Source organism: Aedes albopictus, chromosome 2 (assembly GCF_035046485.1).
Source record: "Aedes albopictus strain Foshan chromosome 2, AalbF5, whole genome shotgun sequence".
NCBI lineage: Eukaryota > Metazoa > Arthropoda > Insecta > Diptera > Culicidae > Aedes > Aedes albopictus.
Window position 1 is genome coordinate 201,927,010 of NC_085137.1, and position 72,089 is coordinate 201,999,098.

Genomic DNA, 72,089 nt, shown 5'->3' on the forward strand with positions numbered 1-72,089 from the left:
ATGAAAATGGTGTCAAACTATCAATTCATTGCTAATTTAAGCAAAATTAACTATTTTCCATTCACGTAAGCTAATTCTTCAATATGGCGACGACCATAATCAGCGAAAATAAAACGAAAGCAAGATTACTTTTATGATGACCGCAATAAACCTAGCAGTGTCGTAGTTTCTGCTTTTCCACCAACAGATGTCGTTACTAATCGAACGGATCGCCATCTGTTGAGAGTTTCAACAGTTTTATTGTGGTAATAATGATTGCCAGAAGGTTTACATATCGGAGAGTTTTGTTTACTCTTAAAATCTGTCTTTATGGATATCTTCAAGTATACTATAAAACATTTTGTCAATGGTTTTCATAAAAGTAGTCATAAAACAGTGAGTTTTAAATATTGCTGTAATAAAACCTTAATAAAAATCGAACAAAACCAATCACCTATGGAATTGTTACTTGGGTTGCAATGTATTTTCCATTTAGCTGGAATCATTGCAACTAAACAATCGATTGCTAATAGGACTTCCCGTAAATTGTCTGTTAAAATATTTTTGTGGAACCTTGGTTGGGAAGTTATGTAGCTAATCAAAACATGAAATTGTTAAAAAATAGTTCATTTTATGATGAAATAGTCATGTATTCTGATAGAAATCACTTATAATTGACATTGCCTACCGTTAGGCGTTTAAGGGGGAAAATTCAAAATTAAATTTTGCATTTAAAGTATTAAATTCACTAGTTGTAAGATTTTAGGCGCGTTATTCGATTTTAGAAGAGCAAAATTAAGCGGAGAAGAATATTTTCCTTCCCAACCGATGCTTAACTGTATACTGATCAATTTCGCCCCAAATTAACCTTTCCAATTTTCCTATATTTGGAGTTATTTAACTTACAATTTAAATTTGTTGAACAAAATTCTGTCGCATGGTTCCATGGAGATCCACTGAGTACTGGTTTTACAGAAATTCTTTTGGCAATATTTGGATTGGCACTGATGTTATCCGCAAAAGTTGTTTTAAAGTGATCCATTTGACCCCGGATTACGGTACATCATCATATGATTATGCTACGCAAAGTGAGTGCTCTTATTTGAGTTGTTTTTGTATGTTTATAAACTTATTCAGAAAACAAAAGTTTAAACTACACGAAACTACAAGAGTATTGCATACTTTTAGGCGTTTAGCAGTGTATGGAGATTTCAGCCCCAACTTACAAAAATGTTTCCAATTCGTAGAATCATGCAATATTAAGAGATTCAATGTCAGATTTATAATCAACTAAGATCGATTCACCAAAAATAAGTGACCATTCGTTGATAAAATAGTCAAAACAGTGTTGTAAAGCAGATGGTTTGAAGGCGTTGCCAAATGGCGAATATATCGACAATTTTTATTTTTTGCTCAAAAAGTTTAAAATAAGCTTGGTTGTAATGAAAATATCTCTGAAATTGACTTTCATATGCATAGTTTTGATACACGTTCGCCATTTTCTTAACTGATTGAAGAAATCATAGCAATTAGATAAAATATACAATGCCTGCCGTACTATCAAAGTTACCCGCATTATCAAAAATACCCCGTTTTACGGTAATTATGATTGGCTTCTTTAACAGTGTTGAGATAATGCGATATTCTGAATCTGCATGCCAAACTGAGCAGAAATCCAAATTTTCATGAATTTTGGTGCCCGAGAACCGATTTAAAAATCAATTTGAAGTTTGTATGGGAGCGATTTGTTCAATCACCCCTCGTCACAGTTTGTACAGGGCGGATCTGTCAAACAGTTGCCCAGCTGTCAAAAGGTGATTTTGAAAAATCTCTTTGAAACTTATCTTAGATACCAAAATAAAGTGCGAAAAATCTAAAAAAAATAACAGTGGCTCAGAAAAAGGTGTTCTTCCGTATAAAATAAAAAAAACCAATACATTTTTCTAAATTTAAAAACCCAATTGCTTTTATTAGCAATATTGTCCATTAATCAATTGCTGGTTGATCAGCAAACACGATCGCACTTTGCTGATTGATCAGTACAACAGCTATCATATTTTGGAATTTTTATTGCTGGATGATCAGAAAATTTTACTTTGTTGAATGGATCGCCGAAGAAACAGCACAAACAAAAAATCTGCAAAATTTTGCTGGCTTCCAGCAATTAAAATTTGATGTGCTCTGCCACTCTATAACGAATTGAGTTGGGTTCCGCGGCTATTGAGCGCCACGGTAAGATTTGCCTATTATTCCTCATAAGTGTCGGAATGCACTCCGGTCGCATCGCAATGTTTTTGTCTTTTGACCACTTTTTGGTTCGCCTCCATCCATTGAACCAGATGTTGCTTCCGTTTCGTTATTCGGACGCTATAATTGAAAATACTCGTATATTTGAACCGTTTTCTATATAAATAAATAAAAAAGTACTCACCGCTTAACTTTCCTTTTTCTATTTCGTATTGACCGAACTTGCTGGCCGACTGACAAGCGCCACGAGAAAACCTCGGTAGAATCAGACATTAAATGACAAATTTTGTCGATTTAATCGGCTATCAGAATAGAGCGAGAGTTCTATATATTGACATTTGTCGTGTCGTGTCGGATGTGATGCTCGACAATGCGTTCTAATCATTTCTAGACAAACATGTGAAAAGGGCGGAAGAGCCAAAATGTCAACAAATCAGATTATTTCATATTTGGAAAGAATCTATCTAAATCCTTCTAATTACTTTCAAAATCACATCAAAAACGATTTTACATTACTCAAAAACGAATTTAAAATAATGACGTATTTCCAGATCTGTAAAAGCACCTATTATTTTGTTGTTATGCCCTTCAGTTTTACCATCCTTTGAATCCATGTAATTTTGATGAAAATACAGAGTAAAGAAGCTTGCAAATATTTTCAAACGTTTTTTTTTCATTTTCGACTATTTTATTAGTTTCATTTTCGATAAAACACACGCGTACAGTGAATACAAAAATTAGAAAAAAACGCCCTTTTCAAATAAATGGTTGCCATTTCGCCGATTGTTTTCGCCCGCTAAAGTGTCAAAACTGGAATTTCGCCGTGCAATTATTACTGTTTATTTACATTGTGTGTTGATACGCCGTAGCATCGCGGAGCAAAATTTCCATTCATTTACAAGTTCTATCGAATCAATGTCGCGATGTCGGAAGGAATTGTGCCAGGTAAGTTGCTTTTGATTCTGCTTTTGAAATGGATTTGTCAAGGAATACATTTTTATAGTTGAATTCATCGATGGAATCGAGTTTACGCTGAGCGCTTACAACAGCATTATCAGAAACCTGCGTCCGAACCCCAGTGCCCAAAATTCCCCAGAAAGTCAATCCGTTCCAACATGTGCATCCATGGACACCTCCCGCACGGATACAGCACTTGAAATGTCCAGCCGTTTATTCGGAGACGCTTCCAGCTCAGATGTAACAGGTATTTTTAACTAATACATTCCATGCATGGAGTATGCACCTCAATTTGTTTCTCGAATATTCTCTTGCAGGCAAGAACCCAGAATCAGCCAACCGTTCTTCTTCGCATCATGGAGTACGCTTGTATTCACCACCAGAACGTGCTACGAGATACAAGCTACACGAAGTTGCAATGAAACCCCCGTATCCAATAGGAACGCCGGCCGATTCGAACATTCGATTAAATGGTAACAGAAGAAAGAAATGGAGAGAAAAAAGAAAGAGAAATAAAATAAAACTGACTAAAACAAAATTATTTTTCGCTGATAGTCCGACTAGATATTAAAAAATGTCACAGTTGCAAAGGCATGCAAAATGGCCATTGGCAGAAGAATGTCTCAGTTATAACTGTGAAGTGCTCATAGAACACCAAACTGAAAAGTGTGATATCTTGCAACATTACAAGTTATCCCCATGATGGTTGTAAACTGATTGTCTTTATTTCAGGTTTTCAAACTACAGCTAACTTAAGTCTAATGCACATTTCTTTATCTTTTTATTATTGTTATTCTAATGGGAGGAGGTGCTTGGAGTTGCGCTAAGATCAATACGGTTCAATAATGGAATCCAGAGAGAGAGAGAGAATGAGAAATTAAAGAGAGTGAGAGTAAGGCGCCTCTGCTTGTGTTGCTATGCTCTTGGTGACAGACCGGTAAATTAGTGCATATGCCAGAAATATAGATTGAGTTCAAGTGCCTCAATGTTTCGCGGTAAAGAAGGAATCAAATTACGGTCGTTTACCGTCTGTGTCGGGAATTGTATAATAAGTGTTTCTTGAGCTGACAACGACATGGGTCGTCGTTCTGGGTTATTTGAGAATAAGCATAAGCAATAATTAATATTGAAGTGCTGCTTGCCATCTTGTAACCAAGTGGCAAATAGCTGAGTTTAGGAAGACGGTTGGTTTTTGTCAAATGTGTTTCTGGACTGTGGGAAAGTTTAAGTTCTAGAACATGTGGTTGAGAAGGCTAGGAAATAACTGATGAGTATGCTACAGTACAGAGGATGGCCAAAATGTTTGGGATAGGCAACTTTTTTTCTCCCACAAAAAAATTCAACATGCTGTAACTTTTCATTGAATGAATCAAAAAATCTCAAATTTTGACTGTTTATCAACCTACTATATGTGCATCGTTGGTACAAATTTGGGCTCGATCCAATAGTTTTTCGCGAAGTTAGAACCGTTCGGGTAAAACACTATTTTTTAGACAACTCATATTTGACCTGTTATATCTCGGATACCAGTGAACCGAATTGAATGATTTTTTTAACGTTTATTAACAATATATTGAAACTTAATACAACGTTATAAAATTTAATATTTTTTCACGGCGAATTAAGTTATACCGGGATGAAATTTTTACCCATATAGAGGAAAATAAATCAAATTAACAATACCACACAAAAATTACTTAATGTGTTTTTCCTTCAATCTAAATTGGCTCTAATATATCTGATTAAAGATAACTTGAGAACAGAAGTGGAAAATCTTTGGACATCAACACTAAAATTTATTGACATTGACGTAAAAAAAATACATTTTTTCGAGAAAAATCCAAAAAGTGTCAATCCATGATAACTTTTCTCAACGTTCAAAAAGTATCTATGTTTTAATAGTTTAAGAAGCATTTGTATATTAGTAGTGTACGTTCAAATTTTCATTCAATTCGGTTCACTGGTTTTCGAGATATGACAGCTCAAAAATGAGTTTTCTAAAAAATAGTGTTTAACCCGAACGGTTCTAACTTTGCGAAATATTAATCAATCGAGGCCAAATTTGTACCAATGATGCACATATAATAGGTTGACAAACAGTCAAAATTTGAGATTTTTCGATGCACTCTATGAAAAGTTATAGCATTTTGAACTTTTTTGTGAGAGAAAAAAAAGTTGCCTATCCCAAACATTTTGGCCATCCCCTGTATATATCAAAATGATGTTGTCAATATGTACGTATGACCTCCTAAATTTCTACGGATAGAGTGAATCTGTGCATTTTTAACAATCCTTTTTGAACGAAAAAATATTCACATTTCTGAGCTGCGACAGAGTAACGTCAACCAATTTGTTGGCTGGGTTTGAGTGCACAATTTTATCACCCAATACTTGTGTTCATTCAGACCAGCCTTCTAATAATTTATAATTGCTTAAATTTCACGTCCAACAACAGTCAGTAATTGGCACAGTGGTAGGGTATCTGATTAATGAGCTGCAGGTAGGAAAATCAAGCCTTGAAATTTTTATTTTTTATTTTTGAACATGTGAAAATCAAATCGTATATATTGCCAAGCAAAGTTATAAAACGAATTTATATTACATGTCAAATGAATTCGCCTGAAATTGTATAACTTTAAGCGGTTTTCTCAAAATGTACATATATGGCCTCCAAATTTGTGCGAATAGAGCATATTTGGTGCATCTTATACAATGTGTTTTGGACGAATAAGAGTTCACTTAGCACAGTTCTAGCAGAGTTATATGAATCAATTTGTTGGCTGGGTGGCGCAGCTACACTTGAAGATGGCTGGAGGGACATCCGATCCGCCATAGGTAGTACCTCGGCCACAGCACTAGGCTTCGCGACTCCAAATCACAGAAACGACTGGTACGACGGCGAATGTGAACAGTAAAAAACGAAAAGAATGCAGCATGGGCGAGAATGCTGCAACACCGTTCGAGGCACGTTACAGACAGGCGCGGAACAGGCAGAACTCAGTCTTCCGGATGAAGAAGCGCCAGCAGGAAGAACGAGATCGCGAAGCGATGGAAGAGCTGTACCGCGCTAATGACACACGACAGTTCTACGAGAAGCTGAACCGCTTGCGCAGAGGCTTTGTGCCACAGGCCGACATGTGCCGAGATAATCACGGGAATATTCTCACGAGCGAGCGTGAGGTGGTCGAGAGGTGGCGGCAGCATTACGATGAGCACCTCAATGGCGACGTTGCAAGTAACGAAGGTGGCGTGGTAACAGATCTAGGAGTACGTGCACAGGACGAAAGACTTCCGGCCCCTGACCTTCAATAGATTGAGGAGGAGGTTGGCCGGTTGAAAAACAACAGTAGATGGAGTAGATCAACTACCAAGCGAGCTTCTAAAATACGGTGGACAAGCACTGGTGAGAGCATTACACTGGGTCATTACCAGATTTGGGAGGAGGAAGTATTACCGGAGAAATGGATGAAAGGTATCGTGTGTCCCATCTACAAAGAGGGCGTCAAGTTGGATTGCGGGAACTACCGCGCGATCACACTACTGAGCGCTGCCTACTCTCCTAGATACTCTCTCAAATTTTATGGCGCCGTCTATCACCGATTGCAAGAGAGTTCGTGGGGCAATATCAGGCTGGATTCATGGGTGAACGAACGCGCTACAATGGACCAGATGTTCGCCATCCGCCAGGTGTTGCAGAAATGCCGCGAATACAACGTGCCCACACATCACTTGTTCATCGATTTCAAATCGGCGTATGATACAATCGATCGAGAACAGCTATGGCAGATTATGCAAGAATACGGATTCCCGGATAAATTGATACGATTGATCAAGGCGACGATGGATCGAGTGATGTACGTAGTTCGAGTATCAGGGACACTCTCGAGTCCCTTCGAATCTCGCAGAGGGCTACGGCAAGATGCTGATCTTTCGTGCTTGCTGTTCAACATTGCTTTCGAGGGTGTAATTAGGACAGCGGGGATAAACACGAATGGAACGATTTTCACGAAGTCCATTCAGTTGCTTGGTTTCGCTGATGATATTGATATTATAGCTCTAAATTTGAGACGATGGCGGAAACGTACATCCGACTAAAGAGTGAAGCCAGGCGAATCGGATTAGTCATTAATGTGTCGCATACAAAGTACATGGTGGCAAAGGGCTCCAGGGCGCCCTTGGAGTTTTCGAACGGAAGGTGTTACGTACCATCTACGTCGGAGTGCAGATAGAAGACGGGACTTGGAGAAGGCGAATGAACCACGAGCTGCATCAGCTGCTGAGAGAACCAACCATCGTCCATACCGCGAAAATCGGGTGGCTACGGTGGGCGGGTCACGTCATCAGGATGTCGGATAGCAACCCGACTAAGATGGTTCTCGAGAGTCATCCGACCGGTACAAGAAGACGTGGAGCGCAGCGAGCTAGGTGGGTCGACCAAGTGGAGGACGATCTGCGGACCCAACGCAGAGTGCGGAACTGGAGGCAAATAGCCATGGATCGAGTGGAATGGAGACGGCTACTATGTACACAGCAGAGGCCACCTTAGCGTGATCGGTAAGGTTAGTAAATCGCATAATGCGAAACCATATAGGAGATCCTGTAAACTAATCAACAACATCTTCATAATCCCGCCCTTAGCACAGTAAGGGCAAAATACTGCGGATGGTGCCCTCGATTAGGTTTTTATTAAACCTTACTAGCCATTCATTTCTAAACACGGTGAGCATAAAGCCGCATAACACCATGAATTAGGGATCACATGACTAGTGGACTCCTGCCACTGCACTGGAACAGAGGTTCCGTAGCAGGGATGCCAGGTGATATTTTCAAATATCTTCACAAGGCACGTTAAAATGTCTTCACATGTCTTCACACCCCATATTGTGGCTTTAGAATAAAATACTGTTAGAAGTCAAAATTTATGCCATGTTCTCACTTAGGTTTATATGTAGGAATATACCGTGAGCAGGGATGGCATTCACCATTTGCAAAGAGTTACATTCACTTGCTACTATCTCAGTTCATAAGCATGCTATCAAATAACAATGGACGGATGACTTTTACGTTGTAGTTTTATCTGAAAGTTTGCCGAATAGCATAAGGGTCGCACACGCATGCTTAACTCGTGAGCGAGCTGTGAAAGCAACTCTCCACGCCGTGAATGTAAATTACATTCACATGCTTATGAACTGAGATAGTAGCAAGTGAATGTAACTCTTTGCAAATGGTGAATGCCATCCCTGACCGTGAGGTCATCCAGCAATAATGCATGCTTTTCTCTAGAATTTCCGTGGCAATTTTAAGGTGGTTTTCCGACAATTCCTTAACAAGTTCCTCGGATTTATTTTCACGAGTTCCACAAAAAAAATCCAGGAATTTCTGTAGGAATTCCTTCGGAAATTCTCCCAAGAAGTCCTCGCGAATACCTTCAGAAGATCCCTGGGAATTCATCGTGGAGTTTCTCGGGAATTCCCCCAAGTGGTCCTCGAGAATTCTCCCAGGAGTTCCTCGTGAATTCCTGCAGAAGATCCTCAGCAAATCCTCATGCTTGTCCTCATGCAGATCCTCGGCAGTTCTTCCAAAAGATCCTCAGGAATTCCTCCAGGAGATCCTCAAAAATTGTGCCAGAAATTCCTCGAAGCATCCTCTAGAAGTTCCACCGGAATTCTTTCATAAGTTTCCAGAGAATTTCTTCAGAAGTTGAGTTTCCCGAGAATTCTTCAACAAGTTCCTCCAGGAGTTCCTTGAAAATTCTATAGGAGTTCCTCGGCAATTTCTCCAGGACTTCCTCGGGAATTCCTCCAGGAGTTCTTCGGGAATTTCTCAAGGAGCTTTTAGGCAAGCTCTTAGGAAATTCCTCCACGAGATCTTGCGGAACTTCTCTAGGAATTCATCGGGGATTCCTCTAGGAGCTCTAAGTAATTCCATCAGGAGATCTCGGGAACTCCTTCAGAGCATCCTCAGAACATCCTTCAGGAATTTCTCGAGAATTCATCCAGGGGATCCTCGGAGATCCTACAGGAAGTGCTAGGCAGTTTTTACAGAAGTTCCTTGGAAATTTCTGTCGGAGTTCCTCGGGATTTTTCCGGAAGTTTATCGGGAATTCCTTGACAATTCTTTCAGGAGTTCCTCGGAAATTTCTACAGGAGTTTCTCGGGAATTCCTCTAGGAGGTCGAATCGAATCGAAATTGAATCAAATCTAGAATTCTTCCAGGAGTTTCGAGAATTCCTGCAAGAGAACCTTGGGAATTCCTCCAGGAGATTCTCGTAAATTCCTCCAGGAGTTCCTCGAAAATTCCTCCCGGAGCTCCTTGGTAATTCTTCCAGGAGTTCCACGAGAATTCCTCCAGGAGATCCTCGAGAATTTCTTCAGACGATCATCGAAAAATCCTCCAACAGTTTCTCGGAAATTCCCTCAGGAGATCCATGGAGGAAATCGACGAAAATTTCTCCATAAGATCCTCAACAATTCCTCCAGGAGCTCCTTTAGAATTCATTCAAGGATCCTCAGGAATTCCTTCAAGAGATCCTCCGTAATTTCTACAGGAAATCTTCGGTAAATTCCTTCCAGGAATTCTTCGGGAATTCTTGCAGGAGCTCCTCGGGAATTTCTCCAGGAGTTCATCGACAATTCCTTCAGGAATTCCTCAAAAAGTTTCTCGGAAAAACCTCCAGGAGTTCCTCGGGAATTCCTCTTGGGATTCCTCGGGAATATTCTGAGGAGTTACGGAAACCCCTCCAAGAATTCCACGAGCATTTCTTCATAGTTTTTCGAGGTTCTTTTCCGGCAGTTCCTCGAGATTTACTCTTGGTCCCTAGAGAACCTACTCCAGGAGTTTCCTGGGAATTTCCGACGATATCCTGGAGGTATTCACAGTTATTCATAGGTATATCCAGATGAATTTCTGATAAACTCCTGAAACATTTCCCGAAAATCTTCTGGAAGAATTCCCGAAAAAAAGCTAGAGGAATTCTCAATGATCTTCTGGAGGAAATTCCCGAAAAAATTCAAGAATTATCGAGAAATCATGGAAGAATTTCCGAAACTCCTAGAGGTATCCTCCTTGAGGCATACCCGAGAATCTATTGAAGAATTTCCGAGCAACTGAAGGAGAAATTCCCGAGCAACTCTGGAAGAATTCCCGAGTAACTCCTAGAGAAATCCCCAAAAACTCCTGGAAAAAAGTCGACGAACTCCAGGAGGAATGCTCGATGAACTCCTAGAAGAATTCATAGGAATACATGGAGAAACTTTCCAAGAAATTTTCTAGCAATTACTATGGGAGTTCTAGAGTATCTCATAGAGGAATTCTAAAGGAATTCCTGAGGAACTCCCGAAAAAGTTGTTGGCAAATTCTTGGAAAAAATCCCGAAGAATTCATGTAGAACTTCCCGAGGAACTCCTAGAAAAAAATTTCGAGGAACTCTTGAAAAACTTCTCAATAAACACCTAAAGGAATTTTCGATGAATTTTTGATGTAATTTTTGAGGAACTCCTGGAGAAATTCCCTTGGAACTCCGGATGAATTCCCGAGGATCTCCTAAAATAATTCTCGAGGAACTTCTGAAGAAATTCCCGAGGAACTCCCGGAAATATTCCCTTGGAACTCCAGAATGAATTCCCGAGAAACTCCTGGTGCAATTCCTGAAAAACTTCTAGGAGAATTTTCGAGGAACTCTTGGAGGATTAGCTGAGGAACCCTTAAAGGAATTCCCGAGGAAGTTGCAGAGGAATTCCCAAGGAACTCCAGAAGAATTTCCAAGGAACTCATTGAAGAAATTCTCGAGAAATTCTTTAAGGTATTCTCTAGGACTTTTCGAAGGAATTCACGAAGAACTCCTGGAAGAATTTCCGAGGAACTCCTAAAATAATTCTCGAGGAACACCTAAAGGAATTCTCGAGGAACTTCCGAAGGAATTCCCGAGAAACTCCTGGAGAAATTCCCTTGGAACTCCAGGATGAATTCCCGAGGAAGTCCTGGAGGAATTTCCGAGAAAGGATTTCTCGAGGAACTAATGGAAGAATTCCCGAGCAACTCCTGGAGGAATTCCCATGAAACTGAAAGAATTCCTGAGGTACTCCAGGTGGAATATCCGAGTAGGACCTAGAAGAATTCCTGAGAATATTTTGAAGGTATTTCTGATAAAATCCTGAAGAATGTCTCATGGAACTTCTAGAGAGATTCCCGAGAGACTACTGTAGAAATCTTAAAAGGCTTGGACAAATCTTCGGACAAGTCTGTGGGAAATTCTGGATGAAGCTCTGTTAGAAATTCAAACGAAGTTCTGGGGAGAATTTCCGAAAAAAAAAACCTTGGTAATATTCTAGAAACATCCTCTGTTTTTGGAGATTTTTGAAAAATTAGAATAATCAGTTGAATTTTCAGAGGAGTTTTGTTGATGCAAATTTTATTTTCTATAAACAATTGCTGATGAGAAATTAATTCAATAGTTCAGCATGCTTCCTAAAATTTCCATGAAATGGTGGTCATCAAATTTGATTCGTATTTTAACTAAAAACTGCTTCAAAATCTCCGCCAATTTCCGGAATTTGTAAATTTAAAGTTTTAAAAGTTGAAAATTTTATCTACAAAAATTGAAACGCATTTCATCTGAAATTGTTCCAAGGTTTGAAATTTTGGTTTAGAATAACAACATAAATAAATATTATTTTTCTGCTTTCAAAAGTCTTCAAAAGTCTTCACAAAATTTAAAATGTCTTCTATATGTCTTCACAAAAATAAATGTCTTCACAGAACTTCAAATGTCTTCAATTTGAAGACATGTCTTCACATCTGGCATCCCTGTTCCGTAGTGCTATTCTTAGCCAGTTGAACCATTTTTGCAAACGACACAACACAGCTATCTAGGCTTGATCAGGAAAGAAGCTAATATTGATTATCAACTTCATACGGGCCCAAAAATCCGACATTGCCATCAACCTTATGGGCTCTCGTATTCCCCTACACAATTAAAAATGACTCAATCGAACTGTAATTTATTTATCCACGAATATTGCGTTACAGACACGTTTCGCCAGTTTTGTGACAATGTTGCAAGTTATGGTCAGCATTTCATCGTACCAGGACAAACAACCATTGGCGTAACTAGGATTTTTTCCTGGAGGGGGCCCAGGGGGGGCCTGACTTGAGATGAATTTGAAGCGGGATGGGCGCCCGATATGTGAATATGCAAATCAGTATTGTAGTTTTGAGCAATCAAAATGACTGTTTTAGATTTGTTCATAGTTTCGTAAACTATATGAGTACGAACAATTCTTCCAAGATTTTTTTCCCATTGCTTGCTTCAGTGATTCTCCATCATGGCTTCTTCCAGAAATTCAATCAAGAATTCATCTAGGGGTTCCACTAGACATTTTTTCGAGGATTTTTCCTGGGATATCTTTAGTGGTTCCTCCAGTAATTGTTCCAGAGCTTTTTTCGAGGTTTCCTTCAGGAATTTTACCAGAGATCCTTTAAGGTATTTCTGCAAGTATTCAGCGATTTCCACAGGAATTTATCCATATATGCCTTTCAGAATTCTACTAGAGATTGCCCCAATAATTACATCTGGAATGATTCGAAGTATTTCTGCAGAAAAGTATTCCTAAAATTATCTTAAAAGTTTTACTTAGCGATTATTAAAAAATACTTCAAGAATTGCTTGAAAAATTTGTACAAAAAACCTTTAGGGATCCTAGTTTTCCTTCAACAATTACTGTAGACATTGATTTCTTAATTTTTTTATCCATTAATATTCCTACAAAAATTCTTCCAGGCATTCGCTAAGAAAGCTCTCCTGAGATTCCAATAAGAGTTCCTCATGGGGCTTGCTTCCGGGATTCCTCATCGGGTTTCTTCAGAAATTACTTCAAGAGTTCCTCCAGGGATGCACCGGAAATTTCTTCTGTTATTCTTACAAAAACGAATTCCGAGATTATTTTAAACATTTCTAGAAGAACTCATAAAGGGGATTCCTTCAGAAACTCCCGCAGGAATTAATCCAGGATTTCAGGGTTTCCTCAGGAATTTCAGCGGTTTCTTCAGTATTTCCCCTGAGAATTCTTCAGAAAATCCTCCTGAAATTCCCTCAGATATCGAACTTTGTATTTCATCAGGAATGAATCTTGAGATTCTTCCAGGAACTCCTTCGGAAATTCCTCCCGGATTTTTTCAAGGATTATACCAGGTATTCCTTCGGCATGCCCCTAGGGTTTCATTCAGGCTTTCTCCAGAGACTTCTGCAAGAGTTCTACCAGGAATTTCTCCAGGTATTACCCCAGGTATTTCCTCAGGAATTACTCAAGAATTTATTCAAGTTTGGATCCAGAAATTCTTCCATGAATTCCTCCGAAAATTCTTCCAGGGTTCCTTCCAAGAATTAAACCAGGAATTTCTTCTCTAGGGTTTCCTCTGCACATTCCTCCAGGATTTATATCATGGATCCCTCCAGGAATTCCACCGATGATTCCTGCAGTAATTCCTTTCTGAATTCCTCTAAAAATTTCTCCAGGAATTCCTTCAGAAATTTCTCCATGGATTCCTTCCAGAATTCCTCTAGAGATTCCTCCAGGAATTCATTCAGGGACTCTCAAGATATTCATTTAGGGATTCCTCCTGGAGTTCTTCCATGAATAGTTCCACGGAATTTCCCCAAGATTTCCAATAGAGATTTGTCCAGGAGTTCCTCCTGAGGTTCTCCCAGAAATTGTTTCAGGAATTCCTCCAGGTTTTTTTCCCTCCCCCTGGAAATACAATCTTGACGCGATGGGAGGGCTTAACCCATTAGCACTTTAGTGCCAGTTTATTCACCACCGCTTGGACTTTGAGCTAGATATATCTGGTTTACGAGTTGAGCGCAAGTGAAGGAATCGGCCGTAAGTGCTAATGGGAACCAAAGGAGTATCCGTTGTGCATTTATCACAAGTTCAAGACAAGTTATAATTCAGCTTGCATAGACCTAATCTTTGTATTCATTGAATTTTCTCCAATTTAATAATAATTGTTAAATTTAACGTAACGCAAGAGTGAGTAGGGGAGGCCTCTGCGTTACACTCATCATTCATTACTTGAAATCGAAAGTACACAGGACAGGGGACGCTAGGATAAGTTGACTTACAGCCTTACAGATTAGATTCATTACAATTAGAAAATTATGGACTGATTAAGTAAAGAAAAAACTGTTGATTATAGGAGTTATATTTGTATTTCTTATTTTTATGGGTTTTGTGAATTTATAAAAGTTGACTAATAATCATTATCATTTTTCAGTTAACTGAACTTTTCTTGTTTTTATATCTTAGACGGTATTATTATGCGTTGCGCGAAAATTTTTGAGCGCAAGTGCTCGTATACCTCCGCCAGTACGGTAAATCGTGTTGGTCTTTTCGGCGCAGTATTCTTTGGCCCATTCGCGCACTTATTGTAAAAGACACCAGAACGATTAAACGTACGAGCGGAGGTCTATTAGCGATTTTGCACCATTTTCGCTCTCTATTTTCTTGCAACGGGTAATATTTCACTGATCAAAAAAAGCAGGAATTTAGTTAGGACTTAGGACGGTTGACAATGTAAAGGGTTACGATGGATATAATATTACTTTGGACTGAGATGATCACAGATATGCAAAAGACGACTAGCAAAATTAGAAACACAATTTGATACATTATTGACTATATTTTGACAAATAGGGTTTGACAAATTTCTTTACGATATCGAATGGAAGCTCAAAAAGTGTTATCTAACACTAATATGAGAGTTATTTGGGGATGATGCTGGTGCTGTCAATGACTAACATCAGTTATTGACACTATTGGTAATCAGCTTGAAATAATTTTCAGAATGTATTATAAAATAATTGAGGATATTATCTGAATATTGTTTGGGGAAGCTGTCAGAAAAACTAGTTGCCCATATCGGCTAAAAACGCTAGCTCTGGTAGCTGTCTTCGAATACTTTTCAGAAATATCAAATGTTTAAAAATTAACTACGACACATTTTTTTTTCTTTTTGCTCTTTGTATATTTCTTAAAAATAGTACCACAGACAAACAGACGTCTCACTCTACTCACTTCCCATCGTTTCACTTTTTAACGGATTATTCAAATATTCCGTAGTTCGCAAATCGCTTGCTCATGGCGCTCGCATCGTTTTTGCTCCTGTTTGACGTTTGCTCACTACCGCCATCTACTCAGTAGATTTGCGTACCACAGCATAATTAGCATTGGGCGACTATGTTCGCGTGACGATGATTTTTATCGCATTTTCTTCCAAGTGACACGTTTGTTTGTCTGTGATAGTACTCTGAAGGCGTTAACATAGACATAGACACCCTTTTTTATCTCTGAATGTTGTCCAGTGACCTCGGAGATTTTCGATTATTGAAATATTGTTCAATTATCAAATCATCTTTGGAGCTTCCATTCGATCAAAACACTAGTGCGATGGGAAAAGTTAAAAACAGTATTTTTAAAAACTACTACGACCCAATGCTAATTACTACACACTTTGCTCAAGTTGACGACATCGTCTAGTCCATCGTGAGTATTGGTCCTAGTAGGGGGAAAGTTGGAAAAGGGTCCAGGCTCTGCTATCAGCTGTCCTGCAGCTCCACCTGGTCACTCTTCAAAAAAAAAAAAGGAATTCCTCCAGGTTGTTTTGCAAGAATTCCCCCAGGAATTCTTCCAAGTAATTCTCTAGAAATTCCTCTAAGGATGCCTCCAGGAATTCCTCAAGAGGTTACTTAAGAATTACCCCAAGAATCCCTTCAAAAAGTCCTCCGGGAATTTATCCAGGAACTCCCATAGGAATTCCTTCAGCAATTACTACCGCAATTCCTTCAGGAATTCCTCCTGGAATTTCTCCAAAAATTCCTCTGGGAATTCCTCTAGAAATTTCTCTTGGAATTTTTTCAGAAATTTCTCTTGGAGTTTCTTCATAAATTTCTCTTGGAATTTCTTCAGAAATTTCTTTTGGAATTTCTTAAGAAATTCCTCCATTAATTGCTACCAAAATTTTTTTCGAGATTCCTCCAGGAGTTCATTCAAGAATTCTTTTAGGGATAGTTCCAAGGAATTTCCCCAACAATTCCTTTACAGATTAATCCAGGAATTCTTCCTGGGATTCCGCAAGGCATTTGTCCAGAACTTGCTGCAGGAATTTGTCCAGAGAACTTTCCAGGCATTCCTCCTGCGGTTTCTCCAGAAATTGCTTCAGGGATTCCTCCAGGGATTTTTCCAAGAATTTTCCCAGGGATTCTTCCAAGAATTTCTCTAGAAATTTCTCTAAGGATTCCTCTAGGAATTTTTCAAGAGTTTTCTTTAGAAATTTCTCCTGGAAGTTTCTCCATGGACTCATCCCGGGATTTCTCCAACAATTCATCTAGAGATTGCTTCGGGAGTTCTTCTAAAAACTCCAAACTCCACTAGATTGCTCCCAGAATTCTTCTGAAAACTCCACCAGGAACTCATCTAGTCCAGGAATTTCTCCAGGGATTTTTCAAGGAAATTCCCCAGGGTTTCCTCCAGGGATTTCTTAAGGAATTTTTCGAGAGATTCCTCCAGGAATTGATACAGGCATGTCTCCAGGAATTTATCCAGGGGTTCCTCCAGAGATTTCTATAGGGATTCCTCCAGGCATTAATCCAGGATTCCTTCAGAAATTACTACCGCAATTTTTCCAAGAGCTTGTCTAGAAAATCCTCCAGGGATTCATTTAGAAATTTAGAAAGGTAATGATTTCCTCCTGAGATATCTATTTATTTTTATTTATTTATTTGACAACATCTTCGGCTGAATGCCGCACAGACTGATTAGCTAGACTTAATTCTATTTTTAAACACTAATTTACTTATATTAAAATCAAACGAGTCACACACATCATTAAACAACCTACAACACGATTCAAACGGGCTGTGATATCCGTAATCCGAACGATGAATGGGAATCCACAGCTATCTTGAATTACGAAGGCGGCGGGCTGGAGCGTGGAAGTGCAAGTTGCTAAGAAGATAGCTGCAATCGATTTTGCCGGTGACCACACCGGTGACCACGTCTCTAGGAATTCCTTCAAATATTTTTTCAGGAATCCTCCAGGAAATCCTCAAGTTATTCTTTTAAAAATTTCCCCAGAAATTCTTTCTGGAATTTATTCAAGAATTAATTCAGGTATTCCTCCTGGCATTCTTCCAGGATTTCATCCAGGCATTACTCCAGGGACTCCTCCAGGAGTTCTACCACGAATTTCACTAAAAATTACCCCAGGTATTTCTTCAGGAATTCCTCCAGGGATTTCTTCGGAAATTCGTACAGCAATTACTTCAGGAATTGTTCCAGGAATTCCTCCAGAAATTCTTCCAGGGTTTCCCCCAAGAATTAATCCAGGAACTTCTTCTCCACGGTTTCCTCTACACATTCCTCCAGGAATTATTTCATGGATTCCTCCAGAAATTCCACCGATGATTTCTCCAGTAATTCTTCCAGAAATTCCTTCTGAAATTGCTCCTGTAAGTCCTCCAGAAATTCCTCTGGAAATTTCTCCTGGAACTCCATTAGAAATTCTTCTCAGAATTACTCTAGGAATTTCTCTAGGAATTTCTTTAGGAATTTCTCTAGGAATATATTCAGAAATTTCTCCATGGATTCCTTCCAGAATTCCTCTAGAGATTCTTCCAGGAATTCATTGAAGGATTCCTCAAAGAATTGATTCAGAGATTCCTCCTGGAATTCATCCATGCATAGTTCCATGGAATTTCCCCAAGATTTCCTAGAGATATTTGTAGAGAAATTCCTCCTGAGATTCCACCTGGAACTTGTCCGGAAGTTCCTCCAGGAATCCCTCCTAAGGTTACTCCAGAAATTTGTTTCAGGGATTTATCCAGGGTTCTTTCCAAGAATATCTCCAGGGATTCGTTCAAGAATTTCTGTAGAAATTTCTCTAAGAATTTTTGCGGGAATTCCTTATGAGGTTTCTTCAGACATACCTCAGGAATTCCTTCAGAAAGTCCTTCAGGAATTCATTTAGAAATTCCTCTTGGAATTCCTGAGAAATTACCACCAAGATTTACCGCAAGTATTTCTTCAGAAATTCCTACAGGAATTTCTTCAGAAATTGATCCAGGAATCCCTCCAGGAATTTCTTCAGAAAATCCTACAGCATTCCTCCAGGAAATTCTGCAGGAAATCCTTCAGAGATTGCTTCTGTTATTCTTTCAGGAGGTTCTTCAGGAAATTCTATAGAAATATTTCCAAGGGATTCCTTCGGAAATTCTTGCAGGTTTCCTCTAGGAATTAATCCATGAAATTCAACTCCAGGGATTCCTCTAGAAATCCGACCAGGAGTTATTTCACGGGTTCTTCTAGAAATTCCACCAGGAATTCCTCCAAGAATATACCAGAAATTCCTGCAGGGATTCCTCTAAGGATTTTTCCGTGAGATTCCTCCAAGAATTCCTCCTGGAATTCCTCCAGAAATTCCTCTGGGAATTCTTCTAAAAATTTATCTGGGAATTTCATCAGAAATTTCTCTAATGATCCAGGCATTACTCCACGAACTTCTCCAGGGATGCCTCCTTCAGAAATTTATCCATTAACTTTTCCAGGGAATCCGCCAAGAATTTGTCCAGAAAATTTTCTAGGCCTTCCTCCAGAAATCCATTTTGGAATTGCTGAGAAAATTTGCTTATGATTTCACAAAAAAAATGTGTCTATGATGCTTCGTTCTTGAGTTATGATTTTTCAAAGTAGGTGGTGTCTGTGGAAAATGTTTGTTTTTCACTGGAGTTTGCCGGAAAATTATGCGACCCTGATTTTTTTTCAATTTAGTTTTTCAAATATATATGATCCCTACCTAATTTCATTAAGCTTCAGAACCTTCGTACCAATTTGTACGATAATAAAAAAATCCCCTAATGCTCCAGGCATTAGTCCAGGAACTTTTCCAGAGATTCCGCATGGAATTTTTCCAGAAGGTTCTCCCGGATTTCCTCCAGAAATACATCTAGGAATTCCTCCCGTGATTTCTTGAAGAATTCCTCTAGGGATTCCTCCAGGAATGCATCCAGATTCATCTAAAAAAAATTCTAGTAATTTCTAGAGGGATTTCTGATGCGGATTCTTCAGATTTTCTTTCCTGAAATTCCTAGCATAATTGCTCTTCGGATTCCTCCAGGAATTCATCCAGGGATTCCTCCAGGTATACTTTCAGAAATTACTCCAGGGATTCCTGCAGGTATTGCTCCGAGAATTTTTGTAATGATTTCTTCTGAAATTTCTCTCGGGATTTTTGTTTTTTTAATTTATTCAGCGGTTAGTTAAAAAATTACAGTATTCCACTAAGAATTTGCATCCTTTGACAGATACGTATTTCGACCTCAACTGTAAGGTCGTCTTCAGTGTCTTGTACTTGACTCGACAGTATTCCGTTCATAATGTTTTGCAGGGATTCACCCCAGGATTTTTTTAGGATTAGTTGTAGATTTGTTGAATAATTTGAAGGATTTCTAGAAGAATTCCTCCAGCGATTTGTATTGAAATTCTTTTAGATAATTTTAGAGGGACATAGAAGCCAAGAAATTCTCCAAGAAGTCATCCAGGAATTCTTTCACAATTATCTCATGAATACCAAGTCTTTTACAAGTCCAATCATGAATATCTTCAAGATTACGATTACCTCTTGCAGTACCAGCTTTTAAATATATTAAAACTTCCTCAATGACCATTTGAATTTGTGCGTTGTTTGATAGATGCAAAAATACCCCTGGCCCACGAAATAAAAGAAATTAATAGTCACCTCCAGCATGGTTTTAATGAATACACTCGCGTTTACGCTTCAGCTACGTACATCTATTCTCACTAGGAATTCAAAAACTTTTGCTGGAATTCCATTGCAAATTCAACCAGATTTTTTCCCACATGATACTTGATTTCCATAAAGAAGCACTTAACCATATTTTGCAGTAATGCTGCTAGAAAATTCAAAGATTCTTAAAGATATCCAGGAAGAGATCCAGGAATTCCTGGAAATTATCATTTAGATTTAATTTCTCCATTGAGAATTGTCTCCAATAACTGTTAATTTAAACACATATTATGCCAAATAAATGTCGTATAGATCTATGTTTGTCACCACGACAGTGGTTTTTAGATTTTTTCTAATTTCCATGTATAAAGTCATGACAAATTTCTGGGGGGGGCCTGGCGGATTCTGGGGGGGGCCTGGCCCCCCTGGCCCCCCCTCTAGTTACGCCAATGCAAACAACTCAAATTGATCTATTAGTTTTCTATCGTCTATTAGTCTATGAACATACACCGTTATTCGATAATTGGCAGCGGTAGCAGTAGAAATCTTCTGGGCCTTTATGAGAAATCAACCGATACGGTTGACAAGCAGCTCTACTTCACTAATTGCTAACTTACACATCTACAACATACGTTGATCGAATGCTTCCCCGACGCAAAGAGTTTCTTACACGCTGGCTGATGCACTTTTTTTTAACAAGCAACTTTCTGCAAAAGGTATCTCGTAAATTCCACGCCAATCAATTTTACGAACATGCCGCCGCCGCCGCAACGGTGAAATTGCTTAAACGGACCAAACCTGTCCACTCGGTTGACACTGAAAGCGGCAGGACGACTCGCACCGAAGTTTCGCCGACACCCGGCGAGAACGATTTGGTGGTAATTAAGCATCGGAAAAGGCGATTCTTGCGGGAGTAAAATGCTCCGCCGGCGGGGTTGCAAAACTTTCGTGCAGATCCATGTGTGCAATGTACATGGTTGTTGTGGCCGTTCGGTAGGGCTTCTGAATGACCATCAGATGGTGAGTTCGTTAAACCAGTTTTGAGAGCAGTTTTTTTTTTTTCATTCATTTTTGGTCGGTAACTGCATTGGTTTCAAGGACACTCCGATAATAGATTGCCGGTCACTATGCATGCTGGGTGATCAGAACTTGTAGAAGGGGTTGGCTTCCTATAGCAAATCGAGTTTTCCCTTTTCGCTTAGTTTCGGGGTCAGGCCGTGAAATCTTTGGAGAAGAAATTTGGGAAAGTTGTTCGGATTTGCAGCATTGGAGTGCTCTGGTCTGGTGGCAATGTCTGTTCGAAATAATTACTTCGGTAGATGAATTATAAAAGCTGTTGGTTTGCAGGTAATGGCATCAGTCAGCTCGTCGTTCTTAAGGCAATCAGAAGTATACTTCGTAGAAAAACACAGAACCATGTCTTTAAAAGTATGATTTCTAAAGTTCATTAATAACGATTAAATGTATAATAAACATATTTTTGTTTACAGGTTTTCATCGTGATAGTTGCCTGCATTGGTGCCATTGCTGCCCAGCACTATTATCAGCAACCTCATCAGAGTCATCACGAGGAAGAGCACCATGCCCCAGCACACTACGAGTTCCACTATGACATCCACGATGACCATACCGGAGATGTGCATGGACAGAAGGAAACTCGAGAGGGAGATAAGACTCAGGGAGAGTACTACCTGATCGATGCTGATGGTCACAAGCGCACTGTCACCTATCACGTTGATGGCAAGAGTGGATTCATCGCTGAAGTGCACCGCGAACCAATCAAGGGATACCAGGCTCCACAGCCAGTTCACAAAATCGTGGCTGCTCCAGTGCAACAACATTATTACCATCACTAAGTGTACGCAAATGGTTATCGCTGTTTAAAATAATGTAGCAAAATTTAGTCAAATTAAATAATTCAATTTAAACTTCGTTTAGTAATTCATTACATTTATCGCTATCTGGGATTCTGAATAGTACACTTCGATGTGGCACCTTGTGTGGCCAAATATTGTTCATGCTTAGTGGGATCTTTTGGAGTGGACTTAAGTGGTAATCACGCAGGATTTCTACAGGTGTCCCTATCGAGGCTAATGCAGAAGCTTCTCAGGATCAGAAATGGAATCGTGCTTAGAGCAAAACGAGAGAACAAACAAACAAAACAAAGTGGCATTTCACATCGACCAACGTTCCATGTGAAAATTTCATTCATGAATCACTCCTTCATCGTAAAACGATTGGATGCATGTGCCAAAAAAACAGATACTATTTGATATATCGTACAAATAAATTTTCTTTTTGTATGTTTTGTCGGAGCAGGAAAAAAAATGATGAATTCGACGTGAAATTAACCCCGAATAATGATTTCGATGTAACAAAACCAATAATGGAAAACAGGAGTTGTCTCGGGACTTTTTTTAATTCTTAGCCACTTAACCTATTTTTTATAGCTCTTGATTATCTCGGCACATGTCGGCTTGTGACACAAAGCCTCTGCGCAAGCGATTTAGCTTCTCGTAGAACTTTCGTGTGTTCTTAGCGCGGTACAGCTCTTCCATCGATTCGCGATATCGTTCTTCCTGCTGGCGCTTCTTCATCCGGAAAACTGAGTTCTGCCTGTCTATAACGTGCCTCATTCGCTCTCGTACGGTGTTGCAGCATTTTCTCCATGCTGCATTCTTCTCGTTTTTCAACTGTTCACATTCGGCGTCGTACCAATCGTTTCTGTGATTCGGAGTCGCGAAGCCTAGTGCTGCAGCCGATGTACTACCTATGGCGGATCGGATGTCCCTCCAGCCATCTTCAAGTGTAGCCGCGCCAAGCTGCTCTTCCGTTGGTAGGGCCACTGCTAGCTGCTGCGCGTAGTCTTGAGCCACTTCTACGTTACGCAGCTGCTCAATGTTGAGCCGCGGCGTTCGACTTCGACGCGTGGTGAGAACTGTCGAATGTTTTGGGCGCATACATACAGCGACTAAGTAGTGATCCGGATCTATATTCACACTGCGGTATGTGCGGACATTGGATATATCCGAGAAGAATTTACCGTCGATTAGAACGTGGTCGATTTGATTTTCTGTTTGATGGTCGGGTGATCTCCAGGTGGCTTTGTGGATATCTTTGCGGGGGAAGAAGATGCTTCGGACTACCATACCACGGGAGGCTGCAAAGTTTACGCATCGCTGGCCTTTATCATTCGATACGGCGTGCAGGCTGTATCGCCCGATTACCGGTCTGTACATTTCCTCCCTTCCTACCTGCGCGTTTATGTCGCCGACAACGATTTTCACGTCGAGCGGCGAGCAACCATCGTATTGGGCCTACGCCAACACTCCTGTCTCGCCGGAGGGCCATCGTGCCAGTTCTGTTTAACGTCCCAACCAACACTAGGACGACCACGCTGATGGGGCTACCACCTTGGATCTAGCTGGGCGTGGTACAGCGTTTCTTACTCAGCCCCTGGATGCCAGAACAGACGTTGTTCAAGCCGCACCTCCTTGGTGAACAGACGCTCGAATCGTACCTCCTCAATCTAGCTGAAGTCAGAAGGACAACAGTGCCCAGGCTGCACTACCAGCTAAGTACACAACTCTTAGCTGGCGGTCTTTGTCATCGCTTCACCCGTGGAAGCATGAGGTAGGAACTTGTGAGGACCAGAGCTATGTTGGACGCTCTCCTTATCGACTCATCGTTTTGCAGCCCACGGGTTTTGTTGCCACGGGTAAGCCTTGGCAAATCATGCTAAGGTGTGGGTGCCGTGGCCAATACTTTAAAAAGGTTTCCAAAGTGCTCGAGCCAGAATGCCACTGCTAACTGCTGCGCATAGTCTTGAGCCACTTCTACGTCACGAAGTTGCTCGATGTTGAGCCGCGGCGTTCGACTTCGACGCGTGGTAATAACTGTCGAAAGTTTTGGGTGCATGTATACAGCGACTAAGTAGTGATCCGAATCTTTATTCGCACTGCGGTATGTGCGAACCCGACCAGAAGCGCCTAACAAGATAATAACAAAATTATAACAACCGTTGTTAGAAATAACATGATTTGAAATGAATTGTAAGGATTCTTATATATGAATGACCATAACAAAATTGTAACAAAATGTGTTATTATTTTAGAAACAAAACACTAACAAAACCTGTATTATTTATTCAAACAGGTGTACAACAACATTTGTTACATTATGCATATTAAAATAATTGCCTATAACACAATTTCGTAACAGATTTATTATAATACTAGCTGTCCCGGCAAACGTCGTCCTGCCTGCCTACTCTGTTTTTTGACATCCGGTTCCATGAAGAAATGCCCCTCAAAATGGAATTTCAGATTTTCCCGTTTTTCTTGCCTTCCCGGTCACTTTAAATAATTATTTTTTCGTACGAACACGTCGGAGACCTGGCGAAATGCAACAGTGAAAGAATCATGTTGATCTGTTGACCCGTTCCCGAGCCTATTCGTGACATACAAACACCATTCCATTTTTATTTATATAGATTTGCTATGATTTTTGTAACAAAATAATATCAAAATTTGTTGGATTTTTTTGGATTCACGCAAAAAAGTTTGATCGTTTTTATAATATTGACCACTTGAGCCATAAGATGAAAACAAAACGTAACATAGGTAGCATGCATTTATAACGCAACGCTAGAATCATGTTTTAACACCCTCCTCCTCTTCCGTTACGCTTTTTAGTATGAGAGTCCTATTTTTTTATTGATCGTATCACTCGATTGTACTTCCTTCACTCCTTTGAGCGTTACGTAATTTGTGGACGGCGTCATATTTGTTATGAAAAATGTAACAGAACTTGTTATCATTTAGTTTTTATCTACCAAATTCACAAACAAGTAGTGCTTTGTAGCTATCGTTATGCGATATCATTACAGCTAGAAGCTGTAGTAAAAAAAAACTGTTGGGATATCAACATGGCTTGAGCAGCATCCATTTATTACGTAACGCTAAAACCGACCATTTTTACCCTCCCTCCCCCCACCGTAACGCTTTTTTGTATGACAATCCTATTTTTTTTGTATGGACCGTAACCCTCGACCATACTCCCCCCTCCCCCTAGAGCGTTACGTAATTTATGGATGGAGCCTTGTTGGATGTAAACATTATTATCAAAACAAACTGTAAGCTGATATATAGCTGAAAATCAAATGCTTCACAGTTATCTGATTTCTTTTTTTTGGGGATTCTTTGATTTGATTTTCTGTTTGATGGTCGGGAGATCTCCAGGTGGCTTTGTGAATATCTTTGCGGGGGAAGAAGGTGCTTCGGACTGCCATACCTAGGGTGACCATATGGAAATTAAGTGAAGGAGGACATTTTGACTAAATTCGGTTGAAAAAGGAGGACATTTGTATGAAAAGGAGGACACTTTTTAAAACAGCACCAAAATATAAGAAAACCTTGTTTAACCCAACTAATATTTTCTGCGTTGTATGCTTCAATTGCATTCTTCAAGGGCTTCTAGATTATTTAATAAAATCCACAAAAAAAAAATTTGAAATCTGCTATTATTCTAACCATGGAAATTTAAACATTGTGTAGTTCTCATAAAAAAAAACTTTTGGCTTGAAGAACTTTCAATATTTCAATCACTTTTGCTCTCTGCTTTATAACAGTCGAGCCGAAGCAGTGAACGCCGAATAATAGAAAAGAATTACAGCTAGAAACTGTCAAACGAATACTTTTTCAGTGCAGTATCAATACAGCTTGTTCAATGGAAACATTATTTTTGAACTTTCACTGTATTTTTCAGGTGGATTATATTGGGAAAATTTGTGGCAATATTGCAAAACCCTTTCGTTCTACATAAAACATATCGAATCGGGATATTTACTCCTCATAAGTAGCAGTGAGGATAGGATCTGCACCTAGGAACATGGGGATTGAGAGTTCAATTTCATTTGAAACGTACTTTCAATAAGGTGAATATATAACAAAGCCACACATTGAATTTTTAAGAGCACAAATCTGAGAAACCAAAAGACGGATTGCGCTGAAAATTTGATCGATTGGTGAACCACTGGTGGTTCTTTAGATTTGCGCTTTGAAAATTTGAAGTGTGGCTTCGTTATATATTCACCATAACATAGCTTTCAAAACATAACCTCTAGTTACTCATTGAAAACGTTTCTGATACTTAACATAAGAATAACATGTAGTAGCTGAATAAAATTTACCAGCTGTTTATACAATTTTAATCACCCTGATGCATCACGTTGGGAAAAGCTTGCAGATGTAGTGTACGGTTTGGATTAAAAATGACCCTAATGCACATGGTTAAAAAAGTTTTAAGTTCGAAAAGGAGGACATTTTCATAGAAAAGGAGGACATGTTCTCCTTCAGGATACCACATGGTCACCCTAGCCATACCACGGGAGGCTGCAAAATTTACGCATCGCTGGCCGTTATCATTCGATACGGCGTGCAGGCTGTTTCGCCCGATTACCAGTCTGTACATTTCCTCCCTTCCTACCTGCGCGTTCATGTCGCCGACAACGATTTTCACGTCACGCGGCGAGCAACCATCGTATGTTTGCTCTAACTGCGCGTAGAACGCATCTTTCTCGTCATCAGTTCTCCCTTCGTGTGGGCAGTGGACGTTAATGATGCTATAGTTGAAGAAACTGCCCTTAACTCTCAACATGCACATCCTTGCGTTGATCGGCTGCCACCCGATCACACGTTGTCGCATCTTGCCCAACACTATAAATCCTGTTCCCAGTTCATTGGTGGTGCCACAGCTTTGGTAGAAGGTAGCCGCTCGATGCCCGCTTTTCCACACTTTCTGTCCAGTCCAACAAAGTTCCTGCAATGCCACGATGTCGAAGTTGCGGGGATGTAGTTCGTCGTAAATTATTCTTTCACATCCTGCGAAACTTAAAGACTTGCAATTCCATGTTCCAAGTTTCCAATCGTAGTCCTTATTTCGTCGCGTGGGTCTTTACCGATTGTATCGAGTCGTATTTTCTCTCTCTCTCTCTCTTATTGGCGTAACGTCCTCATTGGGACAAAGCCTGCTTCTCAGCTTAGTGTTCTATGAGCACTTCCACAGTTATTAACTGAGAGCTTCCTCTGCCAATGACCATTTTGCATGCGTATATCGTGTGGTAGGCACGAAGATACTCTATGCCCAAGGAAGTCAAGGAAATTTCCTTTACGAAAAGATCCTGGACCGACCGGGAATCGAACCCGTCACCCTCAGCATGGTCGTGCTGAATATCCGTGCGTTTACCGCCTCGGCTATATGGGCCATATTCGCCCTAGTCGTATTTTCTCCTATGTTATTCGCAATGGGGATTTTTACGGGTGGCTTATTGGGCCTACGCCAACACTCCTGTCTCGCCGGAGGGCCATCGTGCCAGTTCTGATTATCGTCCCAACCAACACTGGGACAACCACGCTGATGGGGCTACCACCTTGCATCTAGCTAAGCGTTGCCCAGGCTTTTTTTTATCTGTATTAACGAGATTTTAGCCCTAGGCTAGTTCATATCGGGACCCACGCTTAACTTCCCTTCCGAAGGAAGAACTCACATTAAGTGAGTTTGTCGGGAGTGGGATTCGATCCCAGGTCCTCGGCGTGATAGTCAAGTGTTCTAACCATCACATCAGGTTCGCTCCACAGTGCCCAGGCTGCACTACCAGCTAAGCACACAACTCTTAGTCTTTGTTTAGTCTTTGTCATCGCTTGATCCGTGGAAGCATGAGGTAGAAGCTTGTGAAAACCATAGCTATGTTGGACGAGATACCTCTTAGATAAATCCCCGAAAAATGTCCTGATTGGAATAAAAAAACTGGCAGAAGTTCTGGGAGGAGCTCCACGAGAAAAAAAAATCATCAGGAACACTTGCTGAAATTCGAGACGATATTCGAAAGACATAACGTTTAATGTTCTCAAACGTTTAATGCGCCTACTTATTGCACCTGGCTCAACCCCTCCGATTGTTTGCCAGTTTGCATTCAAAAATGCCAGGGATGAATTATATGCGCGATATCTCAAAACAAGAAGCTTGTCTCTTCGCAATATAGGCTTCGATAGTGACAACAGAGTGTATCTGAACGAGAATCTTACGCCGCAAGCTAGGATGATTCGTTCTGAAGCCATAAAAATGAAAAAGAAAGGGATGCTGCTCAAGGTGTATACTCGCAATGGGGTCGTTTACATTCAGCGGGGAAATGGATCTGGAGCCGAACCGATCAACGACATCAACCAACTTATGACTGGTGCACCGTCAAACCTTTCCACTTAGTTTTTCTTTCTTCCTCCCCAAATTGATCCATGAATCCCTCCTTAACCCTAAAAGGGATACCTGGGGTCCATTGGACCCCAGGCGCCTTTCAGAGCTTGTCTTTGATGGAACACACTCAGCGAGGTGACGAAACTGAGGCCATGAAGGTATCCCTTTTAGGGTTAATAGTTCCATGACTTCTTCCAGTCCTAAAAGTTATAAGCTCACAACCCTATCCGTATAATTTATTCTTCTCCTTCCTAAGTTCATCCATGAGTCCGTCCTCTTTTTCCATGAATCATTCCACTCCTAAAAGTCATATGCCGTAGTGATCCAATTGGAATCTGTCTCGATCACTTTCTGCCGTTGTTGTTGCTGTTGCTGTGGACGTCCTCGCATAGATGATTGTTGCTGTTGCTGCTGCTGTTGTTGCTGCTTCTGCTACCGCTGCTGAGTATTCTAAGCTTTTAAATTCTGATGAATTGGATTATTTTAGAAGTTTTCCTTTTTATTGCCACCGTTGTTGTTCTCCGGTAGGAGCTGCTAATTCGCAATTCTCTTGTTGTTATGTGCTATTATTATTTCATCGTCAATGAACATTAGACGCAAATATTGTAATGAGTATATTTTTAGTTAGTAGTTTTGTTTCCTTTAACTTCGATGCTGCACATCGTTTGGGTTTGATGGGGGGATCAGTTCTGAAATTTCAATCGTTCATCAATCTGGATAACGGCTAATTTTTCCACTAGTAATGCTTCTCCAAACAATGTAATACCACGAATTGTTCTCAATGCTGCATTGAAACCTGATTATTTGAATATTTGTCACATTAATGTCCAAAGCTTAACCGCTCGTAACTTCTCGAAATTTCATGAACTCAAGCTGAATTTTGAAGATAGTAAAGCTGATATCATTTGTTTTACCGAAACATGGCTGAATGATTCAATTAGTAACGCAATGATTAGTATGGAAGGCTACAAAATCATTCGGAATGATAGAAATAGACATGGTGGAGGTGTTTGTATTTATTTAAGGAATAGTTTGTCTTATAAAGTAGTGTCTTTGTCGCAGAGTTCAGCTAATGATTTTTATGGTACTGAGTATCTCAATATTGAAATTAGAGTTGGATACGATAAAGTGTTCCTTGGAGTAGTTTACAATCCCCCGGGCGTTCATTGCACCGATGTTTTGAACGACATTTTGGAAAACTGTACTCTTAACTATGATTGCTCCTTCTTTCTAGGTGACTTCAATACGGATTTGCTAAGATTTTCTTCTCGTGTTCGCAGGTTTAAAGATATGTTAAACTCTATGTCTTACATGTGTGTCAATTCTGAACCAACGTATTTTCATCGAACAGGATGTTCTCTGCTTGACCTCTTTATAACTGATGCACATGACGTTGTTGCCAAACAGGATCAGCTTTCGATGCCTGGTGTATCAAACCATGATTTAGTGTTTTGTTCTTTGCGGTTATCATTCAATAGAAAGAAAGATATTGTTTTGTACCGTGACTACGTGAGTTTTGATTCTATGGCGTTACTTGAAGGTTTCCATGATATTGACTGGAATATTTACTTTTGCATGGACGACCCCGATGAAATGATTGAGTTCATTAATTATCATTTTCTTAAATTACATGATGAGTATATACCGTTGCGTCGCAAAAAGAAAAATAGAACCCCTTGGTTTAATAATGATATTTCCTATCAATCATAATCAATAGAAACCTGGCATATGCTAAATGGAAAAGATCAAAAACTGTAGTGGATAAAAGTACTTATAAACGCCTTCGGAATGTTGTGAATGAATTAATAAAGCACGCGAAAATTTATTACGACAAGCAAAATTTAAATGTGAACTTACCTAACAAACAGTTATGGAATAATATTTAAAAAAATTGGGAATTTCGAAAAGTTCTAGTTTTTCAGATCATGATGGTTCAAATAAATAATTATTTTGTTTCTAATTTTACTTCTGATACCTCAATAGATCCGCTTTTTGGTCCTTCTGATGGATTTAAGTTTAATTTGTTTCAAGAGAGTGACATCGTTAACGCTATTTTTTCTATTAAGTCCAACGCTGTTGGTTTGGACAACATTTCTATTAGGTTCATTAAAATTCTTCTACCACTTGCTTTACCTGTTTATAAGTTTTAATTCGATTGCATAATCAACACCTCTATTTTTCCACGTGCTTGGAAAACCTCCAAAATAGTTCCGAAAAAAAAGAAAGCTAACAGTTCATCGGTTTCCAACTTACGTCCAATAAGCATTTTAAGTTCATTATCAAAAGTTGAGCATGAGCAGCAGCAGCAGCTGCATTTTAAGTTCATTATCAAAAGTTCTTGAAAAACTCATAAAATCTCAAATAACCGAGTTTATTGTTGATCATGATCTTCTGCATCCCTATCAGTCAGGATTCCGTTGTAGGCATAGTACAAACACCGCGTTGATCAAAGTTCATGATGACCATTGGCGTATCTAGGATTCTTTCCTAGGGGGTGCCTGGGGGGTGCCAGTTTGAGTGGCTTCCAGGTTGTTTTGCTTTTTTTTGCAAAAAGAAATACCGATCCACCTTCAACTTCTTAGTACAAAAATATCGCGGGACAAATAAGCCCGAAATTTTAAACGCGCTTTATTTTAAAGAACAGTTTTTTTTTTTTTTTGAAAAATCCGAACCGTTGTACTGACTTAACACTCATGTGAGGTTTGAGAACTTGAAAAGTTGATTACCTACAGTGTCGGACAAAACAATAAGACCACCGGTCCTATTTCATACAAAATGACCAAGTTTGACGACATGGTACTCGGTTTCTAGTAAACCGATCTGGCTGAAATTTTGACAGTCGACATGAAATGTCCAGAATTCTGATTTGTATTAAATTGATTGAATTCTGTTCGATACATCAAAAGTTACAGATATACGGTGCGACAAAATTCCAACACCAGATTTTTATGATGGTTATTTGTGGTCAATTCAATAAAAATGTCCCAAAGTTTAAATTGCATCCTTAATTTTAGAACTTGTTCATCAATCATCAAGTATCAGATACAAATATATATTCTTTGATAATGGCAATCTGAAAGTGGTCCTATTATTTTGTCGTTTCGTATATCTGTAACTTTCGATGTAGTGAACAGAACTCAATCAATTAAATACAAATCAAAATTCACGTAACTCCGTGGCGACTGTCAAAAATTCAGAAAGATCGGTTCACCACAAACCGAGCATCACATCGTCAAACTTGGTCATTTTGTATGAAAAATGGTTGGTGGTCTTATTGTTTTGTCCGACACTGTATAATACATGGAATTTATATTTTCAGTTGGAACTTAACAATCATCACAACCCCTTTGTGGATTGAATATATTGATTAAGAATACGTTTTCAGAGCAATTATTAGAAGTGTAAATCTCGGAAACTATCAAATATCCACAAATTTGCGTTTAACTTGTATTCTTCGTGACATCCTCTTTGTTTTATTGCATGATAACAACCCTTATAAAATAGTTTTCAAGAACAATTGTAAGAGTCTTTTTTTTCCTCCAATGTTGTGGAAATTAAGCCACTGCGTCCAATAAGCTGAACTTTTGTGGCATTGAAATTGTAAAATCAGGATATATATTTGCATTTTTAGCGAACTTCGATTTTTCTCTTCAGGATTCTAATTCTATGCAATAATATAATAAAGAAATTTGTGTTTTCGGCAAAACATTGTTTCGGTTATTCCTCAGGGAATATTCCCGGCAACTTATTTGGAAATGGTTTTGCAATTCATTTCAATTAAGACTTCTTTATGAAATCTCTCAGTAATTCCTTTGAATTTGGCAAATTTCTTCGGCAATTCATTTAGCAATTTATATGTCTAGAATTTGATACTGAACACCTTTTACGCATCCTTTGAAAATTTCATCGGAAATTACTTTGGAAATTTCTTTGGCAATTCCACTAGCAGTTTATTTGTTTTTTTTACTTCATTAGCAAATCCTTTGAAATGTTTTCTCGGGAGTTTCTTCGCCAATTTTTAGTAGTCTTTCAAGCGATGTTTTGGTAATGTCAACAATTCTATTGATAATTGCTTTTTCAAATTATCTAATTTCTCTTCAGGCAATTCCTTTGGAAATTATTTTAGTGAAGCCTTTGGTGATTCATTCGACATTGACTCTGGGAACTTCCTCACAATGTATTCGGCAAGTCATTCTACTTTTTTTTCGATTTTCGTTGATTTTTTGGAATTTCATTATCCATGCTAGGTATTTCTTCACCAATTCGTTTGAAAACTCCTTCGGAAGTTCTTTTATAAATCGCTTCTAAAATTTAAATAGAAATTCTTTAGACAATTTCTTCTAGATTTCTTCAGTAATTATGTAAGGAATTCCTGCAGCAGATGATTTCAGAACATTTTGGGCATTTCCGATGTTACTTGCATTGAACATTTATTTGGGAATTTTATAAGCAAATCCTTTTGAAATTTTGGAAACTTTTAATATTACTTTAAGAACTTCTTCGGTAATTTCTTTGGAAATTGATTGGGCAATTTTCTTAGAGATTTCCTTTGGGAATTTCTTTGAAAAAAATCTCTGGCGGTTCTTTAAAAAATCTGTCACTGCAATCACTTTTGGAATTCTTTCTAAATTTTGTTCAGAAATTCCTTTGATGATTTTGGAAAATTCTTTGAGAATTTCTTCGATTTTTTTTGTGAATGTTTGTGTAAATTTTTATAGAATATATTTCGGCAATTTATTTTGAGATTGGATTTGGCCAATTTATTTAAAAAGCCTTCCGGAATTTCTCTGGTGATTCTTATATGAATTCTTTTGGCAACTACTTTGAAAGTTCTAAGGTTATTTTGATGATTTTTTTCTGACAATTGCTTTGGGAATTTGTCAGGAAGGTTTTCGTGAATTTTAAGGATTTTTTAGAGCAAGTCCAGTTGAGAATTTCTGTATTTCCAGTTCAGCAATTTTCGGAAGCAATATATATAAATACAACTGAATCATAGAGAATAACAAAAGTAATCACGATAAAATTGCCTGAGAAAGTTGCAAAATAACTGAAAAAGAAATTTCTGAAATAAATTCAGAGGAATAGCCATTGAAATTATAGAAAAAAAAAACCAAAGAAATTGCTGATTAAAAACTACCACAGAAATTTTCAAAAAAAAAAACATGCCGAAGGAACTCTCAAAGAAATGTTCTAGCGAATACGGAGGCGTGGGTTCGAATCCCACCAGAACGTGTTTTTTACAAATTCATCTCTCAATTTGTCAAATAGCAACATACGGTGCCTTCTAATCAATAAGTTTTTCCCGTTCATTCCTATAGGATTTCACTAGAGATTTGTCTAGTAATACCTCCTAGGATTTCGCTGGAATTCCAACTATTCTCGAAATTCGTAAAGGAATTCCTACAGAGATTTCTGTTGGGATTCCTTCAGCTGGAATTCTTTGAAGAAGTCCAACAGAGTACTAGAAGTAATCCCATGATTAGTTTTTAGAGTAATCCATGATTAAAAACTCAAGAGGAATTCTCAGATGAGTATTTAGAAAAATCCCTGAAAAACCCTAGAAGAATCCCAGCAAGAATGCCTGGAGAAATCCGTAAAGGGATTTTTGCAGGTATCACAGTGAGAATTCCTGGAGGAGACCTAGGAGGCATGCCTGAAACATTAGAAGCAGCAGAAATCGCTTTAGAATCCCAGGAGGAATTCCTGGATGAAAGTCAAGAATAGTTCCTGGAGGAATCTAATGAGAAATATTTGGAGAAATCTCAGGAAAAAAAAACCCTTTAGGATTTCCAGGAATAAACACCGAAGGTACTTCTGCAAGGCTCCTAGTAAGAATTCCTTGAATAATCCCAGCAAATTTTTGAAGGAATCCCTGGAAAAATTCATAGAAGAATCCCTAGAGATATTCCGGGATGTATTATAGTAAGAATTTCTGGAGGAGTCCAAGGAGGAATTGCTGAATGAATTACAGCAGAAATAGCTTGAGAAATCCAGCTGAAATTCCTGGTGGAAGGCAAAGAGGAGTTCATGGGAGAAAATTATGAGCGAATTGGATTAAATTTCCTGGAGGAATCACCGGAGAGCTTCTGAACAAATCCCAAAAAAAAATCTCAGGAGGTATTCTTAGAAGGATTCTGAGATGTATCATTGTAGAAATCTCAGCAGAAATTGCTGGAGAAATTTCTAGAGAAACCTCATCAGGAATGCCTGGGGGGAATCTAAAGAAAAATCCTTGGAATACCTAGAGAAGTCCCTGCTAGAACCGGTAGAGGTATTCTGGAAGAATATGTAAAGAAGGCCCTAAAGGAATCGCAGGAGGAATATAAGGAATATATGAAGGATTCTCAGAAAGATTTATCCGATATATTCCAGCCGCCACTATAGGGTGTCCCAGAAAGTATGGGCACAACTTTGCAGCTCTGCCATTTGGGAATGGGTGCATAAACAAACTTTATTTTCACACATATCGTACCTTAATATATTAACATCAAATGCCAATCATTGAAATTTGCATTTAACACTTCGTTTGAAAGCGATAGAACATTCCCTAAAAGACCTTTTAAAGCTTCTGCACAAATTGCTATATTTTTCAATAACATCGCTGAACAAATTGTGTCCTACGCATGAAATTAAGCTCTATAAAAATTTCAAAAAATATTTCCGTGTATTTCCATATGTGTATCTATTATACAACCCTTAGTTTGAATTGAATATGTATACTTTTGAACCTGAAAAATGAATTTAAACACCAAAATCGATATTTTTAAAAACCCGTTTTTGTAATAGATGAAAACAAGCTTCTGAATATATATCACAACATGCAGAAAATTACATTTTAATTTCACTATAAGTAAAATAAATGCTCCAGCTTTATAAAGTGTAGATTGAATTATTTCTATTCTCGTTAAAACATGTTTAAAAACTCGAATGTCTGTGGGCATGTCTTATCCAGAAATAGAAAAGGCGAATTTTCCAGTTTTCTCAAAATTTTGAAATACCCGTACGCACAGGCAAAACATATTTTTATAAAAAATTTTAATCAACCATCTGAGGAAACATGTTTTCGAATATATCATGTGAAAAAAATTCGAAAAAAATGTTTCGAATTTGGATATTTCGCCAAACCGTAAAAATGTAGTTTGTGCAGAAGTTTTGAAAGATGTTTTTTCATTTTAAACATCCTGCATACAAAACCCCTTTTTAATACATAAACTCTTTACAGGTATCAATTAAAACATCTTGAGTAAAAATACAAATATATAAAAATTGTTGTTTGTTAAGAAAATAATTGTATTTTCGCTATACAAAGTTGTGCCCATACTTTCTGGGACACCCTATATGCTAGGATAAATTCATATAGGAATCTCTAGAAGAATTTCTGGCCATATCATAGTAAGAACTTCTGGAGAAATTGCTGGTAGAACCACAGGAGGAGTTGTTTCAGATATTCTTGGAGGAAGGCCAAACGGAGTTTCTGAAGGAATTCCATGAGGAATTTCTGGAGAAATCTTTGGATAAAATTTCTTGAGGAATTCCTGGATGAGTTTTTACAGAAATCCCTGGTAGAACAACCAAAAGAATTTCTGCATGAATTCCAGGAAGATTCTTTGGTAAGATCCCTGCAGAAAAGCCAGGAGAAAGCTCTAGAAGATTCCGTAGCATAATTTCTGAAGTACCACGGTTAGAATTTCTGGAAGAAGAATAGCTGGAAGAACCGCAGAAATTGCTTGAGGAATCCCAGCTTAAATATCTGGAGGAATTCCCAGAATTCCGGGAGGTATCATAGAAGTAATTTCTAGAGAAATCCTTGAACCAGGGATGTCGGGGGTATCCTAAGAGAAGATCCTCTAACAAATGCCTGGAGGAATACCTACAGTTCTCCTTGAAATAATCGGTAGAAGTATACTGGAGGAATCCCTAATGGAATCGCAGGAGAAATCACAGGAAAAATGCCAGAAGAAATCTTTAGAAGTATTTCTGAAGGAGTTTTAAAGGGGATTGCTTGAAGAGTTCCAGCTGGAATTCATGGAACAAGGTCAATAGAAGTTCTTGGAGAAATCCCTTGTGGTATTTCTAGAGGATAAATCCTTGAAGAAATCTCTGGAAGAATAACCGAAGGGATTTTTAGATAAATCACAGAGAGATTTTCCGGAAGAATTTACAGAAGAACTTCCCTAGTAGAATTCCCAGTAGGAATTGCTGGAAGAATCTTAGCTGGAGTTGCTTGAGGAATTCTAGCCACAATTACCGGAGGAAGGCCAATATAACCTCCTGGAGGAATTCCATGAGAAATTTCTGGAAGAATTTCTGAAGGAATTCCTAGAAGAATCACCGGAGAAATTGCTTGATTAATCTCTGCAGACATTTCTTGTATGTACAACCCCATCAGGAAGCAGAATCCTAAGGAAAGTTTATTGAAGAAATATCGGGAGGAATCCATAAAGGAGGCATAGAGAAATCATTGAATAAATATAGAAGTCTGTTCATTGTTCTTACCAATATCCAAAACGGCAACACGTACAACAGTTGTATAAGTAATTATAGGTTTGTTTATGTTTTGTTTAAATGTGCCATCAATATTGGAATTATTGTGTGAAGTTTTAAATTTTAGGTGCCAGTCAAGGAAAAATTCTAGGGGGTGCCAAATTTGTTCTAGGGGGTGCCAGGCACCCCTGGAACCCCCCCTAGCTACGCCAATGATGATGACATTGCATGTGCAATTGACCGTAAAGGAATAGCTATCCTGCTGCTTATAGATTTTGCTAAAGCCTTCGATCGGGTTTCACACTCCAAACTAGTGAAGAAGTTATTGAATAAATTTAATTTTACTTTGCCTTCTGCAAAACTAATTGAATCATATTTAAGCGATCGTCAACAAGCGGTGTTGCATAATGGAGTCCTATCTGAATTTAGATCTATCAAGTCTGGCGTACCTCAAGGGTCTGTGCTGGGGCCACTTTTGTTCTCTTTGTTCATTAATGACTTACCTGCTAATTTAGAGTTTTGTTCTATTCATATGTTTGCTGATGATGTGCAAATATACCTGTGTACCTCTGGTGATGTTGATACGCATGATATGGCTAGAAAAATTAATCATGACCTTAATAATATATTGAGATGGTTGCAAAGAAATCTTTTAGCTGTAAATCCGGCGAAAACCAAGGCTATGCTTATTACCAAGCTCAAGAACCCGCCTCAAATACCGTTGATTTTCTTTGATGGAGAAAGAGTTGAGTTTTTTGATAAATTGGAAAATCTAGGAGTTTTATTCACTTCGAGTTTACAATGGGATGCTTTTGTAAACTCTCAGTGTGGAAAAATTTATGGTACTCTAAAAAAGCTAAATTTGGTTACCAGATACCTTGACAGCTCCATGAAAATCAATTTATTTAAGTCTTTAATTATGCCACATTTTATCTACGGAGATTTTGTGTATAGTAATGCTTCTGCTTCTTCTCTTAATAGACTCCGAGTGGCACTTAATGCCTGTGTTAGATATGTTTTCAATCTTTCAAGGTACTCTCACGTTTCCCATTTGCAAGATGCTTTACTAGGTTGCCAGTTTTCAAAATTCTATAGTTATAGATCATGTTTGCAAATTTTTACAATTATTAAAAATAAAATACCATACTATCTTTACAATAAGCTTCAGTTTATGAGGAATACGAGGACAATGAGCCTGATAATACCCCACCATTCATCTTCTTACTATGGTCAATCCTTGTTTGTGAGAGGCATTCATTATTGGAATCGTTTATCCCCTAACCTCAAGTCATCATCTTCTATATCCGTTTTCAGAAAGGGTCTTCTTGAAGAACTAGAACGTGTGCAGTAAAAGAGTTAAAGGAATCGGGTTCAGGAACATAGATTAATTAAGGCATAGATTGTCATAAAATGAATTCCATCACTTTGTAACATTTTAAAAAGGGTTAACCTTACGTTACATGAATATCAATAAAGAAATAATAATAATAATAATTGTCAATATTCGTGAATTCCTCAGCATTACTATACTGTAATAAAAGCAATAATTGAGATGTGGCATCCGAAATGCATTATTATTTTGTCGTAACAGTTTCGGTCCTTGCGAACTGATTATTGCAAACCACTGCGACGTCCCTTTATCGACGATACTGCTCTTCGTGTCGTCTCGAAAAACATTTGAAGTTTTAAATTGAAACTCGTCTTATTTTCTTGTTTATCAAGACTTCAACTTTAATAAATAAATCTTATTCTAAACAATAACAACTGGGACTACGTACAGTACGTCAGTTAAAACCATTGTTTGCTGAACTTTTTTGGCCTCCGTTTAATGGTGATAGTAAGTTGGGTAGGTAACCTTCGTAACGTGAGGAACTGGGGCAACGTAGTGGTGGGCAACGGGAGCAACGAACTTAGCCACTGGAACCACAGTCTTGACAACCTTATGGGTCAGAGGTTCACGGCGGACAACAGCGTTGAATCCATTGTGTTCGTCAGCGGTGTAGTCCACAACGCGACGGAATCCATCGGCATCAACCAGGGTATACTGTCCAACGACGTTGTCACCGTGACGTTCTTCCTGTTGGCTCTTGACATCTCCGGTCGTGTCATCGTGCACAGAGTACGAGAACTGATATTCGGCAGGAGCTTCTGCGTATTCCACGTGTTTGACGGCAACGGGCAGAACGACTGCGCTGGCAGCAGCCACCAAGGCGAGGAGAGCCAAGAACTGGGAATAAACGGCAGAGTTAGATGTGGTCTTTCTGGATATGTTCTGATACTTACTTTGAATGCCATTATGACTTAGTTTTGGTTGAGTTGTTGGTATCGCCTAAAGGACTGCTGGTAGAATGATATTAGATTGCAGAATGCGTACGGTTTTTATACCAAATAACCGACAAGAACACATTTTGGACCACTACTTGCATTATTTCCACCCGAAATATGATCTGGATCGCTATGCTAATGACCACGCCTTACACCTCCGCACGTTGCACGTGACAAACCATGTGTAGCCGAAATGGATTGACAGATTACCCTGTGGCCAGCTAAAAGCATGTTTCATTTTTTGACACATCAAACGTGTCTAAATCTCAACACCGGTAGGCGCCGTAAATCAAAGCGTGGTCCTTAAATCGGTTGGTCAACTTGCATTGCTTCATTCATGCATTTCGATAAAACGGAAAACATGAATAGAAAACGGTCGCGGTGTCAACCGGTTATCTATCTTAAATATAGCTAGCGTAGGGTCGTGGGTAGATAGCTAATGAAATTGAATTAACACATGGTCATTTGGACAAATTGGCGAAAATGTGATTGGCAGGGCATTGGAGTTAAAATTTGCGAATGGAGAATATAGCGGCAAAAATTGGCTCCGACAGTCAAGGATATAACGAACTCAACCCGCGCTCTCAGTATCCTAGAACAGAAATTTGAATATATAAAGTATCTGTTCCGTTCGGAAACAGTATCATTTACTTACCAATTGAAGTCTAAGCAGTAGCTCCTGTTTGCTCCGAGCATTTAAAAAGTCTTACAGAAATGGCATTTAAAGTAAGAACCCTTTTCCTTAACAGCAAACCATCAATAATCTAATTTAATTTAAATTGCAGTTCTTCGCTTTTCTCGCCCTGGTCGCTGCTGCCAGCGCCGCAGTGCTGCCTGTTGCCCTGAAGCACATCGAATATCACGAAGCTCCTGCAGAGTACCAGTTCTCGTACTCTGTGCACGACGATCACACCGGAGACATCAAGAGCCAACAGGAGGAACGCCACGGTGATAATGTTGTTGGACAGTACACCCTGATCGATGCCGATGGATACCGCCGAGTAGTTGACTACACCGCCGATGAACACAACGGATTCAATGCCGTCGTTCGACGTGAACCTTTGACCCATAAGGTCGTTAAGGCCGTCGTCCCAGTTGCCAAGTTCGTTGCTCCGGTTGCCAAGGTCGCTGTTCCAGTGGCCAAGATTGCGTACCCAACTTACTACCATCATTAAATTGTTCACGCAAAATCGATGCCAGTGCTGACTGTTACGTGAATTTGTTGTAGAATAAAGTAATTTATTGAATCTTATATCATGCGTTTAATTAGTGAACATTATTTTTCTTTTATATGATCAACTTCCACTTTGGATTAAGCCTATCTATATGCTATCGAAATAAGTACATAAAAATATGTATAATTTCGCTACTCTAGAATGCGTTGGCCAGCCTCAGAGGGGCTCCAAAAAGCAATGAATGCAGTGCATGCAACAAGAATGTCGATTTTTTATCTCTAACATTAACAGCATGACAATTTGAATTCTCTTTGAAATTATTTATCAAGATAACCAGGCTTGTCCGCACTGAGCGCATGAAAATTCTGCTCTTTGGACTTACACCATCAAGCACATCATAAATTAAAAATCTTTTCATCTTATCAGATAGAAGAATGTTGAAATATTGTAAATGTCATTTCGAACTGTCAAAAAACTGCACCGCAGAGCCACACGGAGCCAGTGGTGGAAATTGATCGCGAACGTGTGCTTACGCGCTACAAAAAAATGCCATCGCATCGCAAACCTTTGCTGTGCGATTGTGTTCGCACGTTTGTGGCTCACGATCGTAGGGTAGGTAATCAAAAGTTGAACCAAATTGAGGCTTTCCGAAGTAGCGCAAATTTTGAGTGATTTTTTCTTCCACATGGAAATAATTTACTACGGCAAAATCTTATGTACATGAAAGCCACGGGTATAAGCTTTCTGTTAAGTGGTAAAATGTTTGTATTTGCACCGAATTTCATTGAAAAATTCGATTATTCGTCAACAATGATTTTAATCTTAATTTGAACCATCGTAATCATAATTTGAACCAATTTTAATCTTAATTTGAACTACTGGCGGCAGCAGCTCGAGCATCTCTCACAACAGCCAATTTCGTGCTGAACAATAGAATAACACATGGATTTGCTAATTCCCATAGCTATTTTTCATTAGACAGTGGAATTTCAACTAACAATGTTCTAAACTCTTCAGGAACTTGGAAACTAAATTTGGAATTTTTCATCCCCAAAGAGTAAACAAAACAACCACTAGCGCAATCTGCTGGCCACCACTGGAAGCTCGCCCCCGATTGCTAGTTCAAATTTAGATTACAAATGGTTCAACTTAAGATAACATTCTCCAAGTAAGAATTACTTAAATTTGATAATTTTATGATAAATAATGCGGAATATTATTCGGTTGGTCGATTCTACGATAAATAAGCTTTCATTTGACGTGTTCACATATTGCGTGTGATACAATGCATGAGCTGTACGAGTGCACCGAAAATGTGCTTTCTCTGGGGGGAAATGAGTGAAATCGCAGTGATTTTTCAATTGCCTGTTTTCCATGACAAAAACGCTTTTTTCAATGCTTTTAAAGTCCATGTTATCAGGTTATATTACGGAAAGCTGTTTAACATCTTTTTCGGGACAACATTTTCCTAAAAAGTACGTCGTTTTAATGAATTTCGAAATGGTTCAAATTAAGATTACAATTTGACTAGTTCAAAGTTTGATTTCTTACCCTACGACACGAACGCCAACGAGTGCATCGCATCTTTTGCAAGCGCGATGCTTTTTTATTTTAGAGGTTCGCGGCCGATATTTTTGTAATGCAATCAAATGTTGGTAAACTTTTTCATCGAAATCATTTATTGGTATGGTACCTGACCAGTATAATCATAAAACACCCAACTAATTACCTTTAAGTGTACAAAAAATGGCAACAAACCAAGTGCTCTACATTGTGATCCTTTTGGCGAACCAACTGCGATTCTGCTCGTTCGACATTTGTTTTGTGTTGGTTCGTCGGTTCGGGAAATCGTGAACCGTTCTCTCTTTTTGGGTTCGCGAGCGCGTGAGCAAAGATTGTGTTTGATGCGAACCAAAAAACACGTCAAGCGCATGATGCTTTCCACCACTGCACGGAGCGCGCAAAGAGATTTTCACCCGGGTGAAAACACTCTAGTGAATTTCACTTTGAACGGGCCGTGCGGCGCTGCGGTGCGGTTTTTTGACAGTTCGAAATGACATTTAGAATATTTCAACATCCTTCTATTTGATAAGATGAAAAGATATCTAATTTATGATGTGCTTGATGGTGTAAATACAAAGAGCAGAATTTTCATGCGCTCAGTGCGGACAAGCTTGAAGATAACGGTGTTCATGGCGTGTCGCGCTGTCGATTTTCAAGCACATTAGTTTTTTCTTTAGATAAGAAATACCAGCCACGGTGTGCCAAAAACCGTTATTAACAAATAAAAATGTCCACCCAAATGGCACCCGGCATTCGAAAGATATTCTATTCTAGTATTGTCTAGTAAATTTGAAAATGTTTCATCGAGGGAAACTATAGTTTTTGTTATTTGAAGATTTTGAGCCATTTCTATAGAATTTTCTTATATGAGTATAAATGCACCCACGGTGTGCCTGATACCGCTAAAAAATGCACTCCAAACGAGCACCCGGCATTCGAAAGATATACTATTCTAGTATATCCTCCGAAAATTTGAAAATGCTTTATCGAGGGAAACCAAAATTTTTGCTAATTGAAGATTTTCCTCTATTTTCATGGAATTACCCTGATAAAAAATATCATAAAAATACGATAAATTTTATTGTTACAACACCATTTTTTCGAAAAATATTCACCATTAAACGAATTGTAATTTACACGGCACACTCACCATCACCCCTATTGTTCTATACCATTCGGCGAATGGTAAATGGCACTTTTACAATTAAAAATGGTGATCGTTATGTATCTTAACCATAACATTTTGAGAAAATTTTCATACACTTTTTCGCGAAAAACATTAGAATGTATTGTGTTTTTATGAGACATTTTTAGGGCAATTTTCAAAAGAAAACAATACATCTTATTGTTTTTTCATTGTTCTTACAATACAAATACAATTAATTGAATGGCATCAAATAAATCGTTGTTGCAATAAAAATACAATAATATTTGTGTAAGCAGTTTTCGCTTTTGAAAATCCATTGAATTTATATTTCCCGCTAACATTTATATCCAGCATTTACGAGCACTAACGGCCGCCAGAATGATATGCACATTTTATGATAAGAGTCAAACACTCTGATGTCTGTCTGGTATGTGTTGCTTGGCAGCTGTTGATGAGATCTATCATCAATCTTTTCAAATAACTGCCAAATATCACAAGTCAGACCTCAGGTCGTATGATCCATATCATACGGCCATTAGTATATGGAAAAAAATGTTGCCGAGAAATATGAATTCTTTGGTTTTTAAAAGGCGAAATCTGTTTGCACAACAACAAATATTATTGCATGTTTATTTCAACATCGCTTCAATTGACCCCATTAAACAAATTTTATTTGTATTGTTATCAATGGTAGATTACTATTTACTAGATTCCTTTAATTTATTGGAAAACATTAGAAAAATCATTGTTCATCTTTTTCTTGTCGTAACGTCCTCACTTGGCTTAAACCTGCTTTTCAGCTAGTTTTCTATAAGTACTTCCTCATTTATTCATTGAGAGCTTCCTCTGCCAACACGGCTTGACGTCTGTCAGTCGTTGAAGTTTTAGCGAATAACATTCGATACCCGAAACATCTACTGTACTCAAGTTTAAAACGATAACTATAAAAAATATGTCAAGTGATTTTGTATTTGATTATACAAACATGATCCAAGCAACAATAATATTTATTGTTATTTGTTTGTTACGAATTATTTTTAAGTGTAACTGAGAAATAAACTCTTTTTTAATAAAAAGTCCATGAGAACTTTGCAGGCTCTTTTGCAACTATATAAAAACAACATAAATTATTTTTTACTGATAGTAACTTTGAATTATTATAGAACTATTGAAAAACAATCGAATCAATTAGTCACTAATAAAGCTAATGTTCACTTATTGTACGAACTATATGGGCTTGATTTCTATTGTAAAAAGTAACAATATATCTACTATGTGTTTTATTGTGAACAATTAAACCAGTCATATGTTAATAATATTTACCATGTAATGAATGGTAACTTTTTATCCGGGTAGCTCATATATGGGAATATTGTCATACGGTGCTCTTAATATCATAAACAAATAATAACACTGCTCAACAAAATTTTTAAAAAGTTCGTATTATGAGATGAGAAAAAAAGAACAGGGGTTTGGAACCCTAGAAGTGTTATGGTGAAAGAGTTTTCGTAAAATATTGAAACGGGACTTCACAGTTCAAGACCGAAGTTTGAATTTAGAACTTTGGATGTTCTCGGGGGGAGCGAAACTAGTTTTGCCAAGCCGAAAAAATCCAAAAAAAAGCAGAAAAAAGTCGAAAAACCCGGTAAAACCCACAAAACTATTGCGAGTTTTAGCGACTTTTTTTTGGCTTTTTCAGCTTTTTTGAGGTTTTTTGGCTTGGTAAAACTAGTGTCGCCCCCCTGGATGTTCTATTGATATACGCATGAGGATTTCTAGGTCCCATAAACCTATTTTTTTTTTCTCATCCCATAATGCGAACTAGTGTTGAACGGTGCAATGAGTTTCACAAGTTTCAAAAGTACAATATTCAAGCAACTTCGCTGAAAATTTGACAACATTTCATTAATAGGAATGTCAATTACCGTGGTGTGAGAATCTAATTAATATCCCATAGTTCTACCTGCTACTCGAATACAAATAAAAATGTGGCACGCCGTGAGCGTTGATTGCATGAACTTTCTAAGAGTTTGGCACACGTTTTTCTTTGTTTTTTTTTAACTTTATATGGTGGTATCTTGTCGGTGAATTTGAAAACGTTTCATCACAGAGAACAGACATCCAAGTCCAGTTCCGAAACTGTGTAAGGAATTTAACGGCCATTTGAAATCGGCAACACAAGTGGCAATAGCGTGGCGCTGCAATCGGTTTATTTCCCATACTAATTTAATTCACCACTTGAAATGTTTCAATTCACCACTGACTGTGGCAATATGGTGTTTGGCGGCGTTAGTGTTTTCATCGTATATTGGTTTGCAACCTTACTCAAGTGAAGATTCAAATCCTTACACAACTTTCTGAATGAAATTTGTTCTAGCCTGGATGTCTGTTCTCTGTGGTTTCATGGTGAAACAAGAGTTAAAGTGAATTAACAGCCCAAGGTTTGGGTATTCCTAGGAAGCTTCGTAAATCATTGGTATAATCAAGATGTTTATAAGGAAGGTGTTAGCGTCAGCCTCCTGTCACGCGGCCATGTTTTTGAGGTCAGCATCAAAATCCAGGAACGATTATTGACTGTGGCTGAATTATATCAATAACAATTCTAAATTTAATGGAAACTTTTTTCCCATGACGAAGACGAGCTGATACTATTACGACTTCATTTTTAAATAAATAATTACGAAAATAAAAATCATGTTTTGCTTAAACTAACGATTTTAAAAGGTGGAAAAAAATAGTTGTGGAAAAAAGATTCGCCGCTTTTGATTTTTGCTCCTGGAATTATGTTTGTTTACAAACTTTGCGCTGTCATGGGGAACCAAGCCGCCGAGCCGCCGCTATTGTGTTCAACGAGGCGGCTGGAAGTGGGAACCAGAGATGTTGGCTCGTTATTTTCCTGTGGGGCAGTATTGCGGTGACAGGAGGCTGGTTAGCGTATAAGCAGTAAGTGGATGCGGGGAGTGCGGCACACTGCGGGGGGATGTAGGTGACAGCCGGCCAGTTTGTTTATGCTGCAGAACGCTACAGAAGCGTTGCTGCGCCGCATCGGCAACAACATTCTCAACAAGGATAACCAATGTTGACATATTTCCATGGCACTCATAAATTGAGTAATATTCCCCCAGGTTTAAAATTTGCTCGTGCCCCCACCTTTTTGTTAATTATGAATACAATGGTGATTTCTTAACCAAAAGAGATTGCTTTGCCAAAAATATTGCAAAATATATTGCAATCCGTGTAAGTAGGAAACACTCGATGCGTGTCATGGAGTTTGTCCGATTTTAGTGCTGAGAAAGTTAAGCGTGAATGGTTTCTGAGGGGTTGCTACGTTGCTAGGGCTGAAAGTTTTTGTTTGTCATCTCACTAGTGAAAAAAATTAAAAACAAACTTGCCAGCTGTCGTTAGGTTTTCCAATATGGCGGATGGTGGAATCTGACATATTGGATTACCTTCCTTTTACTTACCTTGGGTATAATGTTTATGATATTGAAGCTTTCAAAGCAAACCAAAATGCTAAACGTTTTCCTAGCAACCCAGGTAACCACTAAGCATTTGAATAAGCCGTACAGTAGACCGTTATCAGCATTTCAACTGCTTCCTGCCCTACAAAAGCAGTTCGAATGCATAGCTGCCTTGAATTAGCATAAGCTGTGCTTCTCAAAAGCTTGTGACCGTTAATTAGCATTTCAACTGCTTGAGGTGTTTTTGCTCGGAAGCATTCAGAATGCTTTTCAACTGCTCTTCAAATGCTAAGAGCAAAGAGTATGGGAGATATGTTATGCGTTTGACAGCACATGCTGGCTCTCTCTTACAGGGTTTATGCCTCTGTTGACAAATTAGCACATCTGAGCTGCTTATTCGTTTTTCTCTTTCACCCAAAGGCTCAGCAGATAACATTGCTGCGGCTGGTTTGGTTTGGGAACATGGCCATTATCATTCTCATTTCGTCGGAAAATATGTACCGAATTGGTGGAAACCTTGGCGGATCATAAGATTATTCGCAAGAGGCAATCATATGCCATAGATCGTAGAGGGAACGAAAATGCTGTTTACAAAATGGAATATCTATTTGAAAACAAGTTTTGGGTGTTGGAACTGAAGCTGTTTTCAGTTTCAGATCATTCTTTATATTGGGGATAAAATCAACGCACGACAGCGAAACACCTGTAGCATATTCTGGAGCGTGGAGCAGAAACTTGAGCAGCAAACATGATTGAGTAATCTCCGGATCGTAAGTTCAAACACCAATAACTGCTAAAACATGCAAAAAGGTATTACCTAACATCAGCTGGAGTGTGCAAAGGACGAGGAAACGGGAAGAGCGAGAAGCAGACGTAAATCTATTTTTGTTTTTTTTTGCTGGACGAGGCGTTACGCTTTTTTGACATTTTGATTCGACGTTCCTGAAGGTGCTGCACTCAGACAGCCCGTTATTTTGCCAAAACCTGCTGTGCGGTAGCACTATAGGCGCATATACGGTCAATTAGCATTAAATGCCTTGTCATAAGGACTACTATAATGCTGGAGGAATGCTATTTCAAATGCTTACTGGTTACTTGGGAAGCTTTTATACGTCATGTTACTAACGTGTTTTCCGTGAATTTAGAAATATTTCATTAGAATGATTTCATTTGAAATTCAGAGAAGTTGTTTGAATGTTGTATGATTAGAATGGTGTTTGTGAAACTTATTGATATTTGTTAATGATTTGAAGAGCCAATGAAACATCCTATGACAATATTGTCATATGAGCTAATTCCATGAAAATAGAGGAAAATCTTCAAACAGTGAAAACTTTCGTTTCCCTCGATGAAACATTTTCAAATTTTTGGAGGACATTCTAGAAAAGTATATCTTTCGAATGCCGGATGTTAGTTTTAAGTACATTTTTATTTGTTAATAGCGGTATCAGGCACACCGTGCGTGCATTTATACTCTTATATGAGAATCTCATAAACATGGCTCAAAATCTCGATGAAACATTTTCAAATTTTCAGAGGAGATACTAGAATAGTATATCTTTTGAATGCTGGGTGCCATTTGGGTGTACATTTTTTTTTTGTTAATAACGGTTTTTGGCACACCGTGCAGCAGCTTCTTTTACAGGACGCAGTATTTTCTAACACGCAGCAGAGTATTGGAAGTTGATTCGATTGAACCTTTCGATACCATATCATTCGCACTATTCGCCTTCGCAATTTGACAGGATTGAGGGACACTCCATACTTCTTCAATGTATTCCGTATTCCGTATGCTATTATCTCCGTTTCGTTTGATAACCAATACTTTTCTGGGTGGAAAATCACCTGCTATTGTCGGTTGACAGTGCTTGCCTTCCATGTTCCGTATTTGTCTTCGGGATTTGGGTTGCCTGTCACAGAAACTTGACTTCTCAACGAAATATAAAATGAAATGCGAAACGAAAAAAACCTTGATAATTATTATCCATGCCGTTTTGTTTTTGTTTGGACATTTCTGCTTAACCTTATTTACAGCTTTATTGTTTAGTCAGGTATTACGTGATCGATTACATAGGTGCACTTACACTGAAATTTTCCTAACAAAGGTAGTCAGGCTCCTGAAAGAATATTCCAGGAACAAGATTTGATGTATTTTTTTTGGTCAGGTAAAATTTCTGTCGAATACCTTTGTTTTCTTGTTGAGGCTGCGCCACCATGAGCCTCTGGGTCTGCCACTGCTGCGATGTCCTGCTCTACGCCCCTTCGTAGATTGTGGCCGACCCACCTCCACTTTCGCTCCTGAATTTCTGTCGCTATCGGCTTTTGATTACATCGACGATGATGCTCCACGTTGGAGATCCAATTCTGAGGCCACCATACACGAATTATATATCGTAGGTATCTATTGATGAAGACCTGCAGCCGTTGAGTGTTTTCCGCTAATACACAAGTTTCACTGGCGTACAGCAGCACAGATGTCACGTTCGAGTTGTAAATTCGGAGTTTAGTGCGTCGCTTGGTGCGTCGACTAACCTGGTTGTTTTTTCATACATTTCTAAAACTCACTCGCCTTCTTGATCCGTACACCTATGTTGATCTTGGTGCCGCCATCGGCCGCCATTTGGCTACTAAGATATTGGAAACTTTCAACATTCTCCACTGATTGCCTAGCTACCGTGAAGATGAAGGGTTGACCGTGTTTACATGCAATGATTTTGTCTTGTTGACGGTGATGGTAAGACCTGCTGCCTAGGAGCGATTGTCAAGATCATCGAACTTGCTCTGCATTTCAGAGCGCCGTTGAGCTAGGAGAGCAACGTCATCAGCAAATTCGAAGTCGTCCATGGTAATGGGTTGCCACAGTAACCCACGATTTGGTTCACGATCAATCGCACCTACCAGGATCTCGCCGATTACGATGTGGAACAGTAGCGATGATAGTATACATCCTTGCCTCACTCCAGCAACGACCCGGAAAGGATCGGACAAAACACCGTTGAGCAGTACTCTGCACGCAAATGCCCTGTACTGTGCTTCAATGAGGCCGATGATTCTCTCAGGTGCACCCTTGCGTCTGAGGGCTTCCCACATATTTTCGTGATTGAGACGGTCGTAAATTTTTTCGTAATAAATGAACACCAGGTGGAGAGACTCTTGCAATTCATAACACGTTTGTTATGGTCGATTTTCTCGGCTGGGCACACATGACCCATCCATCCCCAAACAGTTTCCATAGCGCGATGCGGTCGACACTGTTGTACTCCACCTTGCAGTCGATGAAGAGGTGGTGCATTGCGGCCTGGTATTCGCGAAATTTATTTTTTAGGTTTTGCTGTACGGTGAAGATCTGATCTGTTTCCGAGCGATTTCTGTCCGATTTGGACCCGCGCGAAATTAGGGCACCCCACGGTATGCTTGAAGAACATCCGGATAGTCGTGCGAAAGAACGAGGTTTTCTTTCACACATGCTGCAATATTTCTTATTCTTAACCACTTCACCTCTTTTGTCTCTTTTGGCTCTTTTGTCCACTAGGGAATTTCTAATTGGAAGTTGCACTTCTACTTTTGTATAGCGCCTAAATTTATTCTATTATTCTTCTATATCGAACTGGTTGCTTTCTGCACTGCTTTCACTTGCTACCCTAATCGTAATAGAATGATGAGCACGAGGATGCTGATGTGTGATTGTTCCTTTTTCCAGTCCGATTGGGTGTCCTTTATGAATTGCCGTTCGCCGATGTCCAAGTACCCAGGTCCGTTTGAGCCATGGGCTCAGAAGAGGGTCAGTGTCAGCTGCTCTCAGGGGGAAAAGGCAACTGGCGAAAGGGCCGGGGATGGGATTGAACCCATGACCATCTGCTTATGAAGCCAAAGTATGGCCACTTGCGCCACAGGCACCACCATGCTGCAATATTAAGGGGTTAAAAAACATATCGACACAAAAAGGCATTTAGACCGAGGGTCCATGTAGCGATAAATGAGCGGGTATTCAATGAAACCATGCTGAGGGTGACATGTTCGTAATGGAAAATTTTCTGACTTCCTTGGGCATAGAAAATCTTCGTGTCTGCCACGATCAACATATACAAAATGGTTATTGGCAGAGAAAGCTCTCAGTTAATATCTGTGATAGGGCTCATAAGTAGAGCACTAAGCTGAGAAGTAGGATTTGCTGCAGCTGGAAAGTTACGTCAAGAAGAAGAAGAAGAAGAAGAAGAAGAAGAAGAAGAAGAAGAAGAAGAGGAAGAAGAAGAAGATCGTTGCTGACGACTGCATTCCAATCGGAAGCCTAATCAAATAATAACAGATTTTGGAAAAAAATACGGGTCTATTATTTTTCGATGCAAAACAAACACACCAAGTATTTCACGACTTTCTGAGATTTATAAAACCGTTTCCCTATAACATTATTGTAAATGCAAATTAATCTCCCGAGCATCTGAAAGATTTTTCTAACTAAACACTTCCTGATGTACAAAGGAAAAATTGTGTGATATTTTCAGTTTGAATGAACATAAATTAATACAAAATGCTTCAGTTTCAATGTGCTATTTATGCTACAATTATCAACAGTTCAACAATTTAAGTTACAAGTTTCTAGTAATGATAATTCAGACTTGGAGCAGAGAAGCTAACGGTAGCCAGGTTGTTGGTGTAGGCAACCTTGTGCACTGGGACAGCAACCTTAGCGACTGGAACGGCGACCTTGTGCACTGGATAGGCAATCTTGGCGACTGGAGCAACGTAGTGGTGGGCAACTGGAGCAACAACCTTGGCGACTGGGACAACGGCCTTGACTACCTTGTGGCCCAGAGGTTCACGGTGCACAACGGCGTTGAAACCATTGTGTTCATCAGCGGTGTAGTCAACGACTCGGCGATATCCATCGGCATCAATCAGGGTGTACTGTCCCTTCACGTTGTCTCCATGGCGTTCCTCCTGTTGGCTCTTGATATCTCCGGTGTGCTCATCATGGACAGAGTACGCAAACTGGTACTCAGCTGGAGCATCATGGTATTCAACGTGCTTAACGGCAACTGGCAGAACAGCAGCGCTGGCAACAGCCACCAAAGCGAACAGAGCAAAGAACTGTAAAAAGAATAAAAGATTCTTTAATTCACTGAATATTTGAAAAAATTGTATAATCAATTACTTTGAAAGCCATTTTACAGCTAAGGAGAAACTTGGGTTTGTATTTCGTAATTGGAACGCTATCAAGCAACTGATAGTTTCCCAATCGCAGCACCAGCTATTTATACAGATCCTGTGAGCAAATGACCATCGAAATATTTCTGCAAACATAGAATTGACCTTAATCCAATTTATCCTCGTTGGAATCTCGAAGGAATTGCACCGATCATAAAATAAAAATAAGCGATCGATAAGCGAAGAAATTGTCACCTTTGCTCTGGTTAAACTGCCCACCACCGATCGTAAATAATATACATACTCGCCAAATATGTGTGATAGACTTGCTAATCTATCGAATGCTCACACAAACATGATTTAGTACAAGGCTTATATCCTTGCGCGAATATCATAGCCGCACACGGCACTGATTCGGCTTTAATTGGACAGTAGGTAAATAAAATTTGTGAACTGGTTTGGCTGCACGTCGAATCTACCTAATCTGGCACTCGCACTTGCTTGGGTGAAGAAAAGGAAATTGGGGGATTGAATTTACTCAACACTACAAGAATTTAACAATAGCGTGAGTATGAAGAGTATGTATGAAATAAAATGAGCCTTTAAAATTATACAGTAAGGGGCTGTCCATAAACCACGTGGTCATTTTTTTGGGACTTCTCATCCCCCCCCCCCCCCCCCGTGGTCATTAGTCCATACAAAAATTTTTATTCGTCCATACAAAATGGTCATTGGCCGAACCCTCCCCCCCCATTGTCACGTGGTTTATGGACAGCTCCTTAAAACTCAAGTGCCAATCAAGGGTGGTTCGGGGCATAATGAACACCCGGAGCGAAAAAAAACCCTATTGTTGTCGATATCGTTGAATTTCATGTTAAAACTTCAATGAACAAGGGTAAAGAAACAAGTCATTGTTTTATTTAACAAATTTATCATTTATATCCCTTCAAAATAATAAAAGTATCTTTTAAATCAAAATTTATTTTTCGCATGGGAAGATAGCAAAGTTTGAAGCAACGGCAAATAAGATATTGCGAGCGTTGTGTGTTAGGGTCTCCAGTTAGCCTAGTGGTTAAGGCTATGGATCGCCAATCTGGATACGGCGCGTTCGATTCCCGTTTCAGTCGGGAAATTTTTCTCGACTCCCTAGACATAGTGTATCATTGTACTTGCCTCACAATATACAAATTCATGCAATGGCAGGCAAAGAAAAGCCCTAATAACTGTGGAAGTGCTCGAAGAACATTAAGTTGAAGCGAGACAGGCCAAGTCCCAGTGTGGACGTAGAGCCACAAAGAAGAAGAAGAAGAAGAGCGTTGTGTCTTCACCATAAAAAAGAAACGCATTATTTACCTTGTCTGCAATATACTCAGTAGTGTGGGACACCAAAATACATTTTACTCCTGTACACTTTTTGAGTTCCATTTTGGCCCCATATCAACTGTGCAAAATTTCAGCTCGATCGGAGAAACTATATTTTAGCGCCAGCCGTTTTAAATTTTCATACGATTTACTATGGGGAAAATCACTTTTTTAAAGAAAAATCACCACAGGTTGCCCCTTAACCCCTAAAAATATATCGATGAATGATTTCTGTTGGAAATTTTACGAGGAACAAACCCTCTGAAGACCGCAAAGCGATCGAAGGCATGTGGAAAAAGTTATTGATTGAAAACCGAATGACATGCCCACGCTGTTTAACACGTAAGGAATAACAATAAATAATAAAATCTCGTCATTTTATCGATCGGGTAAGGCTTAATAACTTTTTCCACGAATGTCGCATCGCTTTGCGGTCTTCGGTTGTCTGATTCCTCGTGAAGTTATCTATAGAAATCATTCAACGACTTATTTTTAGGGATCAATGGTTGACCTCAAGCGATTTTACTTTGAAGAGGTAAATTTTCCCCATAGTAAATCGTATGAAAAACTAAGAATGGCGGGCGCTAAAATATAGTTTCTTCGATCGATCTGAAATTTTGCACAGTTGATATGGGACCAAAATGGAGCTCAAAAAGTATACAGGAGTTGGAATTTTTCCATTTTTTATATTTTCCCATATAAACCGTGTACCAGGCTAATACTCAGGTTCTGCAATGGATTAAGTATTTTATTTTTGATCAAAATTGGCGCAGCATTATAATGTCCGAGGCCAGAATGTGCCAGGACCTTATGGCGCATTTTACGTGGTATAACTGCCGAACATGAAGATGTGTCACAAAATCCAAGGAAAGAAAGCAACATATGTTTCTTGTGTGGTGGCGAATAAATTTGCTGAAGAGACTATAACTTGATTTGACTTCAGGGATTTTTGCCATAAAATTGTTTGTCTTGTTGCATTTCTATTGTGAACAAGTTATCAGAATATTGCATATACGTAATTTCAATGGGTTTAGATATCTTTCAAGTTATACAATGTGGGAAATTGTAAGCTTACATCCCAAAACATAGAGAAAATGCAAGTAATTCTCTCTCTCTTAGAAAGCTAAAATGGTTATACTATTAGAGACTTTACGAATATAATTGAATAATCGAAACAAGAAAAGTCATTAAAAGAAAAAACTTTTTCCTACTCCTTGAAACTAAAAACGTAATGTATCTAAAAAGTAATGGAGCTACGAGCTTTGCGTCTTCGTCGAAGTTTTTCAGAATAACATTTTCTACAAATCTTGTAAATACAACTTGTATGTATATATGTATGATGATCATGATGATTGTCTACCCACCATCAACGCAAGGATTACGTATGGCTACAGAGTCATACCGGATGAATGATCTACCTGAAGGTTTGCTGTACCAAGTTAAGCTAAATTCACTGTAAACCTTAAGAAAACAAAATGATAGTAGTTGTTTTCTCGTGACAATAGCCTGGCCAGCCCACAAACATTTGCCCGGAAACCAGTTATTTCAGCGTCCTTAGGCTACCCTGTAACCGTTTGGTTACAAATTGTTGATTTTTGTTTTGAATTTTATGTTGTGTGTCGGACCCTTCACGTTTCTCGTGTAAAGACAGAAGGCAAAAATCACAGAAGCGATAGGGTTTAGTACCGCTGCGAATGAATTCGACTGCTTACTTACTTACCGATCAGGCTAAGGCCGTGGTGGTCTCTGCTGTACATAGAAGCCGTCTCCATTCCACTCGGTCCATGGCTGTTTGTCCCTAGTTCCGCACTCTGCGTAGGGTCCACAGATCGTCCTCCACTTGGTCGACCCACCTAGCTCGCTGCGCTCCACGTCTTCTTGTACCGGTCGGATGACTCTTTTAGTCGGGTTGCTATCCGACATCCTGATGACGTGACCCGCCCATCGTAGCCTCCCGATTTTCGCGGTATGGACGATGGTTGGTTCTCTCAGCAGCTGATACAGCTCGTGGTTCATTCGCCTTCTCCCGTCTTCCCGTCCCGTCCCGTCTTCCATCTGCACTCCGCCATAGATGGTACGCAACACCTTCCGTTCGAAAACTCCAAGGGCGCGTTGGTCCTCTGCACGTAGGGTCCATGTTTCGTGCCCATAGAGGACGACCGGTCTAATCAGCGTTTTGTAGATAGTTAACTTCGTGTTACGGCAAACTTTATTCGATCGTAGAGTTCTGCGGAGTCCAAAGTAAGCCCGATTTCCTGCCACAACGCGCCTCTGAATTTCTCTGCTGGTGTCGTTTTCGGCGATCACCAGTGAGCCCAAGTACACGAATTCTTCAACCGCCTCGATTTCATCACCGTCGATATAAAGTCGGGGTGTCGGGCGCTGCGATTCCTCCCTGGAGCCCTTTGCCATCATGTATTTTGTCTGCGACACATTAATGACTATCCGATTCGCCTGGCTTCACTCTTTAGTCGGATGTACGTTTCTGCCATCGTCTCAAATTTACGAGCTATAGTATCTATATCATCAGCGAAACCAAGCAGCTGAACGGACTTCGTGAAAATCGTTCCCCCCGTGTTTATCCCCGCTCTCCTAATTATTATACCCTCTAAAGCAATGTTGAACAGCATGCACGAAAGACCATCACCTTGCCGTAACTCTCTGCGAGATTCGAAGGGACTCGAGAGCGTCCCTGATACTCGAACTACGCATATCACTCGATCCATCGTCGCACAGTGCTGCGAATGTATGGAACTGCAGGACAAAAATCATAACTAACGTACCATACATTTTTCTCAATAGCGTCTTCGGTGAAGTTGACAAACTTGATAAAAGATACAATTTGCATAAATGTCATATGCATATTTCATAATCGCTTAAGTGTCTTAAACGCCAACTTATGTAAATCTCGCTGATTTTTTTCTAGAATGCAGTTTGGGCAACTGTATAAACAAATAGATCATAATAAATAGGTAATTGCAAGACTGATTTATTCACCAAACTTTATTCTCATCGAACATTTTGTTTCTTGAAGGTCGTGCGTTTGGCCATTTCATGTCCAGTTTCATACTTTAAAACTGGAGAAATCGTTGAAGCTTACCCTCAAATTCTTCGTAGAAATTAGCAGTTTCCTAAGGAAACGAGGGAACAATATAAACCGATACACTTTTCGTTTGAACGGATCAGAAGAGAACACTTGATCAAAAATATCTTTGATTTTGACTGTAAATACATCACTCAGAAAAAGCTCGATTACTAAAGAATTAGCAAATAAAAGCAGCTGGAGTCGAATTTAGTATTCAGCGGACACTATAAAGAAAACATGGTGAAAAATTCAGAGAGGTCTTTTGAGGTCATTTTTTGTTTCATCAAATTGAATTTTGGGATGGTTTTTCCTCCACGCCATATAGTACTTACATTATGATATTTTATTTTCACAAATATCAAAACATGTTGTCGTTCTAAACGAAAAAATAGATTCTACTAATGTGTTGTAGACCTTCCATTTTGATTTTCACTGAAAACTTAAACGTTTAATAATGTTGAGCTAGGCCAAGGATGAATCTGTTTTATAAAATATTATCTGTCTATGGGCAACGAAACACTGTTTGGTAATCTAGGTTTTTTGGTATAGTAAACACGATCTTAAAGCTTATAATGGTCGAGCAACATACTTCAAGCATGCATGAACAGCATGGCATACTAGATTGAAAAAAAAAAATTGAAGTCGATTTTTTCACTTTTGTCTATGGGGCGCAGCACTGTGCGTCGCCTTGATCAATCATATCAGTTTATCTGGGAATCCGTATTCGTGCATAACCTGCCATAGCTGTTCTCGATCATACGCTGATTTAAAATCGATGAACAAGTGATGTGTGGGCCCGTTGTATTCGTGGTATTTCTGCAACACCTGGCGGATGGCGAACTTCTGATCCGTTGTTGTAGCGCGTTCACCCATGAATCCAGCCTGATATTGCCTACGAATTCTCTTGCAATCGGTGATAGACGGTGGCATAAGATTTGGGAGAGTATCTTGTAGGAAGCGATCAGTAGTGTGATCGCGCGGTAGTTCCCGCAATCCGCCCTTTTTTTGTAGATGGGACACACGATACATTCCATCTATTCCTCCAGTAATACTTCCTCCTCCCAAATCTCGAATCAAAATCGGAAATCGACAATTGACCAGTTTGTTCGATTTTTTTTTGTATAACTATATATTTTGATAAATCACATCATTTTTGGGTCATCCTATCTATGAAAAGGTCACCCCCATCGACGAAGTAAAAATGTCTCATATTTTTTTCAGTTTCAATTTCTTAAAGACGTTTTTATAAGGCCATTACAGAGTTTCTGGAGAAATCAGTGCCAAAAACCCCAATAAGATCATGCAAAGCTCCACTTTCAAAATTTTGGCATATTTCTGATAAGTTATTTGATGAATTTCCTCTAGGATTTTCTGGTCAACTCATAAGATCATTTCTTCCAAATCATTTACACGTATGCAATGTTTGAACTCTGATGGAAAACTAAAAACTGATAACGGCCTCAAGTACTGCGCAAAACCACAGGAATACTATGTAGTTTTATATTGCTTCTGAGATTTTTTGCGAAGTTTGGTATTATTGGATATCCATAGCAAATTCTCGAAATACGGTGATATGGTATTTCCATGGAGAGTTTTGGCCCATCATTATTCGCGAAAGCCTTGTAGGTTCTTGCTGGGTATTTTTTTAAATCCATAGACTTTTGTAAGTAGGCTTTTGTAAGTAGGCTTCCCTTTTTATCATTCATTCGATTGATTTTTTATCAAAGAGGTAATGAAAGCCGAATGTTCGAACTGTTGCGGTGCACTTGCCAAGACTTCGTGGTGTACCAAGTGCACCGTCATGCACGATCTGAAAACCCTCTCTCTCTCTCTCTTCTTGGTGTAACGTCCTCATTGGGACAAAGCCTGCTTCTCAGCTTAGTGTTCTATGAGCACTTCCACAGTTATTAACTGAGAGCTTCCTCTGCCAATGACCATTTTGCATGTGTATATCGTGTGGCAGGCACGAAGATACTCTATGCCCAAGGAAGTCAAGGAAATTTCCTTTACGAAAAGATCCTGGACCGACCGGGAATCGAACCCGTCACCCTCAGCATGGTCATGCTGAATACCCGTGCGTTTACCGCCTCGGCTATATGGGCCCTAACCCCTGCAGTGTAAAAGTTAGTAAAAAAAAAACTTTGTGATATTTTCGGTTAAACATAAATTACTGCGAAAGGCTTCAGTTTAAATGTGCTATTTATACTACAATTATCAACAATTCAACATTTTAATTTACAAGTTCTTAGTAATGATAATTCAGACTTGGAGCAGAGAAGCTAACGGTAGCCAGGTTGTTGGTGTAGGCAACCTTGTGCACTGGGACAGCAACCTTAGCGACTGGAACGGCGACCTTGTGCACTGGATAAGCAATCTTGGCGACTGGAGCAACGTAGTGGTGGGCAACTGGAGCAACAACCTTGGCGACAGGGACAACGGCCTTGACTACCTTGTGGCCCAGAGGTTCACGGTGCACAACGGCGTTGAATCCATTGTGTTCATCAGCGGTGTAGTCAACGACTCGGCGATATCCATCGGCATCGATCAGGGTGTACTGTCCCTTCACGTTGTCTCCATGTCGTTCTTCCTGTTGGCTCTTGATATCTCCGGTGTGCTCATCATGAACCGAGTACGAGAATTGGTACTCAGCTGGAGCATCATGGTATTCAACGTGTTTGACGGCAATTGGCAGAACAGCAGCGCTAGCAGCAGCCACCAAGGCAAAAAGGGCAAAGAACTGTGAAAAGAACAAAACTTTTTTGAATTCACTGAATGCTTGAAAAAATGTATTCTAACTTACTTTGAAAGCCATTTTACAGCTGAGTAGAAACTTTGGTTTGTATTTCGTAATTGGAACGCTATCAAGCAACTGATATTTTCCCAATCACAGCACAAGCTATTTATACAGATCCGGTAAGCAAATGACCAATTAAATATTTCTGCACACATAGAATTGTCCTTAATCCAATTTACCCTCGTTGGAATCTTGAAGGAATCACACCGATCGTAAAATAAAAATAAGCGATCAATAAGCGAAGAAATCGTCACCTTTGCTCTGGTTAAACTGCCCACCACCGATCGTTAATAATATACATACTCGCCAAATATGTGTGATAGACTTGCTAATCTATTAAATGCTCGCTCAAACATGATTCAGTGCAAGGCTTATGTCTTTGCGCAAAAATCATCTTATTAGTCCGACACCGCATCGCACCGATTTGGGTTTAATTCGACAGTAGGTAAATAAAACGTTTGAACTGGTTTGGCAGCAGGTCCACCTGCCGATTGGAAGTTAGCTAGGGCGACGAAAAGGTGGAACCAAAAACTGAATTAACTTTCAAAAAAATAAAAAAATACATAAGTGTACTAGGGTAATTTTCCAATTATTGCACGGCTAAAATTTCGCCAATTGTTGCACACCTAATAAGAATAACATGGAGTGTGCAACAAAAAGCGAGTTTTTAGCCGTTCAACAATTGGAAAATTACCCTAAGCATGTGTTTTGTGTGTGTGGGTCCATATTGCTCAACCGATAAACATAGCTTTTTAGTGGGATCATGCTGCGGATGTTTATCTCCACCGGTACAGTGAATGATCTCTCCGCAAAGGAAACTTTCTTGGATTTATTTGCATATCGATCGATAATCAAAAACTGTCATTTCATAACCTTTAAAAGTACTCATAGAGCCCTCAGCTGAGCAATATGTTCTACCTAGATTAAAAAGGAAGCACTCTGTTATGTACACCCAAACCTTGTTTTACGTCCACTATTGGCTTAGCGAAATAAAATTCTACTGCCAAAATAATAATCAAAATAGACATTTTTATATTTTTGTACACTTCTCCTAATCACGGAGATGTTATAAAAAATATAAAAATGTTGAGTTTGCTTATTGTCTGGGCGGTAGAATTTTTTGTCGCTTAGCCAAGCATGGACGTAAAAAAAGGACGAGGTGTATGTGATATGAGTGAGAGACGTGTAAATACATATTTTATGCAAAGAATTACAAAATGCTGATTTTACAGCACCAATCGTGCATTTGTAACGAGAGATCTAAAAATCGTGATTCATAATAACTAGTATTGTGGATTTACCGGCTACTTGTATTCCACCGGTCACTCCAGTAATGGATGCCTTAGTAGCCGTTTTATAAAAAGAGGAACTTCGTTGAAGCTCCTGTAAGCTATCAAGCCCCCTGTAACACCATTAAAGCCCCCTAGAATGTTCCAATACCTTCTGAAGCCCCGTAGAGCACTCCTGAAACCTCCTGTGACCCCTCGAATGCCCTTAAAATCCCTCCTACAATCCCACGAAACCCCTAGAAACGTCCCTAACACCTGGTTACTCTTAGAACGCATATGAAACCACTTAGAGTCTCCCTGAAACCTCCCTGAAACCCTCAGACACATCACTGGCCCCTCCTGAAACTCTCTGTGAGTCACTTTAATTTGAATAAGAGAGGGTCGATGAAGAGAAATCGATCATGTTTTTTTCTGTTCGGGTGAGCCACTGCGACCAGTATTTAGATATTTGGTGGCATTATCCGTATCCTTAGTGTTTAGTGCATGTCGTACTACTCCATTGTTATTGAGAGACAATGAAGCATCGATTTCTGTACAGTTCCTGTTTTGTTATCCCAGAGGTGTAAGAAATCGATTGCGATGAATAGGTCTTGTTATCATAGAGATTTAAATCCCAGTGAAAGAGCGCCCCTAATTAAACACAATCTATTTGAATTTCGAGAAAAACAAAACGGTGGTACTGATATTTATCCATGCATCGGAACACTGCAGCGGAACATGTCTTGCTTCTAAATTAGTCCCAGGACAACAAAGAAAAACCCGGGACTTTAGGCTAGTTGCAAAACTCTGTCAAATTAAAGAATGTGTTCTACAATAAGAATGCACGCGAGTCCTTGAATGACCAGAACTTAACAGTCCATGATAGGTTAGTACGCAGTTAGATACGTAAAGCATGTTTGTTTTCCTAACATCAAGTGTAGTCTCGGGTGGGCAAAGTCCGATTCTTTAACTATCAGCAAGGCAGAATAAATGTAATTTTAGAAACTGTCACCAGTAGCAAGGACTTTGTACCATGAATCCTTATTACTAAAACACATTACCCCAACTTAACAAACCGGATGTCACTAGGGTTCGGTTTGGTAGATCTTGATCCGAAACGCAACACATAAAGGCGATCTACCTACGTTACAGGCTTCGTTAATGATCGAGCATATTTTAAACCCCCTCAACCATTCATCCATCAGCACGGGTCGCCTGACACCTTGGATTGGGGTTCCCTGTTTAGTGGACTTTTACCCCCGGAACAGGTGGTCCGTAGTGTTATTCTTAACCAATTGAGACAACCGTTACCGACACTATACAGCTATCTAGGCTGATCTGGAGAAGAAGTTAACATAGATGGTTATCTTCTAAACGAGCCCGTTCAGCCACCAATCGATCATGTTACTTTCGCCCTTATTTCAACTCAATCTAGAAATAATACAATATCCTCACTCACCAAGCACTCGAACAGCCAAAAAAAACGAACCACCACCAAAAAACTCACGAAAATACTAAAGTTTTCGGTTTGTTCACATTTTTGACGGCTGTCGGTCAAGCGAAGTGTTCTTAAGAGCATTCAGTCCAATGGTTGAGATTTTCATCAGGGTCTGTTTATTGTGTAAAACGGTGGGGGCACTCTTAATTTTTATCGTTCGTTGATGATTAGTTTAACTACTCACTCAATATTTGAATCAACTTGTGAAGATCATGTTGACCACATGGTAGAATGTCGCTTTCATTAGTGTTGAGATTTGAGGAGCGAATTTGATCATACTTGAATCAACCAGCGCCCATTTAAGAACACTTCGACACTGATTTTTCATTTGGGCCTAACTGACATTTTCGAGTTCTCTTCATCGATCCTCTCTTTGTGTTGTCACAGAATGTGTATTGAGTTTTCCAAAGATTTTTTGGTTGAAATGCGAAGAAGACGACTACATGGTGCTATAGAAACAAAAAAAATGATGATTTTGTTTGTCTTGATCAAGTTATTAGCGAAAGAGAGAGTCGATGAAGTGAAATCGATCAAGACAATTAGGCCCTAATGAAAAATCATTGTCGACTTATGTTCTTGTTTGTCGGATTGAGGTTAATGTAGGGTGTTTATAATTAAAGGTGTTTGGTTGGTTGGATTTGTTTGTGTTAGTTTGGCGGTTTCCCAAGCAACATACATGTCGTATAAGAGTTACAGCATCGTATGTTTTGGTTATATAAAAGTTATATTGACGTAATTCTAGCATTGTGTTATAAAACCAAATTTTTTGCGCTGCCATAACTCTTATCTGGCTTGCGTGTTGCTTGGGTTGATAACAGTCGAGTCTCAGATGTCTTGCATCCAATCCAGCTGATTTTTTTGAGTGCAGTTAGTGCTTACTATAGACTCATCACTTACAAAAAATGAACTAAATTGGTTAGAAGACAGCCGCGGTGAGCGTAAAGTGGCTGGCAGCGTTTAATAGGAGATCCGACTGTACTTGTATTTTGTTCAATCTCAAGGGGCCATCCATAAACCACGTGGCCATGTTGGGTAGGAGGGGGGGGGGTGTTCGGGAAAAAACCGCGGTCCATACAAATTTTTTTTTTAGTATGAACGAAAGATCTCGCGGGGCAAAAAATGACCACGTGGTTTATGGACAGCCCCCACGATCAAAACTCGGAGACGAGAGAGTAATGCGTTGTCAACTACTAAACAAAATCAACAAAATTGAGTGAGTGAGTGACTGACCATAATTACAATTATTTTTCTTTGCTTATGTGGCATTCTGACATCAATACACCAAACATGTATACATTACGTGCTAACATTTCTGTGCTAATTTTGATAAAAGCCGCTTCGATCGCTTCCTGTAATTTTTCATCATTTACCATTCTGCAACGAACTGCAACAAATAAACAATTCCAACTGATTGGTAGGGTATTAGTTCCTTATTAAGCATGTGGCTCCCATTTTCATCCTACAAAAAAACAAAGGATTAAAGCGCTGTTTGTTTTGTTTCTTATTTTTGTATTTTTTGTTAGAAGTAAGCACCCATGAAAACAAAAAGAACGGAATCAATCGGTGCCATAATCGCTTGTTCTCGAATAGGATGAATATGGGAGCGTGAGATTACTGATGGCACACATACCCTACATCCCATCGCGCTGGCGATGGGGTTACGTGGTTCGTTTAGATCTACCCGATTGCTGCATCTCTCTCGACTCGCTTCAGCAAAGAGTAATAAATATGAGTGGAATAAAAGGTGAATCCGTCTCGCTAGAATTACGGTTCTATAATAGCGGTGAGAACACTAGAGTTATATTTGTAGGGAAGAGAAGGAAAATACCTAGATAGAAAGATACAAAGATAGAAGAAAGAAACGGATTCGAACCCTAGACCTTCTGAATACGAAACAGAAAAGGTACCCACTACCAAGACCCCCTTGCCTGAGCCCGTCCATGAAACTTGTGTAGTATTATCAGAATCGTTCTGACCATACACTGTACGGGACAACGTTTGTGCATGACCAATTACAAATCTGAATTGAATCATATAAATGCCGTTGAATATTTGCGTGTTTATCAGCCAGCACCAACCAGATTCAGAACTTTCATTTGGAAACCAACCAAATATTGATCTCAGCTTTATGTAGGAATGTTTCCGTCAACCATAATAAGCATTCTATGAGGATGTTTATGATCTGAATATTGTAGCTCTCTGCGCAATAAATTGAAAGAAGCTTGAATTGACGAACTTTGTCGAAAAAAAGTTTAACTAATGCAACATGCACAGTACACGCACATTCGTCATATCCTACACATAGCTGACCAAGACGGGGGGTCTACATATGGACAGGCTATACCCCATAAGCTGATCACCGCTGAACGGAGGACTGAAAGCAAAGCGTAGGTTGACCCGTGCGCAGCAAAAACAAATATAGTTGTCAAAGGCGAACCAGAAATTGATACCGAAAGTTGTCGGTAGGTAGGTACCTGCGGGCTGGAATTTTGAAGTTCAACTCTATTCCGATTTGATACGGTTCGGTACGATGGCTTGCGCCGGTTCGATTACTTCGTTTTTTATCTTGCGTGTTTTGGTCTAATATGCATTTTTTATGACCAATTGGTTTGACCATAGCCTCAGAAGTAGATTAACTTGATTTTTCTTCTTTTTGAGAATCGGTGTTAATAAGACACATTGATGGTGCTACAAACAACCCCGACTTGTCATAGTGAATATTTATTGGATTTGCGTATTTGTCGCATATGGTTGGAATGTTATTTACGATCAAGAGTAGGCAGTTTGGACAGCGCAAAGGTCACCATTTCTTCTACTACTAGTTTGATCGGCTGAGGTTTTATATTTTGTTCTATATTGGTAAAAAAAAAATATGCGATTCAATTGCAAAATTTTTGCAACCGGTATAAATAGTATGTGAAACCGTCGAGAAACTATCAGTCACTTACTAGCAATTCAAATCAACACCAACCAATACTTTCCAGAAATGGCTTTCAAAGTAAGACATCTTTATATTTTTTTATCCCAATCATCAAATGACACAATAAATATTTTCACAGTTCTTCGCTCTGTTTGCCTTGGTGGCTGCTGCCAGCGCTGCTGTTCTGCCAATTGCCGTCAAACACGTTGAATACCATGATGCTCCAGCTGAGTACCAGTTTGCGTACTCTGTCCATGATGAACACACCGGAGACATCAAGAGCCAACAGGAGGAACGCCACGGAGACAACGTAAAGGGACAGTACACCCTGATTGATGCCGATGGATACCGCCGAATTGTTGACTACACCGCCGATGAACACAATGGATTCAACGCCGTTGTGCACCGTGAACCTCTGGGCCACAAGGTAGTCAAGGCCGTTGTCCCAGTCGCCAAGGTTGTTGCTCCAGTTGCCCACCACTATGTTGCTCCAGTCGCTAAGATTGCCTATCCAGTGCACAAGGTCGCCGTTCCTGTCGCTAAGGTTGCTGTCCCAGTGCACAAGGTTGCCTACACCAACAACCTGGCTACCGTTAGCTTCTCTGCTCCTAGTCTGAGCTATCACTATTAAGAATTTGTTGACTTCTTTGGATTATAATGTGTAAAGTTGTTGAATAATTAGCTTAATTGAATGTTGTATGTATGAACGTTTTGTTATTTTATATGTCACAGTGATGTATCACATGTGTTGAACACTAAAGACACATTCTACCGTGACATTTTGACGCCTTTTTGGTCAGATTTTCCACTGTAACTCATATACAGGGGATGGCCAAAATGTTTGGGATAGGCAACTTTTTTTCTGCCACAAAAAAAATGAACATGCTGTAACTTTTCATAGAGTGCATCAAACAATTTCAAATTTTGACTGCTTGTCAAGCTATTATATGTGCATCATTGGTACAAATTTCGGCTCGATTGATTAATTTTTCGCGAAGTTAGAACCGTTCGGGTAAAACACTATTTTTTAGACAACTCATTTTTGAACTGTCATATCTCGGAAACCAGTAAACCGAATTGAATGAATTTTTTAACGTTTATCATCAATATATTGATACTTAATACGACGTTATAAAATGTAATATTTTCTCACGACGAATTAAGTTATACCGAGTTGAAATTTTTACCCATATAGAGGAAAATAAGTGAAATTTACAATACCGCACAAAAATTATTAAATGTGTTCTTCCATCAATCTAAATAGGCTCTCATATATCTGATTAGAGATAATTTGAGAACAGAAGTGGAAAATCTTTGGATATCAACACGAAAATTTATTGACATTGATGTAAAAAAAATACATTTTTTCGAGAAAAATCCAAAAAGTGTCAATCCATGATAACTTTTTTCAACATTTAAAAAGCACCTATGTTTTAATAGTTTGTGAAGCAATTACATATTGTTAGTGTACGTTCAAAATTTCATTCAATTTGGTTCACTGGTTTCCGAGATATGACAGCCCAAAAATGAGTTGTCTAAAATATAGTGTTTTACCCGAACGGTTCTAACTTTGCGAAATATTAATCAATCGAGCCGAAATTTGTACCAATGATGCACATATAATAGCTTGACAAGCAGTCAAAATTTGAAATTTTTTGATGCACTCTATGAAAAGTTACAGCATGTTCATTTTTTTTTGTGGCAGAAAAAAAGTTGCCTATCCCAAACATTTTGGCCATCCCCTGAATACGACAGTAAACCTCAAGTATTTTTGCATATTCGGATTCCTTGTAAAATTTGCAGAAAATATTCAACATACTAGAATATTTAGTTTTCATTAGAAAACCAAAATACGAATGATTAGATTCAGGGTCATTAGGCCGAAGGTCACATTAGGCCGAAGGTCATTAGGACGAATGGTCATTAGGACGAATGGTCATTAGGCCGAATGGTCATTAGGCCGAATGGTCATCAGGATGAATTACAGTTCAGCAGTTATGAAACTAGAAACGGATCTGTTGTTTTACCTTTTTCAACAATTATTGCCAAAAAGTATTTTAACAATGAAACTAGAAATAATAGCCGATGTTTAAAAGAAGGAAAAACAATATGATTTAAATAGCAGTTTCAGAGCTAAAAACTATTTTGACAGTGTTACTAGAAGGAACGACCTATGTTCGAAAGAGGAAAAAATCATGCTGAGGGTGACGGGAACAATTCCCGGTCGGTCCAGGAACTTTTCGTAAAGGAAATTTCCTTGACTTCCTTGGCTATAAAGAATTTTCGTGTCTGCCACACGTCACATGCAACATAGTCATTGTTAGCGGAAGCTCTCAGTTAATAACTGAGAAAATACTCATAGAACACTGCTGAGCTGAGAAGCAGGTATTGTCGCAGTGGGGACGTAACGGCAAAAATAGGTTCCAATGACAATTCGGGCTACTGACCATTCGGCCTAATGACCTTCGGCCGAATGGCCTGATACCGAGTTATTAGCGTGACGTTACAACGTTGTAAGGCCCTGAGGAGGTCCAAACCAAGGACCGAAACAGAGGGACTAATTGACACTAAGTTGTCAAGTTGCAAGGAAAAGAAATGGTTCTACAATTCGTTTCTGGTTGTAGCGAGGATTATGATCATATGCATAAACATGTGTTTTATATGTAGATAAGAGAGAGAAAGTATATAGAAATTGTACCTTTAGGACCTTATGCATATGAAGAGGCAGTTGCACTAGACCACCAAGACCTTCGGATCGCAACTCGTAAATAGTTTTTCCTAGATAAAAGTTTCAAAGCAGCCAAAAGTAAAAAATAAATAAAATAAAATTTTCAAAATGGAGTTTAGGCATATTTGACATTTATTTTATTATAATCATTATTAACGAGATTTTCAGCCCAGGGCTGGATAATCTCGATAAAAATAGTAATGGTTTGAGGTGGCCTAGTACAAAGTTTAATGTTACAACGATGAGTTTCTTAACAATAATACTGTCAGATGTTTTGGGTTATTTGGTTGTCTTAGTTGATTGTTATGTTGTCCTACTCGTTATCCTGTATCCTTGCCTTGGTCTATATTGCTAATGTTGCCCAGTTGATAGAATCTCCTGAGGTGCTCAAGAATAGGGCACTTGCAAAGGATGTGCTCTACTGTATTACGAGCACCGCAGGTCTCGCACGTTTTGCGAAATGGTGAGTGCCCGGTAAAGTTGTGTGATATGTCCGTGTGTGTGTGTCCGGTACGAAGTCTCGAAAGTACAATCTGTTCCTTCCAGTTGCATCTGTCTTCCCAAACTTCCGTGTTTCCTTTGATTTTCCTTAGGAATAAGGATCAGCAGGTCCTCCATTCCTCAGCCCATGCATCGCGAATAACCTGGCTGGTCCATAATTTGACGTCCGCACTAGGAGCCTTCCGGTATAGGCGACGGCTTGTCCGACCCCGATTAGCAATGTACCAATCATAGATAGCAAGTTGAGTAACTACCTGTCAAAATTTGAGTATTTTTGGTAAACTTCATATAAGGGTAATTCTCGCTGAGACCGGCCCACTATTTACACCTTGTCTTCAAAAATGTTTTAGGTGCCGATTTTCTGAAAGCCCTCACTAAAAAATAAGAACAATGCATTTGGTTACTCAAATTGATGGACCCCTTGTTAGTTTGAGCCACAACAGTTTTTGCAGACCCCTCGATTTTGGTCAAATGGTGGGTCACTTAAACCATTATAACTCGAAAGTTTCTCCAAAAACCACCTCAAAACGAATTGCTGTTGAAAAGAGGAAAGATAGAGCTACTATTTACAATAATAAAAAGTTGGGTCGGCCATATTGATTTTGGCCGCCATCTTGGATTTTTATACCAAAACATTATTTTTACCATGAGGGCAACCACCGATTTTCAAATTTTTTGCATCAATTGAAAGCTGCGGCATAAATGTCTCAGCTTTCAATTGATGCAAAAATTTTGAAAATCTGTGGTTGCCCTCATGGTGAAATAAATATTTTGGTATAAAAATCCAAGATGGCGGCCAAAATCAATATGGCCAACCCAACTTTTTATTATTGTACACAGTAGCTCTATCTTTTCTCTTTTCAACAACAATTCGTTTTGAGGTGGTTTTTGGAGAAACTTTCGAGTTATAATGGTTTAAGTGACCCACCATTTGACCAAAATCGAGGGGTCTGCAAAAATTGTTGTGGCTCAAACTAACGGGGGGTCCATCAATTTGAGTAACCAAATGCATTTTTCTTACTTTTTTAGCGAGGGCTTTCAGAAAATCGGCAACTTAAACATTTTTGAAGACAAGGTGTAAATAGTGGGCCGGTCTCAGCGAGAATTACCCATAAACTAACAGCTTGTTGAATATTTTTTGTAACCTTACAACTAGCGCCTCGTCGTGACTGAAACTCAAACCACATTCATCGCAATATGATGAGAGTTTAAATCAAGTCCAGTGTCTAGTAACCGTAGTAGCTCTTCTACGAATGGATTTAAGTACAACGAAGCATCCTTCGGCTTACTCTCTCCATAGAAAATCCCAATGATCTGCGGCTTAATCTATATATATATATAAATGAGTTTGAAGTCCCTTTGAGGCAACAAAACTCAAGAACGGATGAACCGATCAGCTTGACTCTTGCACGGTTCGGTTCGTATTCGTGTTGGCTGTGTTTATATGTACAAAAAGTTGCGAAAATCAACTAGAAAAGTAAGAAAATTGATAAACTACTTATTTTCGTGAGCTTGGAAGAAAATCAACACGATTGAAATGAAACCAATCTAGAGTGCGGTGCTATTTTGAGCTCAACAGTTGTCAAACCACCACAAGACGGCAAGACAAAGTTTGCCGGGACAGCTAGTTTCTGATAATTCTTGAACATTGAACAATATGGGCCAAAACTTTTTGTTGAGCTATTGTATACGGGCAAACCATCAATATTGAAGTTCAGTGATATAGTGGCAGGTCGTTGTATCTTTTCCAATGTAGCTCTAAGACAAACTTTTAGTCCTTGATGCCAATAGGTTCCAGTCTCATCAATTTGCTGCAAGACCAAACTTTTCGGTGTAGCCATTATAGTTCGTGGATCTTTTGGAAGATTTAGATCCAAGGTTTCGTTCAAGATGTGGGTGAGTGATTGTAACGCAGCCTGAGATATCTGGAATTCCGTTGCCCATTGTCTAATTGAACTGATGAGGTTTGCTCGTTGATCTAGACAGGTATTTTTTTTTCAAGTAAATTATATTTCAGGTAATTAATGTTTGCAAATAATACCTTGACGCTCTTCAGAATCCGTAGGGAAGTTATATGGAACCGAACATTGATCAAATGAAATATTCTCAATACATGAGTGCTCTGGTGATTCTTGAATCAAGAAAACTGGCCTGGGATTATTTAGGTTGTCATGTTGAGTACGAGTTCTATAACGCATATTGAACTTTTGTCTTAATCGACTATATGTTCCACTTTTCGCATGGTTTTTACTTTGTTTTTCAACAAAAACTCCTTCATTTTGAATAACTTCTTGCTCAGAAAACACACGGCTCTAACAAATACAGCAACTTTTTGAGAGGATATTTTTAAGCACAATATACGACAACGCAGAGTTTAAAACTCCAATGTTTATAATTTCATATCAATAACTACACGTTAAATACGACTACACGTGAACTACGGCAAACGGATTTTAAACTAAAAGATCTTGATCAGCCAAACTTGTGTTGGGCAAACTAAAATCGATGTTCGCCAAATCGATGTTTTTGTTTCGATTAATCGATTTTTTGAATCGATGTTGAAGCCCCACAAAATCGACCAAATCGATTTTTTACATTCGATTTTTCTTTCGTTTCCAAAATAATAAATTTTAATTTTTCTTCAGAATGCATTGTCTCAATGTTATATAAATGTTTGACCCAGAGTCGTAAAATCATTGGCATAGTTAGGATTTTCTTCTGGAGGGAACCAAGGGGGGCTGATTTTTAAGCGGCATGGGGCGCCTGATATCTGAGTATACAAATAGGCATTGCAGTTTTAAGGAATCAAAATGACTGTTTCGTAAGCCATGTAAGTATGAGCAATTCCTCCAGGATTCCACCTTGAATTCCTCCAGAGATTCCTTAAAGAATTCATTTAGTGATTCTAGGTTCCTCCAGTGATGGTTCAAGTGCTGTTTTCGAGATTTCCCTAAAGGAATTTCTCCAGAGATCCTTTAAGAAATTTCTGCAGGTATTCCTTCAGAGATTTCTTCAAGGATGTCTACATATATTCCTTCCAGAATTTCGCTGGAGATTGCTCTAATAATCCCATTTGGAATTATTCGAAGTATTTCTGCAGGAATATCTTTACAAAATTCTTTCAGAAAATATTACTAGAGATTATTAAAAATTAATTCACGAACTTCTTAAATAATCCATTAGGAGTCCATCTAAGTATTCATTCAATAATTCGTCCAGAAATTACTGCAGACATAGATTTCTTCAAATTTTTATCCTGGGATTCCTACAGAAATTCTTCCAGGAATTCGCTAAGAAGCTCTCGAGAGATTCCTTAAGGAATATCTCATGGGATTGCTTCCGGGATTCATCATGGAGATTCTTCACAAATTTCTTCAAGGTTCCTCCAGGGATTCACATGGGAATTTCTTCTGTGATTCTTTCGAGAACAACTTTCAAGATTATTTTGAAACTGCCTCCAATAGCTCTTCCTGGGATTTCTTCAGGAATCTCTCCATGAATTAGTCTAAGAATTCCTCCAGGAACTGCTCCAGGGATTGCTCCAAAAGTTCCTCTGTTTACTCTTTTTAGGATTCCTTCAGGATTTCCACTGGAATTTCAGCGATTTCTTCAGTAATTCCTTTTGGGATTTCTTCAGGAATTCCTACAGGCATGCATCCAAGCATTTCTCCAGGGCTTCCTCAAGGCACTCCTTCAGAAATTCCTCTTCGGATTTCTCTAAGCCTCCAGGCATTCCTTAAGGAATAGCTCCACAATACCTACGGCAATTTCTCCAGAAATTTCTCCAAAAAATCCTTATGAATTCCTTCAGAAATTTTTTCAGAAATTCCTCCCGGAGCTTATCCGCGAATTTTTCCTAGAGTTTTTCCAGCGATTCTTTCATGAATTCTTTCTGAGATTCTTCTAGGAATTCCTTCAAGGATTTCTTGAGGAATCCTACAGGGATTCCTTTCCTCCAAGAATTCCTCCCGGTTTTTATCCAGCAATTATTCCAGGTATTCTTCCAGGCAATCCTCCAGGCATTTCTCCAGGGACTTTTCCGGTAATTCCATCAAGAATTTCTCCAGGAATTGCCCCAGGTATTTCTTTAGGAATTTCTTCAAGAATTCCTCCACGAATTGATCCAGGAATTCCTTCGAAAATTCCTGCAGCAATTCCTCCAGGAATTTCCCCGTGCATTTTTTATTTTATTCTTTCTGAAATTTATTCAGGAATTCCTCTGGGAATTTTCCCAGGGATCCTCCGGGATTTCTTCCAGGGTGCCCTTCAGGAATTCCCCTGGGAACTCCTCCAAGAACTCCTTCAGAAATAATAGTTCTCGGGGAATTCCTCAAGAATTTCTTCTGCAATTTCTCCAGGGATTCCTCCCAGAATTCCTTCAGAGACTCCTCCAGAAATTCATT

General features: G+C 39.1%; 6 protein-coding genes across 6 annotated transcripts; 3 read left to right on the forward strand and 3 right to left on the reverse strand.

The window, feature by feature from the left end:
• Positions 1-21,464: 21,464 nt before the first annotated feature.
• LOC109425074 (larval cuticle protein A2B-like) lies at positions 21,465-21,912 on the forward strand (the record flags this gene model as incomplete). Its single annotated transcript, XM_019700278.3, has 1 exon — positions 21,465-21,912. A coding segment is annotated over one exon (372 nt), but the record flags the coding sequence as incomplete, so codon positions are not given.
• Positions 21,913-38,416: 16,504 nt separating this feature from the next.
• LOC109425107 (cuticle protein) lies at positions 38,417-39,242 on the reverse strand. The gene is made up of 2 exons (XM_019700302.3): positions 38,998-39,242; positions 38,417-38,941 (listed from the first exon to the last, which is right to left on the reverse strand). The coding sequence occupies exons 1-2, from the start codon at positions 39,007-39,009 to the stop codon at positions 38,540-38,542; spliced, it is 414 nt and encodes a 137-aa protein (XP_019555847.1). The 5' UTR covers positions 39,010-39,242; the 3' UTR covers positions 38,417-38,539.
• Positions 39,243-39,628: 386 nt separating this feature from the next.
• LOC109400353 (larval cuticle protein A2B-like) lies at positions 39,629-40,291 on the forward strand. Its single transcript, XM_062848423.1, has 2 exons — positions 39,629-39,765; positions 39,825-40,291. Exons 1-2 carry the CDS (start codon positions 39,754-39,756, stop codon positions 40,212-40,214), a joined length of 402 nt encoding a protein of 133 aa, XP_062704407.1. The 5' UTR covers positions 39,629-39,753; the 3' UTR covers positions 40,215-40,291.
• Positions 40,292-50,910: 10,619 nt separating this feature from the next.
• LOC109400350 (larval cuticle protein A2B-like) lies at positions 50,911-51,660 on the reverse strand. Its single transcript, XM_019672852.3, has 2 exons — positions 51,538-51,660; positions 50,911-51,473 (listed from the first exon to the last, which is right to left on the reverse strand). The coding sequence occupies exons 1-2, from the start codon at positions 51,547-51,549 to the stop codon at positions 50,982-50,984; spliced, it is 504 nt and encodes a 167-aa protein (XP_019528397.2). The 5' UTR covers positions 51,550-51,660; the 3' UTR covers positions 50,911-50,981.
• A 6,498-nt stretch (positions 51,661-58,158) lies between these two features.
• On the reverse strand, positions 58,159-58,912 carry LOC109425109 (larval cuticle protein A2B-like). The gene is made up of 2 exons (XM_019700305.3): positions 58,778-58,912; positions 58,159-58,714 (listed from the first exon to the last, which is right to left on the reverse strand). The coding sequence occupies exons 1-2, from the start codon at positions 58,787-58,789 to the stop codon at positions 58,223-58,225; spliced, it is 504 nt and encodes a 167-aa protein (XP_019555850.2). The 5' UTR covers positions 58,790-58,912; the 3' UTR covers positions 58,159-58,222.
• A 5,611-nt stretch (positions 58,913-64,523) lies between these two features.
• Positions 64,524-65,172, forward strand: LOC109400352 (larval cuticle protein A2B-like). Its single transcript, XM_019672854.3, has 2 exons — positions 64,524-64,535; positions 64,597-65,172. Exons 1-2 carry the CDS (start codon positions 64,524-64,526, stop codon positions 65,086-65,088), a joined length of 504 nt encoding a protein of 167 aa, XP_019528399.3. The 3' UTR covers positions 65,089-65,172.
• The last annotated feature ends 6,917 nt before the right edge of the window (positions 65,173-72,089 follow it).